We start from the raw sequence: 61792 nt of genomic DNA on the forward strand, positions 1-61792 counted from the left end.
TCATGTTTAATTATTCGAATAAATGCAATTTTTAATATTTAAATTATATTATTAAAACATAAATTATGCCCGAAATATCAATATAAATTTATTTTGTCTTAAATACTTTTAGTACTAAATAATCGTACTAACTTGTTTTCATATACGTTTGATATTTTTAAAATATACATACAAATGCATGTATATTCGTATTCTACAAAAAATATATATATATTTATATACATAAATGTACTTTTTAATATATTGTAGAATTACGAGGTATTAAATTCTACCATATTATGATAAGTTCTATCATAATATGTTAGAACTAATGATTTCACTTAAATGACAGAACTTTTATTAAATATATGTGTTTGTATTTAAAGGTTGAAATATTTATATTATCTACATAAAAGTAAAATATATTTTATCGGAAATTACTTAATTATGTTATTTCATTTTAATTTACAAAACAGAATTGATAATTACCTTTGCAGAAAGCCATTTTATTGATGACGTGGCATAGAACAATCGTCCCAGATGTTTCGTTTATTTTCATGTTCATTTACTAAACAAATTTAGCAACTTAATTTCGAATTAAGCTTATATTTTATTAATCAAATATAAACATTTAAATTCAAATTTTCAAATATACTGAAATTATAAATTTATTAAATTAGTGGATAAATACCTTAGTTATTTAAACTTAACCCTTATTTTGCACCCTCGTCAAAGTCAAAAGGTCTCTTAATAGCAGTTTAAAATATTTTTCTTTTTTAGCCATTAAAAATAAATATAACTTAATATGTAAATAAATATAAATATAATTTTTCTTTACATATAGAACTGTAATAACTTTATTAATAATAAATTTCGATATCGATGTTTATTAGTTTCCAATATTTCATTATTGTACTTAAATGTTTTTATATAATTTTTATTAAATTAACATATTTCTACTTCGAAGTTATTTAAATATTTAATTTTAACTTAATTTACTGTAAATAATTATAAATTATACTACCTCTGTATCCTAGTCTCGCCATTGATGACGTTGTATAGAACAATTCTCCCAGATGTTTCTAATATTTTCTTGTTGAATTACTGGACTAAAGCAGCAATCTAATTAAGATTAAAGCTTGTATTATAAGTGAAAATATTAGAAAACTGAATTTTAGTTTAATTAAAATAATACTAAAACGAATTAAATTAAAAAAATATTATAAATCGAATTTTTTCAGTTTTAGTTCAATCATGTGTAAGTAACAGTTGTTTGTTTAGTAATTGCTTTTACTTATTTCCGAACTACATCAAATTTGTATTAAGATTGGCTGTAATGTAATGATTTTAATCTTCGCTATCGTTACTTTTTTTCTTGAGTAACGCTGGGCTTATCTGCTAGTTATATATAAATCATTAAATTCAAATTTTAAAATCTATAAAAATTTTATATTAAATAAAATATTTACTAGAAAACTGTCTGAGATAATGAAATTTTATTAATGTGCAGGGTTCAAATTTAACTTATTTAGAAAGATTAAATGTTACTCGAACTTTAAATTATATTATTACACCTGTCTAATATATGTTTAATAAAAAAGACTTTATTATATTCACCTTACTGAACATATTGATGTAGAATGACTTTTCAAATTTAGAAAGAACATATACAGTATATAAGTGTTTCACAACAGCTTAATTTAACAATTATTAGAACACATGCTTATATAAAGTTCTGTGGGAGGAGAAAACCGCTCAACTCATATAACTCTACGTAAAATTTAGCTACAAAACGACATGAAAGACTGCAGTTAAAGCATATTTCGGCGAGTAACAAACCGAAAGTAGCATGAAAACCCTCTTGTTTCTACTAGTCCTTATTGGTAAGTTAACAATTTTCTAGAATATTTATATTTTTAAACTGATAATTTAATATTTCGTTTTCAATGCTTAAACTTCAATTTGTTACTCTTCTCTTCTTAAATTTTAAGTGAAATTTTTAAGATGTTACTTAAAGAAGTCGAGTTAAATGAATTAAAATCATATTATTCATATGTTTTAAATGTTTTGTAAAGTTACTTTATTAAATTTTAGTCAAATTTATTAACTTGACAGAAATAGCTTTCGCTAATTATAATTTACTTATTTATTTATTTTAGGAATTGCGACCGTAGATAACAACGAAGCGTCGAAGAAAGAAATAAAGGAAAATGTTTCATTGGATGCCGAAAAGAAAGGCGATCTCTCAGTTCAAGAGGACTCGAGACAATTTTTGGGAGAGAGGTTAAATGATGACTTGATTGTTTTCATTGCGCAGGATCGTCAACTGAACGTAAGCGGAGAATTGAATGGGCATTTATCCGACATGGAATTAAATTTGATGCGAAAGTTTATATTAGATTTTGCCTCTGGGGTTAGTTTAACGTATTTTGTTATTTTAACGAAGTTTTTCGTTTTTATCGTTTTTGAAGCAAATATTTACTTTATTACCTAATATTATTATTAAAAATCCAGAAATTAAGTACAGGATTTAGTGTTTTAACTTACATATTTCGTTTTGTTTTTTTTTTCTTTTATTGTAGTTAATTCGTAAAATCAATATTATGCAGAAACGCTTTGATAATCTAGAAGTTTTGAACCCGAAGGTTTCTGATGCTACAATTAATCTTAATGAGCTATTATTTGGTAAAAGTGGTCGTGAGAAATCGCGAATTAAGGGGAACGCCTGACCGTAGTGCTGCATGTTTCCAGGGGAGGTAATAAAAGAAGAACATTTTCTGTTATATCTCGAGAAAATTTTTTATGTTTGAATACTCCGCTGCTGTAAGCATATTTGTAATTTTTATCGATGCATTGTTATAATAAAAATTGTGACAAAAATTAAAATATCTTTATTACAAAAATAAAACACTAAATATAATAATAAATGATAATAAATGTGCTCGAAAATAAGAACACTCTAAATACAACACGTCTTCTAATTCGTCAGGATAAAAAACATACGATAGCAACAGATTTTTCTTTTATTTCTGGAAACTCTAAATTATGTAAGTTTGTTAAAGAAAAAAACAAATCTTTATCATTAATATCTGTATACACCTTACGTATACGTTGTTTTAAATCCGATGTTAGTAAATATAAATTAACATAAAAAACATTAACACGGATGTTTATTAATTAGTAATCTTTAACGTTTCACATACTCACCTCTGTATAATAAACTACTGAAGCGTACGAATGTCAAAATTTTTTTTTAATATTAACGATAAATGCATAACGGTTAAAAAGTTCACTTATCAGTTGTAACATTTATAAAAATGAACTCTCAGAAAGATGCAAATTGTGGGTAGATACAAAACCAAAATAGTAGTTTCAATGTTACTAGTTTCGAGTATCGGAAGACACTGGTGGGCTAATTAATAAGCCAATGCATACCGTTCGTTAATAATAATAGTAAATGAAAAAAATGGGGGATTATAGTCAAAGCATCGGGTTTTTTATAGACGTTTATATATATAGATATATATAGAATTATTTGTACATCTCACAGTACAGAAAGTAGTCTACAGAAACAAATTAAAATATTAAAAACACATATTAAATTTATTATTAAAAATAGCATTAGGAAAGCATCACTTTTACTTTTTCAACATCGTTTAAAACAAAAACTAAATTGATCAAAGGTATTGATGAACCGAAAATGCACATATTAGATTAATAAAAAAATCTCAGTCAACTTTCATATTAAATAAGTTTTTTTGGAATAGGAAAGTTAATAATATTTTCTCTACTTTTATTATTTAAGGATTAATATATATAGATTATAGTAATAAGTATTAAAACTTTATCACGAAAACTAATATTTCAAAAAATTACGTACTTCTATACAAACTTTCAAGTTTTACGTTGAATAGTCTACCACACACATCTTTCTTGTTGCCGAGATAGTTTTATTGATAACTAACGGTTTCAGCCTACTCTATAGGACATCCTGACGCTTAATTTAACGAGAGAATTGTAACAATGGTGTTCCATTAAATAAAATATAGGCCTATATTTTTAAATTCTATTATGTATTCTATTCCTTTAAATGAATTACATATGTTTGCTTAGAAATACATAAATTCATTAATTATAAAAAAAGTAGAGACCTTAAAAAAATATTTATAAAAACAAATATTTGCTTTATTTGAGTCTCTACTTAATAAAANTTTATTTGAAAAACACAAATATTTGTTTTATTTGAGTCTCTACTTAATAAAAAAACGACCGAAACACCATTTACACTACATTTTTATTTAAATAATATATTTATAGTGGAGCATCTGTCGGTACTGGGTTTTCGTTACTAACTGTAAGTTATTTATTCTTTGTATTAAGTTTTTGCTATTATGGCAGTTAATCCGAAAAGAAAGTCGTATTCACCGAACTTCAGGGAAGGAGAGACTATTAGTAAGAAGTAATCTTTGAAGAGTCGCGAGGAAAAACAATTTGCATATCTTATGGAAGGAGAAGATTTTAACCTCGAAGAGGGTATACGTGTCCTGTTGCATTTACATTTATCCATGAATTCTAACGTCGATGAACTTATTTCTCATTAAGTTATGTATCCGAATGGTTAAAAAAAATTGGATGAAGGTTTGGCTGACTTGGATAATAGATTAGAAACATTAGAAAAATTGGCTGATAAAAATTGTAGTTTAAATGATCAAAGTAATGTTACCAGAAAGTTTAATGATATTACTCGTGAACTTGAATTTTTAAATAATCAACGTCGAATAAATAATGTTGTCATTTACGCTTTAGAAAAGGTTCGGGATGAATCTTCTCTAGAAACTAAAAGAGAAAATAGTTGAATTTGCTTCACGAGTTTTACAGATGCCCGATATTAAAATCGGTAGTGCAATAAGAGTGGGAAAGAAAAAGGCCAATTCCCCTACATTAATTATTTGCACTTTTGTTGATTATTATGAAAAAATGTACTTTAAGAAACAAATTCTGGAGTTAAAACCGGATTGTGTCTATATAAATGATGACTTTTCTCCTTGAGTGAGAAATATTAGATTTAAACTTTCGAGAAGAGACAGAGGATTAATAGATTGTTTTAAGATGAATCTAGAAAGGATGAATTAAGGTTGATTTTTGGAGGAAATATGTACTTTGAATAAGTTTGATTCGATGAAATTATTGTCTTTTTAGTTTCGCTTGTAAGTGGAGATTTGCTATCAGGAGACATCAGAATTCTTTTTCATGGTTCGATTCGGACTGCAGGATGTTAACTAGTGCTAGGAATAGAGCCTGAGATCTTTTAGGAAGAGTAATGATTGTAATGATCGTTGCCGTTTTGTTATGTTACGAAGTTTGCTGAAACGGTTTAGCATTGCAGAAAAAAAAAATTATTTGTTGGTAAAATTCAGAATTGTTTTAGGAAAGATAATAGACTTTTTTGGAATTATTACCGTCATGTTAAGCAGGCCCAGTCTCGTAATTTCAGCTTTATTTCTATTGATGATTGGTTTCATCACTTTTTAAATTTATTTGGTTCCTTAGTTTTTCAATACTTCGATTTTTAATTATTGTAGGAATTGGTATAATGAACGTTTAGACCATGAATTCTGTAAGTGAGCTTAATGATGCTTTCAGAAGGTATAAGCCAAATCAGACTCCAGGTTTTGATGGGATCCCAATGGAATTTTGGAATTTTGAACCGTTGAGACCACATCTTTTTAGTTTTTTCTCAAATACTTTTGATATCGGGATAATACCGGAGTCTTGGAAGACGAGTATTTTAATTACGATATATAAGAATGGAAGGAAGGATGTTTCTGGTAATTATAGAGGCATTTTATTATCATCTTGTGCTTCAAAATTGTTTTGTATTATTCTGTATAGAAGGTTTACTCGATGGTTAGAAGTTAAAAATATATTGTATGAAAATCCGGCAGGTTTAAGGGCTAGTTATTCCTGTTGGATATTATTTTTGTTTTGTATTCGGTTATTCAGAAAACTTTTTTACAGAAACGTAGGAAGGTGTATGAATTTTTTGCTGATTTATCTTTTGCGTTTGATAGAGTTTGCAGGAATTTGTTGCAGCTATTTTCAGTCACAGCAACTCGCGGGAAATTTGAAAACAGAAATTCGAGATCACGCGCGTCATAGTGCCGATTCGGCGCCAATAATTAAATAAAAATAATGAGACGCTTTAAGCAAAAACTAAATTGCGGCTTGCAAAGTTGAAGAAAAATTAGTCAGGTAATAATTTTTTCAGATTTAAAATTTTTACACGACCTAATTAAAAATCGATTGGTGCCTAATTGTCACTTATATTTTAAAAAGCTATGTATAAAAATTTTTATAGGAATATGTATATTCAAATTCATATTGTTATATGAACATCAACAATTTTGTATTAAACAAAATCTCCATGTTAATGCGACTTTAAAATGCCATTATTTTATGAAACATATTCTTTTATATACAATTTTCATATATTCTCAATAATTTTATACATTCATTTATCTACAAATAAAAGAAAATTAATTCCATATTACTCTGAATACATATTTTATTTTAAAATGTGCTAAATGATTATTACTCTTTAATTATAAATACATTATAAAAATGTATCTCATGTATAGTATATTTTATAATTGGTTACTATAATTTAAAGTTTATACTTTTATATATAGTGAAAGCAGTAAATATTAATATTAATTAATTAATATATCAAACTATAGTGTATAAAGTTCAATTTTTTTAAAGATGCAGCTTACATTATATATAGGCCTATAAGAAATAATGTTTATTCAAAATTTTTGTTAAAAATTACACTTCAAAAGTGTAACTTGCATATACTAAACTCCACGAAACTTTTATATATTTATATTCAAAGCTATCATTTTAATTTATACATATGCGAATGAAACCTATTTCAGAACTAATGTTCATGCTATAGCTACTTACTTTAAATTTGAACAAAAAAGCAATTATTCATAAATAGTTAAGGTAATTATTTTTAAGCAATACAACAACTTAGTTTATTAACATTAAAAAGCTACTTACTTTTATTTCTGCAGATAGAGCATTTTTCTTAAAACACTTTGGCTCTAGCGTATCTCGTAATGCATTACATACATATATAACTAATGGTTTCGGAAGACGATAAAGTTGTTTAAATCGTGTATCGTTCAGCCGAAAAACATCAGCTCGAAGATTAAACTGAGATTCGCGACGTCGAATTCTAATTTCCTCTCTCTCCAATTGTTCGTGAAGTAATATCATTCTCACACCGAACGACGCCATGTTGTTTACACTTTCGTTACGTTCCTAACGGCAGGTGGAGAGTGACCGATAACAATAGCTTAGTTATCGGAACCGAAAATGAAACGTACGTCGCGGAATAGCATTTTCACAGTTGATTAAACGCGAATTACGTGGTTCCGATATAAACTGGTTTTTATCGTATTCGTTAGCTTAACGATACTACTCGGAATAGGTTCCCAGTTGAGCTAAGTGGAGTAGAGAGTGAAAATATGCCTAACTTTGGAGAACATAACAAAGACAAATGGCCATAGTTCTTGAAGGAATAAGCCCTCGCTTTGATTTTTCCAAATGTACTTCAATGATTGAAAGTGCAGCAGACTCCGAAAGATGTGAAATAAATCATTCGCAGTTTCTACATTGTACCAGAAGCACCCTCACCAGTCACAAGCACCACATATATTCATCCAGTTTAACGCAAGAAATAATATATTTGTCTCATGTCTATTGATATGAAAACCAAATTAGTCTGTAACGAGTACAATAAGTTCGTGTGAAAAGCATACCAAACGGTTATGCAACCAATGCCAGCAGTAACATTTTGCGTTCAGGACAGAAAACTTTGTGTAATATTATGTGAATTTAATAATACATTGCAATCCCATATTATTTCAGTAAAAAATATTGTAATAAAACGTTGTTATTTTGATCATATAGCAAGTTTGTCACTTGGAGTCAAATTGAACATATGGTACCCAAGAATTAGATTTTTTCATTGTACCATAACACGGTTAACAATATGATTGTTTTCTTTAATGATCCGAAACATTAATCAAGTAAGTTGTTAAATCGAAACATTATTTAAAATTTTTAATAAGATTGATTGTTTGTTTTTCCAACGTTATTCATAAATAATCGTGGGAAAACTGTTATATATGGAAGGAAAAAACTAAATCGGTGCGAGGGTTGAACCCGCAGCCCCCGCTTCTAAATTATTCTAAATTATTTAATTAATTATTAAAAATTATAGTTATTAATTTAGTTAAGAGATGGCACGTAACGTCTAACTCTAGTGGCAAATTATTTTATATTAATTACTTGATTAATTATTTAAAATTAGCGCAATTGTAGCCGATCATTTAGGGGATCGTTGGATGTTCTTATATTCAATGGAGTAACGGTGATTGTAGTTTGTCAGAATTCATCTTGTGCATTTCCAATAACTTTTATGCAGACTGTAGAAATAAAATTAATTTGTTTGATAATTTTCTTTCTTTGCTTTTGTTTTCGTGGTTTTTTTTATATCAACCAGGAAAAAAATTCAATTTTCTCACAAAAACGTATCTTAATGTAATAATTAGTTTTAATTTTATTAAAAAATTTCTATCAATTAGAGGTAATTCGGTTTTTTTATCTTAATGAATTTGATAACCTCAAATGCTCTTTTCTGGTGAATCGACAATTCAAAACGGTTTTGACATTGTTTTTGTTTTTAGACATCGTATATTATGAATTTTAGACCTAACTATCAACAATTTGTTTGTTATTTTAGTTTGTTGTATTACTATTATTTCTTTCTCTGTAAAATAGAAGGAAAAATTCTTCTAGAATAAATAAATATGAATTAAATAACGTTGACTGCATAACTTAAACAACGTCATGTAAACAGTTTCCTCTAACGATGTCATGTTGGAAAATAAATATGAAAGTTTAAAATACGCTTCCGCGCGACATGTCCGAACATGTAAGCTGCACAATAGTATGGGGGGGAGTGAGTAATTAAGAGTTGCGTGGCGCTCAAACAAAAGACGAATCGACGAGATTTGAAAATCGCGTAACTCCGTGTTCGAGTAAGTCGAGGTATTACTGTATTTAAAGTCGGAACGTAATCGCAAGCAATCGCCAATTTTACAGTTTCAACAACGTGAATGCGAAATTGCACACTAATGAAATAATATTGACAACGATATACTGAAAAACTCCATAGGTCAATACCAAACAAGCTGCTTGTTTGGTATTGACCTATGGAGTTTTTTTTGCTTCACACGAAGAACTGAAGCAACAATCAACTATAATTTAAGAAAGTTGCTTTTGAAACTTTGATTTTATGCTGGTCTCATAAATGTATTGACAGTGAAAATTTGACTTTTGTAAAACTATCAATTAAAATGTGTTAAACTTGTTAAACTAATTGTTCAAAATGTCATTAATACTTGTATTTATTTTATTAAGAATAATAATTGACCATTAATCATTGTTAAAACTCAGAAAATTTACGATATGTACTGGTGTTATAATTTCTTAACAAACTGTACTTCAATTAAATTATTTTCTATAGAGAGATAATTGTATATTACGCACAAAATTTTATTTGTTTCTGTGCTCTTATATTTAGTAAAATCTATTCAGCGAATGTAAGCGGGTTTTCAAAAAGTCAGAACATGTTTTGGTTGTGAATGTGCATGTAGAAAATTTATAGCATTGGCACGACTACTAATGACGACTTTTTAAAACTACATATATTTCGTACTTATTTCCAAAACGAAATATATCCAATGATAATACCCTGACGAACCAAAATTTTGATATGCTACGAGTATTTATGGGATGTGAAATTCGCGGTCACAGATCGCCTTGAAAAGTCTACATGTAGATTTAGTTTCCGATTGTCAGCTGTCTACTTACATTATCTCTACGACAATTTTCTAAATTTACATTTGGATCAGTATTTAACTGTTTTTAATACAATTTTAGTTTTCCAAGCAATGGAGTTCAGTTTCTTTTTACTTAGTGTTTGATGAACCAATATATCTGCACACATCTGCCGATTAATGGCAAATGCAGTAGTTCTATTGCTTCAACTATTAATCAATTAATGTGAAAATCAATTTATCTAACACGATTTATTGTGATCTTGAAGTAAGAAATACTATTTTCAGTTTTCTGCGTTTTATTTTATTTTAGTATATCTTTGTAAACATTATTTAATCCTCTTTATATTTTTATTACGTAAGAAGCACTAGACCTAACAATAGCATTTCCTTACAATACACAAAATTATCAACATACCTCTATATCCCGAAATGCATGCTACACATATCCAAGCAATTAAAGCTATCCATGCAAACGGAGAAAGAATCTGATTGGCCATAATTAACGATTTATTTGGTAAAAAGTCAGTTTTGCAACTATGCAAACCGAAAAAAAAGCAATCCCAACAGAGAAATCGTCGAAATCTAACATTAAGTAAATATCTCCTAGAAAAAAGTAGATTTAAATTTTTTTTCATTATCTTGTAGCTGTATTTTGTTGAGTTTTATTTCTGTAATCTATCCATTATTATGTGTAGTATTTCAAACTGCCAAACGAAGTATCCATTAATTTACAAACGTACAATTTATAATTCAGTTTACTTTTCAACATATGCATTGCACTTTTTGCATAAGCATTACGGGTCGTCATAACATCTTTTTGCCAGTGCTATAAACCCACCATTTTCTCTCATTATAATTTTACTGTAGAAATTATATATACTAACTTTATGCCTATTTACAATTTTATAAAAAGGAATTATAGGTAGAAATTCAATTGCGAGTAGAATAGTAAGATCATAGGTAATTACTGATGAATTAGGTTTTAATATCGTTTGTTTCTCTTTCCTTGTTATAACAAGTGCTAGTTTACAAGAATGTCCGAAGTAGACAGAAGCATTATATAAAAAAGTTTTACATATTATAAGTTGTAATGTGCTACAGTCCTAATGGGATTCAGAAGTATATAAAAGTGAGTAATCCTAGTTAATAAATTAGTTAATGATGTATCTAAGTACTATAGTATTAATATATATAATATTATGTTAATAGTATAAAACTGGATAAGTACTTGTACACGGAATTGATTTTACCCATAATTGTTCTTTATAAAAGCACGTATAAATGAAAAGTAGTCAGCAAATTGAAATATATAATTTCCACAGTAAAGTTATAATGGGAGGATCTTTACAGCATTGAAAAAGAATTGAGATTGTACAGTGCATCAACCCAAAATGCATACAAGTATATAAAAGAAAAAATTCAATAATAAATTGTATGTTGATGAACTAAAGGATATTTGGTTTGACTGTTTGAAATACTAAAACTGACAATGAAAAGTTTATACAGTTAAAACTCATAGATTTTAAAATCAATTTTAAAATTTATCGTGTTTCATATTCAATCATACAACACAAATTTTTATCAATCTAAAATTATTTAAATACTAGCAGACCCCGCCACGCCTTGTTGTGGCTCAAAATGTATCTATTATAAATGTATAACACTTACCCCGTGGGGGAAAATTTTTCGAAAAATTTTTTCTTAGTGTACATTCTCTTGACGTACCCTATTAAAACGCAATCAAAAGCGCAAAAACCCGCATCTAAAATAGTATAATAGAAGTGAAGTTCTTCACAGTAATCCTTAATCCTGTCCCTCTCCCCCCCGGGGGGAATATCGAAAAATCCCTTCTTTGTGTACATTCTCTTGACATACTCTATTAAAATGCAATCAAAAACGCAAAAAATCGCATCTAAAATAGTATAAATAGAAGCAGAGTTCTATACGGTAAGCCTTCCCCGTAAGGCTTACCGTAAAGAACTGTCCATCCCCAATGTTTAACGGAATAATATACAGCCTATGTCCATCCTGAAGTTCCATTCTAAATATTGGTGAAAGAATTTTTGAAATCGGATGAGTAGTTTTGGAGATTACCCGCTACATCCAAACTAACATACATACAAACATTACCTCTTTATAATATTAGTATAGATTAATATTATTTTCTATTGTTACTTAAACTTTATTTACAATTACCAGTAGAATAATTTTCTAGATGTACTTTATTATTAACGATATTATTAGAGCCATTCATGCCAAGTAACGCTATCACGTTATCATACATAAGAATATCAGATACTGAAGTTCTTGGTTGTAAAATTGAAATATGGGATACTGAAAAAGGATTGCTTAACAGTTTTTGTTATTATTATTTATTATGATTCCAAGTAATCATTTCTCAATCAAGACAGGCAGCAAGTATTGAGAAAAAAAAATTTTGCGCATTCACTATTTAATTTAAATAAATAACAATTTAAATGTTAAGGTTTAAAAATCAAATATAATAATTAGTTAGAGTTTAAAACTAAAGTATAAAGTTTGGGAGCATCTGTCAAAAATAATACAAAATCAATAAACAAGATAAATGTGAGGATCCGAATTCAGTATGTTTATCTCATTTGTTCATAATATCACAGTGTAGCTGTACTTTCGTTCAATAACTGTCAACTTTTAAACATGGGAGCTAAACATCTGTTAAGTTCTCGGGCCTAATAACGACGCTTTCTCATCACCTTTCGACCTAATATCTCCGTTTCAACAATACAACCTGAAAACAGAACAACAAAGTGAGGCAGTCGTCATCCCGTTCTCGAAAGGATCAGTCTCAAGTTCCGTATCTTTTTCCTTGTGCGTCGTGCTTTCCACTGGACCATCGGACTTATTTAAGTGCCTATTCTCTGGATTAACATCGACCCGAAATACTTGATTGCCTAACTGGACTAACTTCGTTGACAAGACTTACTAGTAACTCACTAAAACTCAAGGTATTTACCGCCACGTGCAAACTCACTCTCTCTCTCGAGAAGCGCAAAACTGTAACAGAACTCTAAAATCTAATTTAATGTCTATTTTATAACAATTGTAGCACAGATCTCTAAAAACTAACCTAGTTAGAATCGATACATTTTATATCCTGTATGGCCTGTAGTTACCAATTAAATAGTTGTTACGTTAGCCCGTCTCTGAGTAAGTCACTTCCGGTGCGCGGTCTTTCCCTCCATCCCAAATCCGTTCGCTCACACACGCGATCGTTCGAGCGAGAACACAACGGTTTCTGTTTCTGTCCTTAAAGACACAGTAGTGTCAGTCCTGACGAAACTTGTCATTGCGATCTTCGCCGACGCGATGTCGACCCTTCGGTCACGTGGTGCCGAAGTATAGGGTGGCACTTCGGCATTGTCACATAAAATTAAACAATCAATCATAAGAGAAAGCAACTATAAAAAGCTTACCTATAAAAAGAAATAAATTAGTAACGAAAACACAGCACTGAAAGATGTTCCCAAACAACACCAGCAGTAAGGCCAATTTTATAGTAGAGGAATCGCGCCCCCTATGACAAAAAAAATCAACAGATTTTCTTAAAAAAACAAAACACTTTAAAATTCTCTCGAATAATTATTCAAAAAAGTCAGAGAATTACATTTAACCTGTATAAATAAAGACAAAATATTAATTAAAGGAAACATCTTGATAATGTAAAAAATTATCAAAAAAAAAAAACACTTAAATCTTTATACCAGATTATTATATACACTATTATTTATTTTTTCATTTATATTGTATAAAAAATTATCAAAAATGTTAATGAGGAGAAGAGACCAATCCATAAAATTTACATCATTATTAATAAGATTAATACCATGATTATTACAAGTATCAATAAAATAATGTGTTCAGTCTATAGACTTTTTATTAAGTCTAAATTTCAAACAAACTTTACTCAAACGATGATTATCAAAATTAGAAATTCTTAAATCCAATTTCTTATCCTACTAAATAATACAAATTTTATAGCGGTGAAAGCACATTCCATCATGATTAAATAATCTGGAGTAAAACGAGCTAAATAAAATATGTTTTTAATAAATTCAACCTGTATGCCATCACGAATTGGCCAAGTTAAAACACCAAATCTATGAAGCATATAATAAAGAGGGCAAAATCACAGTTTTCGATAAACGTAAATAATTAGTCAAATTACGTAATTTGACTGATCTCCCTATTGAATAACTTTACTCATCAATACTCTAGCATGATTTCTCTTATTAATGTAATGCATACGGAATAAACCATTAAACGAAAATGTAACACCCAAATGTTTATAGTTAGAGACAACTTCAATTGAAAAACCCTTAAACCAACATTTATCGCACTCTTACCTCCTCTTTTAATACAACAATCTCAGACTTATTCAAAATCAATTTCAAACCATTTTCATCTAAATAAATTGCTAATTTATCAATCAATTTCTGCAATCCAGCCACAGAATCAGATAAAATTACAATATCATCAGCGTAAGCCAATATTTTAATCTGGAAACCACCTATTTCTATACCATCACTGGAAGAATTAATAATGCCAAAGAGAGCGTTCAAAAAAATACTGAACAAAATTGGGCCCAAAATACACTCCTGCTTGACAGCAGTCTTAGAGAACATTAATGGAGAACAGTTACCTCAAACTTTTACCAGAAGCGAGGAGTTTTCATACAAAGCAACGAGTAAAGATACAAATTTATAACTAAAACCATAACGCAACATTTTTAACCATAACAAATTCCTACAAACGCTATCAAACGCAGAAGATAATTCAACAGAATATTCACACACTTCCTACGTTTCCGAAAAAAAGTTTTCTGGATAACCATATACAAAACAAAAATATTATTCAATGGGATTAACTAGCCCTGAAATCTGCCTGATATTCATGCAATATATTTTTAACTTCTAACCATCGAGTCAACCTTCTATACAGAATAATACAAAACAATTTCGAATCACAAGATGATAATCAAATGCCTCTATAATTACCAGAAACATCCTTACTACCAATCTTATAAATCGGAATTAAAATCCTCGTCTTCCAAGACTCCAGTATTATCCCGGTATCAAAAATCTTTGAGAAAAGACTCAAGTGGTCTCAACGGCTCAAAATTCCAAAATTCCATTGGGATTCCAACAAAACCTGGAGTCTGATTTGGCTTGTACCTCCTCAAAACATCATTAAGCTCACTTATAGAGAATTCGTGGTCCAAAAGTTCATTATATCAATTCCTACAATTATTAAAAACCGAAATATCCAAAACATAAGGATCCAAGGAACCAAATAAATTTAAAAAGTGATGAAACCAATCATCAATAAAAATAAAGCAGAAATTACGAGACTGAGCCTGCTTAACATGACGAAAATAATTCCAAAAAAGTCTATTATCTTTCCTAAAACAATTCTGAATTTTACCAGCAAATGATTTTATTTTCGCAATGCAAAACCGTTTCACCAAACTTCGTAACATAACAAAACGCAAACGATCATTACAATCATTACTCTTCCTAAAAGATCTCAGGCTCCTAGCACTAATTTACATCCTACAGTCCGAATCTAATCATGAAAAAAAATTCTCATGTCTCCTGATAGCAAATCCCCACTTACAAGCCAAACTAAAAAGACAATTATTCCTTTGAATCAAACTTATTCAAAATGCATATTTCCTTCAAAACCAACCTTAATTCATCCTTTCTAGATTCGTCTGAAAACAATCTATTAATCCTCTGTCTCTTCTCGAAAGAGACCGATCTGTCATTACCGCAAGCCAGTAAAATTAATGGGTTATGGTCTGAATCCAGAAACTGATACATCGCAAGAGAGAGAACATCTTTCCAATTTAACGAAGAAACTATAACCAAATCAATAACAGAACAACCATTACTAGAGATAAAAGAATATTCACCTGCTTCATCTTTTAAACATCTCCCATTAACAATAATCATATTTAAATCATGACATAAATGAAGCACCTTTTTACCACAGGAATCAATCACCAAGTCTTTCGAATTCCTATGCAAATAACAAACAATATCAAAAGAATTGCAAAATGCGTCAGAAATTATATTCTCCAATCTAATTATAACATTAAAGTCACCAGCGATCAATACATTCCTATTATCTAGTATCAAAAATAGACTGCCAGTCAGTTTTCCGAAAATAAACGAAACATACCGAAATATTATCAAGTTCAGCACCAAATTTGACAAGTATTAGAAAGTCATGTTGATAAACAACCACACAGGGAAAAGATGGTCTTATAGCTAATAACCAGCCTGCACAATAACGTCCTTTCGCGTGCAACTTAAAAGCCTTTTCAAAATAAAGATTATAACCTTGCGAACAATTGTTAAGTCCAAATTTCTACTAGTAGAGCTATACCAGGTTTCAGAAAGAAATACAATATCATACTGCAATAAATACTTTCAAAAACATTAAGATTTATTGAATAAACCAGCACAATTCCAAATCAAAAAAGAAGTACCGCTATCTGGTAATTGCTGGGAAAAAACAGGCTTAACCTGGTCACAATCAACATCATAAAAGTACTTCGTTCCATCAATAATAATTTCATCATAAACTATTTTTACCATTTGCGCTCCAGAAAGTTTTCATTATCTACCGAAATCACGAAGTTTAAATCTAATATTTCTCACTCAAGGAGAAAAGTCGTCATTTACATAGACACCATCCGGTTTTAACTTCAAAATTCGTTTCTTAATTTATTCGACGTTGGTCATTCAAAATGTCAAGTTCAAGAGTAATATCATTAAACTTTTTCGTAACATTACTTTGATCATTTAAACTACAATTTTTATCAGCCAATTTTTCTAATGTTTCTAATCTATTATCTTAACCATCCATACCTTTATCCAAATTTTTTAACCATTCGGATACATAATTTAATCGAGAAATAAGTTCGTCGACCTTAGAATTCATGGATAAATGTAAATGCAACAGGACACGTATACAATCTTCGAGGTTAAAATCTTCTCCTTCCAGAAAATATGCAAATTCTTCCTCCTCGCAACTCTTCAAAGATTTCTTCTTACTAATAGTCTCTCCTTCCTTGAAGCTCGGTGAATACGAATGTCTTTTCGGATTAACTGCCATAACAGTAAAAACTTACCTATATATAATAAATAAATTAGTAACGAAAACACAGCACTTACAGATGCTTCCAAACAACACCAGCAATAAGGCCAATTTTATAGTAGAGGAATCACGCTCCCTAATAAAAACTTCACAACGAAAATTTCATCAAGTAACGCTTTAAGACGCCTACGATTTAACCAAAATATGCCAGGCATCCACAATTTCGTTCGCAACACAAAAGTTACACAATTCTCTCGAATAATTATTCAGAAAATTCAGAGAATTACACCTAACCTATAAAAAAAAATAAATTAGTACCAAAAACACAGCACCGACAGATCCTGCCCTATAAATATATTGTTTGAATAAAAATGTACTGTAAATGGTGTTTCGGTCATTTTTTATTAAGTAGAGACTTAAATAAAACAAATATTTGGGTCTCTACTTTTTTTTATAATTAATGAATTTATTTAATTCCGAGCAAAACATATGTATTTCATTTAAAGAAATAGAATACAAAATAGAATTTGAACATATGTATTTTATTTAATAGAACACCATTGTTAAAATTATCTCGTTAAGCCTCAAAATGTCCTATAGAGTAGGCTGAAACAGTTAGTTTTCAATAAATCTATCTCGCCAACAAGAAAAATGTGTTGTGGTAGACTATTCAAAGTAAAACTTTAAAGTTTCTATAAAAGTAATTTTTAAAATATTAGTTTTCGTGATAAAGTTTTAATACTTATTACTATAATCTAGACATGTCAATCCTTAAATAATAAAAGAAAAAAAATATTATTAGCTTTTCTATTCCAAAAAAACTTATTTAATATAAAAGTTGACTGAGATTTTTTTTATTAAACTAACATGTGTATTTTCGATTCATCAATACCTTTTATCAATTTAGTTTTTGTATTTCTGTTTTAAAAGATGCTGAAAAAGTGAAAGTGATGCTTTCCTAATGCTATTTTTAATAATAAATTTAATGTGTTTTTAATATTTTAATTTGTTTCTGTAGTCTACTTTCTGTACTGTGGGATGTATTCATACTTTATCTACGTATAAACGTCTATACAGAAACACGATGCTTTGCATGTAATGCCTTATCTTTTAATCTACTATTATTATTAACTAATGTGAAGTATGCATTGGCTTATTAATTAGCCTACCAGTGACTCCCGACACACGACACTAGAAACCATAAGATCTTGTATTTACCCACAATTTGCAACTTTCTGAATGCTAATTTTTATAAATGTTGCGACTTATATAAGTGAACTTTTTATCCGTTATGCATTTATCGTTAATAATAGGAAAAGTTTTTGACATTCGTATGCTTCAGTAGTTTATTATACAGAGATGAGTATGTGAAACGTTAAAGATTACTAATTAATAAACATCCGTGTTAATGTTTTTAATGTTACTTTATATTTACTAACATAGGATTTGAAACAACGTAGGCGTAAGGTTAGATATTAATGATAGATTTGTTTTTTTTTTCTGTTTTTTTAACAAACTTACATAATTTAAAGTTTTTAGAAATTAAAGAAAAATCTGTTGCTCTCGTATTTTTTTATCCTGACGAATTGGAAGACGTGTTGTATTTGGAGTATTCTTGTTTTCGAGCACATTTATTTTCATTTATTATAATATTTAGTGTTTTACTTTTGTAATAAAGATATTTTAATTTCTGTCACAATTTTTATTATTACAGTGCATCGATAAAAATTACAAATATGCTTACAGCAGCGGAAGATTCAAACATAAAAAATTTTTTCGAGATATAAGAGAAAATGTTTTTCTTCAATTGCCGCCCCTGAAAGATTACAGCGCTACGGTCAGGCAAACTCGGTGTTCCCCTTAATTCGCGATTTCTCACGATCACTTTTACCAAATAATAGCTCTTTAAGTTTAATTGTAATATCAGAAACGTTCGGGTTCAGATCTTGAATGATATTAAATTGTTCCTGCAAAGTAGGCAAAGATGGCATAATCTAGGAAAAAAGAAAGAAAACGAAACGGAATATATAAGTTAAAATACTTAATCCTGTACTTAATTTCTGGGTTTTTAATAATAATATCAGGTAATAAAGTAAATATTTGCAACAAAAATGATAACAACGAGAAATTTCGTTAGAATAATAAAATACATTAAACTAACCCAGTTGAAAAGATCTGGTATATAATTATTTAATTCCAAGTCGGCTAACATTCCATACAATTCTCCGCTTATGCTCGATTGACCACCCTGCTGAATGAAATCCATTAAGTCATTATTTAAACTCTCCCCCAAAAGTTGTCTTGAATCCTCTTCAACTGAGTGAGCGCCTTTCTTTTCGGCATTTAATGAAACATTTTCCTTTATTTCTTTCTTCGACGTTTCGCTGTTATCTATGGTCGCAGTTCCTATGATAAATAAATAAGGAAATTGTAATTAGCTAAAGCTATTTTTGTCAAATTAATAAATTTGACAAATATTTAATAAAGTAACTTTACAAAACGTTTAAAACATAGGAATAATATGATTTTAATTCATTTAACTCGTAACATCTTAAAAAATTTCACTTAAAATTTAAGAAGACAAGAGTAACAAATTAATGTTTAAACATTGAAAACAAAATATTAAATTATTAATTTAAAAATATAAATATTCTATAAAATTCTTAACTTACCAATAAGGACTAGTAGAAAGAAGACGGTTTTCATGCTACTTTCGGTTTGTTGCTCGCCCAAATATGCTTTAACTGCAGTTTTTCATGTCGTTTTGTAGCTAAATTCTACGTAGAGTTATATGAGTTGAGCGGTTTTCTCCTCCCACCGGTTAATTAATCTAAAGTTATGACATTGAGCGTGGTATTTTGAGTTTCGAATCCAATGAAATTACTTCATTTATTTACGTAGACAGTGCGCTTCCTGTTTCGTATTATTATGTTTCCGGTGGTTATGATTTACGGACTTACACGAAAATGTGTTTAGTACAGTATGTTATTCTGAATAACTGGCAGTGAATTTCAATTGCTTTATAAGTATTTTAATGTATTTATTTAACTCAAAATAGAAAAAACAATTAATTCATTATAAAGGTGTTTGAGCCAAGAATAAGTTTTGTAAAAAGTTGATGGAATAATTAATTATTGTTGAGGTTATTTCAATAAAATTAAAACGTTAATAACAACACACTCTACATTAATATACTGTATTTAGTAAAGTGAATAAAATAAACTTTTTTTTATTAAACATATATTTGACACGTGTAATAATATAATTTAAAGGTCGAATAACCTTTCTTTTAATCGTTCTAAATAATTTAAATTTGTACCCTGCACATTAATAAAAATTTTAATATCTTTGACAGTTTTTAGTTAATATAAAATTTTTATACATTTTAAAATTTGAATTTAATGGTTTATATATAACAAAGCAAATAAGCCCGGCGTTGCTCGGGCAAAAAATTATGATAGCGAGGATTAAGATTATTACATTAAAGCAATTTTTATCCGTTTTTACAGAATGCAACAATTAGGTCCCCCTGTTTGCAAACTAATTTTAAAAATTTTCAGATGAGTCTAAAAATATGTTCGATTTCACAAAAAAAAACGCATAGAACCGCATCTGCGCCTGTAATTCTTGTACAGTACATTGATTTCTCTTAACACTTTCATTCTTAACACTTCCATTGTTGACACTTGCATTGTTACTTAACACTTTCCTTGTTGACACTTGCATACTTAACACTTCCATTGTTGAAGCCTTAATCCTGTCTACCTCCCCCGAGGGGGAATTTCGAAAAATCCCTACTTAGTGTGCGTTATAGTGACGAACCCTAATACCCCGTTCGCACCGAGCATTTCGATCTAGATTGTGGCTAAGGTCGGAGAGAGTTCCGTGATGCGAACGCTCTCGACCGTTTCAATCTCGACTGAAACGAGGTTCTATCGCGATCGACTGGAGAGAGTTCTCGAAACTAAATCAAGTCATAAGAGAGATCCCACAATCCCACGCGCGCGAAAAAATACAAGATGGCTGCTGAACACGTGTCGGGTTATCGACAGAGAAATAAAAGACATCTGGAGAGACGACGACATCTGTTTATTATTAGATGTATGGCAAGCAAAAGTATTTATTTCTAACCAAAATTTCCATTTTGTTTGTTGGTGTTTGTGACTTACCGCGTAGTTACGTCAGTTTTATCATCGCGTGAAATAGCCAGGTTCTTCTCGAGCGGACTGTCTGTGCGAACAGCACGACGTTCGACTAGCGACAGTCACAATCCAGATTGTAGGTAAATCGAGATAGAAGTGAGTCGTGGATTGTGTGCGAATGTAGTATAACTGTGTACCAAATTTAAACTTTCAAATTCTAACCGTTTGGGCTCTGCGCTTGTTATTATTATTATCATCCCGTCTTCGTTTATATAAGCCTATACAAATAGATCGGTGAAATCCAGAGAAAAATAAATGTTTGGAATTCTGTGTCCGCCCATCCAAACATTGTCAGATTGATTCGTTTCCTCCAAACAGACACAGTGTAAGTTTGTTTTTCTCTTTTCACCTCACTTATTTATTACAATTTCTCTTCTGTCAAGTAATAAGTTTTAAGAATTTATAGGCAGGTTATTGATTATTTTGACCGATATAACCTGTAGACGAAAATATAATCATTTGAATAGTAAATATGAATAATTTGAATAAATTATTTGTTTTTTGATCGTTTTAGGACGGTTACAGACATCCACTTGAAACTGAAATCAGAAAACACAAGTACAGTTGTCCCTCTATAGTCCGACGTTTTTTAATCCGACATGCTCAGTAGTCCGACGCACCTCCCGTCAAGGTACCCGTCCCCATTACGTGTCTGCTTGCACAGAAGCATGTCGCGATGTGAATCTCCCCATCCAATTCTTACTCGATGACACACATTTCGTGTGTTTTATGTGAGCAGTTCTGTTCGAACAGTTGGAGTAGAGAATATTGTAAGTTACTGCTAGCAAAACAATGCGAAATATGTCATTATTTTCGGTAATCCGGACACTTTTGGTAATCTGCCACACCTTTGGTCCCATACCTGTCGGATTATCAAGGGACAACTGTATTACCATAAATTGCCTTGGCCCAAAACTCTGTTATTTTTCAACGTCACAATTGAAATTTTGTCATTTTACGAAATGAAATATCTGATTCTATCGTATTTCACACTTGCTTTTGAACCGAAGAAATTGCAAAAGTAATTTTTAAAAAAAGAATTTTTAAATTTTATTTGGCGTTTATTTAGCCAAAATATTCTCTTTTAATTTTAATTTTATGTGAATCATGGTAAATAGAAATAGTTAATTGCTTTAAATTAATTTTTATAAATAAAATCATAAAAAAACAAATGTGTTTCATTTATACTCGTTTTATTAAATATCACACGCTGATTGTTCGTAATATTTAATATTATTATTAATTAAAATCTCATAGAAATTGCACAAACAGAAAACTATAAAATAGAATAAGAGAATAAAACTCTCTTTTAACATGACTTTGAAGGAAAGAACATTTCTCATTTCTGAAATGTAATTAAGAATTTCTTCTTCTTTATAAAGTAATTTTCCAAATACGTTATACTATTTTAATACATTATACCCAGTCGACCCCCCTATAACACTGTTGATTTTTCCGTTTTATATGAATTCCATGTTGTACGAGTCACTTAGATTTTACAAATGCGTGAGCCGTTCACAGCCCGGCACGCATATTTGTAAAATCTAAGTGACTCGTACAATATGGAATTCATATAAAACGGAAAAATCAACAGTGTTGTAGGGGGTCAACTGTAGTGTATTCTGTCAATTATTTATTAAAATCATTGTTATTATTATTTTTAGACGATTTCTTATGTTTGATAAACTTTAAATAAAATTTTTTAGCAATTTATTTCCTTTTAAATATTTATTTAGTTTTTATTCTTATGTTTAAATTTTATAAAATGCAGAAATATTTGTATATTTTAATCACTTTCATATATACTTTATACTTTTCCTGTTCTTCCTTCTGTTTCCTTTCAGCAACTGTCGAAGTCAAAATTTCCAATACAAAATCCGGGTCAATAATAAAATCGTAATTTTTTATAATAAGTAGCCTTAACTCCGGTTCCTTCATATCATCGTCTATTGTGCAACAAAGCTCTTCGGCCACGATCCGTAAATTTTCCTTTTCAACTCCCTCTTCCCATGAAAACGCCCACTAAGAAAGGATTTTTCGTAATTACCCCGCGGGAGGGAAGAGGTAGAGCATTAAGTCTTAACCGTAAAATCGTCTTCTATTGTATTATTTCAGTTGCGATTTTTTGTTTTTAACTGCGCTGTAGTAGGGTACGCCATGGGAATGCAACTAGCTTTCTTCTTATAGATTTATTTTCCTGGCTGTTCTATATAAGAGAGAATAATAACTGAACAAAAAGTTGCATAACTTCATAGCAAATTTAATAGCTGCGAAAGAAAGAAAAAAAAAGGTTGAATTAAACCAGAATTTATATTTTATTCAAATCACTTTTTTAAATATTTTAACAAATCAGTTCTGCCAAATACAATTTAATCAATTTTAACAATCTTTTCTTTTACATTTTTAACTTATTGTGCTCTGCGTATACTAAGAAGGCCGTTTATACGTATCTATTATGAGTTCGGCCGCGCCCAAAATGGATCAAAGAGATAAAAAACGGGGCCCGACAAGTAAAGGAGTACCATGAAAACTTCCAGAATTGTCCACCTGGATTCCACCTTCGACACCCCAAAGGGGTAGGATGATACCTTGAAAAGTTCACCATGTTACGATCTATTATTCATCAAATGTTTTAACGTTTGCTCAGATCGAAGCATGAATAGGAATATAACATTTTTTAAATCATCACATAAACTTGTAAATTGATTTCTAATTACATATCCGTACTTACTTCATAAGTGATGAGTGTGTAAGTAAAACCAACACTCACTATTGTTATTAATACACTGTTATTCATAGGAAGTATTTTCCAAGCGTGAAAAACGGGTAATTCTTGTAGGCATTTCACGGAAAAACGAAAACATTTTTCTTGGATAATCGGATCGTCTGACAAAAAACATAGTTTAAAAGAAAGTTTTCCAAGACATGTTGCAGCTTCGGTAATACGAGAAGCAGAAGAACAGATTTCAAATAATAAATAAACTAGAAAACAGGTGATAGTCACGAAAAAGGTGAAATCCCCAATTTTGAATGGCGTGGAAGCGAAAATACTAAGATCTATCAAAACATTGCCACTTACTAAAACTATCCAGAGAAACATAACTGGAGAAAATATATCTTGAATATTATGTATTATATCTACAACTTCCATGTATGAATTTATAGTGCAAGAAATAATATTTATATTTAAACCAGAAACATTTAATTTATCGTGCAAGTTACTGAGAACATAACTGATTTCCTTGCACATGAAAACGAAAAACAATAATTGGAAATTTTTCGGAGAAACTACAACAAACGAATATACAATATGAAATATGCTGCAGATGATCCTCGCAGAACTTTCTGAAATCCCAAATTGATTGTGTTCCTCCAATGGCCACAGAATTGGAATCTTATCGAAATCGTAACTCAAGTATAAAATAAACGGTATGAAATAAAACAGAAAGGAATTAAACCAAATAACAATAACTCGGACCCATAATGCCGAAACGCAATTCCTTCCATTCGACATGTTAAATATCTGAATTACGCATTGGAAAATATCTTTTCTTTTAACATAGAAATGAAGATACATAATTACAGAAATTATTTCTCCGATTGTCGAATAAAGTATTACTGCTGTTCTCATCTTTTTAGCCGAATTCCGTGTAAGGAATATTAGTTGGCACGTGTCATAAACAGCATAGAAGCTCGCACCTATTAGCATAATTACACTGATTGGTAGAATTTTCTTTTCGAAGTTCAGACCACAGAAGTACAAACTGTTAAGTAAAGGTTTCCAATGTTCTTCTATTTTCTTTCCAACGTGTTTCTGGCGTACACTTTCTAGTACATTTATATCCATTTTGAAGCAAAATTCGAATGTAATTCAATGTATTAAGAATCTGGAAAATAAAATTATTTTAAGAATAAATTTATCATTACAAATTATTATTAGTAGTAACGTTAATAATTTTTTGATAGAAATAATTATGAAAATTAATTTGAAGATACAGTCTGTCCAAAATGGAAACTTTAAATTATTGTGTTTCAGAATACAAACATTTGACGACCTGGCCTTTCTTTTTAGGCTGCTTGGCCGTTAAGTTTAAAAATATCCCTTTAAAAACACAGAAAAATATTCAATTAAAATTAAAAAGTATATTAACTGTTATGTCTTACAGTCTGTTTGTTTAAGAAGTATTGGAATATGTTTCTACTACCAGATAATATCGGCGTTGCTTGGGAAAATGTAACGAAAGCGAAGATTATGATTATTAAATTATAGCCATTCTTACGCGTGAAAACGTGTAAGATCAGCTATAATTACGTTCCCCTCTTCTCAGGGTAATTACAGAAATTTTACATGGGTTTAAAAATATGTTCGATTTCTCGCAGAAGTGCAAAAACCGAATCTAAAATAATACAGTAGAAGCTGAGTTTTTCAGGATAATCCTTAACCCTCTTCTTCTTCCCCGTGGAGGAAATTTCAAAAACTTCCTTCTTAGTGTACGTACCCGAACTGTGTAATAAATTTCAACTTTCAACTCCTAACCGTTTGAGCTCTGTGCTTATTATTATTATTAACTTATCTCGATTATATATATAGATGAGGCCCTAGGCATATATCAAGCCCTTCACCTAAAAGTATTTTTTACATTAAAAACAATAAAATCCTTAAATAATAACAAGATATTTTGTAATGTGCACTATTTTAATATTTACGACATTTTTAGAAGCATATTATCTTTTCGAGTTATAATCCTTGAGGGGGCCTCAAGGATTATAATTGAAGACGAGGAGGCCGTATTTCTCTTATCGAGTAATCCTCTATAGTGTTCGAAAGCAGATGAACTGATTACTATGACACTTTGTATACATGTGTTAATAACCGACTTGAAATATGCAAGATGTGTTAAAATGTTATCATAATGTATAAGTATGAATAAATCATTATTATTATGTTTCCTATCTGAGAAACTTTTCTGCGATAGAGCTGAAGTCCGTTAATTCGGGGTTTGTTAGATCGAACTTTTCTGTATTAGATAATCGTCGGTCACATCGATTTCCAGTCGAAATCACAATAGTGACAGTGCAGGAAATCACGAAATTTTCTTCACAATCTTTCAAATCTGACAACTTTCAATATTACTAACGCTACAAACCGATATCGTGTTTATTACGTGCAAATAATCCTGTATCTTTGTTTGTAATTTAATACTTTATCTTTCTTCCTTACGGGAGTTTGTCCTTGAAAATAAAATAATAATACATAAAACGTTATAATACTTTTAGTTTTACGTATTCTCATAGAAGAAACATATTTTAAATCGTGTTTTACAATTTTATTTTAATTCTATTCAAAAGTAACATCTTTTACAATCGATAAAATTTGCAAATAATGTGACAGTTAATTAATTAATTCTCGATATAAATCTTTCAAATTTTAAAAATATTTTATGTAAACTATAGTATATTTTAATAAGGATGAAATAACGGGTTTTCTTATTATAACGTATAAAATTAAAATGAAATAATATGTATAAATTAAGTTAATGTATACACAAGATTAACGTACTACAGGTAAATACATAAATAATGAATATGTGTTCTTATCATAAAAATACTATATATTTACTAGAATTATTAAAGTAGAAGCATTTTTAAAATACAGTAGAACCTCGAAAACTCGGCTCTCGATAACCCGGCACTCCGGATAACTCGGCCACACCCTGGCAGGGCAAAAAAAATCCTTAGTTAATTAATTTTCATTATAGACAGCTTTATAAAAGTATAAAAGCTCTAATAAAGAATTTTTCTGAGGTCTGTCTTATTAGGTAAATTACTGTACACAGTGTATTCATTAATTTTCATTTTCATGTAGTAAAGGCTCTATGCCTTCATAAAGGACGTACTTTTCCTTTGTTTAAGGGTATTTGGGCAGTTTATTCTCTGTTATATTCTCAAGTAAACAATGCATACAAGTACAGTACAGTATTTTCTGAGGAAACACTCGTACTTATTTTTTTTTAACCCCATTCCCGATAACTCGACATTTTCACAAACTCGGCCACCCTTCGGTCCACATTAGGCCGAGTTTTCGAGGTTCTACTGTAATATAAAATGATATTAAATTCAAGTACCTACTTTTCTAGTCGTTACGCAGACCTAAAGACATTAAATACAATATAAATTTCTTCTATTCTCGTAGTTCATTTCTTCGCTCAATGGACAAGGATTTAAATTTGAAACAACCGTTAATTAACACTTGTAATAATGCGTGTTGAGGTAAATTCGAATTCTAAACTGAATAGAAGAAAGATACAGCAAATGTCTTTCCCTATTCTTACGTTTTATTAATAGTCATTCTTTTGTTATCGGTAGGGATTCGAATGATTGTTTACATAATGTAATTTTACATATTTCTCGCAGTATAAATTATAATTTAATAAGAAAAAACTCTTCTCGATAACTTTTTTGTATATTTTTTTAAATAAAAGTATGAGTAGGGTTTAATTATTAATTATATTTTTTAACAGTTCGTACGTTTTTTTATATAAATAAATACTGTATAATCAAGTTTTTACTTGTGTCTTTATAATAAATATAATGCAATTCCCCATTGTGTCAAGGTTAAGTAGTTCGTTTGTTCTTTGTCTGTCTTATATTAATAAATTATTTATTTATTTATTTTGCAATGAAAACTTTCTTAGCGATTAATGAATATTGTAAACATTTTCTTTCGTTGTTTAAACAAAGAAGAAAAGTAATTTTTAGCATGTGTAAAATTTTTATTTAAATCATCTCTACAAGAAACATAAATTGATAATTATTCGTGATAATAAATAATTAATTATACGTACTGTACAATAAAACCTGTTTAAAACGGAAACATGCCAAACTGGAAAAAATATTCGGTAACTTGCGTGTCCGGTTTACACAGGTTTTACCGTCGTATATATACGTTAAATACTAACAGATACAACATTGTCTGTAAAATAATTTACGAACATTTCCTTGTCACTACTATAAAAATTAATTTCTGGAATTCAATACAAATGGACGTTAATTATCTATACTTATTTTTATACTAATGATCGAATTTATTATACTTTTAAATAGTAATAAAAGAAACAGTTCTTACAATCGAATTTCGTGTAGTATCGTCTTGTTACGTAGGCTATATAACGATTTACAAATCATTGTCATACTGTGAGTCTGATGTTAATATTTTCAGTGTAAATACAAGGAAAATTTTAAGATGTAACTCACATGTTCAAGTAACACTTCCTTGACCTTCTATTAGAAAAAGGTATAAAGGTTATAATTACTGTATGTAACAAACTAGAAAAACAGTTTACAGATTTGTTTCTACATACCATCTTGGCATTATGAACAACAGCTTTTCTCTAATAATTGAGATAGTAGTAGTAGTAGTAGTAGTTAGAATACCAGGCAGCAGTTAACCGCCGTTGATTTCGATCATGGGCGAGGGCTTCAGCTTCCTCGCAAGTCATATTGAGCATCTTCAAATCTTGAAGGAAAGTTCTACGCCAAATATTACTGGGGCGTCCTCGTGGTCGTTTAGCACCAGGAGAAACCCATTTCATGGCTGTCTTAGGAATCCTAATGTTTTCCATACGAAAAATGTGGCCGGCCAGTAGGAAAATAATATTCTTCGGGCAGCAATGGTATAAAGTTTTCACATCCTACTTTTTCAGAGAACCTCTTCATTGGTGATATGCTCTAAATATCGGATCTTTAAGATTCGTCATAGGCATCTCTGTTGGAAGACATCGAGCCCAGAGCTATATTAATTAACCCACTTTGGAGCCTAGACATTTTCTTCTTACCGGGCATCTCCTCTCTCCCACAAGATATAGAGCACACAAAAAATATAAGACAATAAATAAAACAAAACTAAGTAATATGTAAAACTAAAACAAATCTTAAATTTCTATTAATAAAAAATATTTAATATACAATAATAAATACACATAAGAATGCATTTTCTTTAAATTTTAGAATTCACAATAACCGCATAATAAGCAATATATTTTTGTTTTTTGTTTATTGTATACAGTCGTCCAACAGTAAAGTAAACTATCTTATTTACAAATCTTTTCAAAATAGACAATTTGACTCAGCCCTAGACATTTGTCTCATTTGTCTATGCGATGATCTTGGCCTAATCGAGCTTTCTATTGGTGTTTCTCGATGTCTTCCAAGACTCACTAGCATAAACCGCTATCGGAATCACGATGGAGGTAAACAGGTGGAATTTAATTCTCAATGAGATAGACAGTGAAAACCAGATTTTGTTCATCCGCTAAAAGACTGTTGCCACTTTTACGATGTGGCACTTCACGTCCATTTGCTCGTCAGCATTTTGGAAAATAACACTACTAAAATAGGTAAATCACTCCATCTCCTCCAATCGTTGTGCTCCAGCAATTACTTCCCACGTTCGGGCAGTGTTACATACATGCATAATTTTCGACTTCACGGCGTTTATCCTGAGGCCAATTTTGTGTGCTTCCCGACACAATGTGGCTGTGACATGTTGTAGCATTGTCTCGCTTTCCTGTAATAGAGAGATATCGTCAGTAAAAATCAAATCTCCAAGACGGTCATGGTCAAACCAATGGACCAATTGACGCCGGCCCCACTGACTACCGCATGATATAATCAAGGGCAATGAGGAAGAGATAAGGGGACAGGACACAACCCTGCTTGACTCCTGTCGTAATTTCAAAGAAATCCATATGATCATCTTCAGTCTTGATGCAAACATCTCGAATGCAGGTATAAGGCCTTGAAAATGATGACGAAGTTTGTCGGTACACCATATAATCGCAGGATCCTCCAGAGGGACTCGCGGTGAACACTGTCGAAAGCCTTCTTAAAATCAATGAGATTGACGGTCAATGGGTGTCAATACTCAGCACATTGTCGCAACAAAACCCGGCTTGCTCCTCCCGCAAGCGCTGATCGACGGCAATCCGCAGGCGTCGAAGGGGGATCACACAAAATGCTTTCCAGGCACAGGAAAGGAGGGTGATACCTCGTTAGTTGGTACACTCGAAGATATTTTCTCTCTTAGGAATTCTGACTATAGCGCCCATATCCAATCTTCTGCTACCTCCCCACATTGCCAGCACATACCTATTAAACAAGAACGTTAGCTTTTTTAACATGGGCTGTCCTCCATGCTTCAAAATCTCAGCCGTAATTTTGTCCAAACTGGGTGCCCTACTATTCTTTAAGCTCTTAATCGCAAACTCCACTTCGCAGTAATATCGTAGTGTCAACCTGAAGCTCATCCTATGTATCCTCAATATCAAAATAATACATGTGGTCGGTTCCGCTTGATCAAATGTTTTTCGAAAATCTTCCATCCACCTGTTGTTCTGCTCATCTTGAACGATCAGAAGCTTCCCGTTTTTGTCTTTTATTGAAATGCTAGAAATACTAGTTTAAACCAGTCAGTTCATTGACTATGCGGTACAAGGTCTTCGAGTCATTCCGGTCGGAAGCCTCTTGTGCTTCAGTGCCCTTTCGTTCTATTACTTCTTGTCTTTTCGACAGCTTTTCTTTACATGTCTATCGAACTCGATGTATCTTTGGCTTTCTTTCTCCATCTCAGCCATTGTTTTAGCCTGGTTTCTTTTACGTTTTGTATCTTTCCTCTCATAAATCAACATCCACTTCGATGCACTGATCCTTCTGTCTTCCTCGACGTCTTCCAATGATGATTTGGGTGCACTCTGTAGTAATGTCTCTGAGGTTCCCCCAGAGATATTCTATATCTGTCATCTCTCCAAGAAGGGCAAAGCGATTGTGCAACTCCAGAGTAAATGTTTCGGCGATGGTAGGATCATTTATTTTTTCTATCGCAAACTGTCTTTTTAGCGTGAGTTGCTTTTGATTACGAAGTTTGAGTTTAATATCCGCCCTAACTAGGTATTGGTCATATGCAATATCTGCACTTCTGTAAACCTTCACATCGCGCAATAATGACCTCCACATTTACCAATACAAATAAAGTCTATCTCATTACAAGTGCGCTCATCTGTTGACGTCCAATTTTTCTTATGGATAAGCCGATGCTGGAAGTAGGTGTTCACAACACATAACATGTCGCGTTCGCAAAACGATTTTAGCCTTTCTCCATTATCAGTTATATGAGCAGAGGAGAAATGGCCACCAATCGCAGTCTCGAACCTTCGACGATCACCGCCAAATTGGGCATTGAAGGCTTCGATCAGGACCCTCAGGTCATGATTTAGGATACTAATCAAAGACATCTGGGAACTCCTCAAAAATTCATCTTTTATTGTATCCTTCGCATCGTTAGTTGGCGCATAAACCTGCACAACAGTCGCTTTGTCGTGTCCATAGGTAAAGCGAGCTGATCACTGAAGGGTCCCCATCCAAGTAGTTCTTTCGTCACTCGTTCACTCAGAATAAGACCTTTCTCCACATTTGTGCCGCTCTTCATATCCCGCATACAGAATGGTCTTCCATCACTATTGATTCGACCGTTTGACGTCCATCTAACCTCACTGACGCCAAGGATGCCCAACCGGTTTTCATCATATGTCCTAAATAGCTGAGCGAATCTTCCACTCTGATACCGAATATGTACATTGCACGTTCCAATTTTCGTAATATTTCTCGAGGAAAAGATTTTTTTCAACATCGGACACCGTTGTCAGTTTTCTCTGACGCCGTGATATTACTTGGAGCCAAAGTTCCGCTCATTCGATCAGAAGTTTTGCATATTCTTGCTGTTTCCATACCAATCATAAATTTTATAGAGACGGGTACCCAACCCTCCTTCTTTTGCATCCGGGTTCAAACAGTTATTAGCTAATGAAGTTTAGAATTTTAACTATTTATTTTAAACGTTCCCTTCTAATTACAATAGAACATTTAATTAGAATAATTGAGATAAGATGTTGAAAATTGTAAAATTTTCAAGAAAAATTTAAAATTTTACTACTTTACACTAGAATTAAATGTTTTGTTGTAAACGATATTTTATTTCCGAATTTATTACTAAAATCTAGAATATTTTTCTAACAAGACTTCTTATTACATAACGATAGCCATTTTTTTAAACTTAACTAAACAGACATCATTTCCAAAGATGATAATGTCTTTTCTAAACGATATTTTCATGAAAGCATAAAGCGAGATAAAACATGTTTATTCTATAATGAAAGATACAGCAAATATCACAAACTCTGACAGTAAACAGCTAACTACTTCATGTATGCAGATTTTGTTCATTTTAAATTATGTATTAATAATCATATAGGGGAGATCGGGGCAAGATCGGCATGTTAAGCTTTACTTAAATTTTGTGTAATAAATACTGCTGTAAACTGAAAAAAAAGCTTTGCATATTGTCTATTGGAATGTTACCTTACTATAGAACTGGTTAAAATCAGTTTGGAAATAAAAATAATTAAAATAATTACAACTTTACAAGAAGAGAGAAATTGACGAAGTTGCCCCGGGTATAGGGGCAAGATCGGCAACTTCTCTCTTTTTGTAAAGTTGTAATTATTTTAATTATTTTTATTAAAGTTGCCCCTGGTATAGGGGCAACAGTAATGGGGCAAGATAGGCACGTATATAAAATTATGTTATTAACAATGTATAAGTTGGAATTCACTATTAAAACAAAGAAATACAAATCCAACACCCATTTAATATTATTACAACGAAATGCAAGTTCAAAGACATATATACATGAATAACAAATGCAAACATGTTTTCATTTATCATCTGTTTGATTTTTATCCTTTGCTTCTAATGTGGCTTTATGTTGCCGATCTTACCCCGCTAGTCATGATTTCGAAACATTAAGTACAACCCTGAGAACAGAATGCCAAGCCACGATCTGGCCACGTGAATAAGTTGAAGTTACATCCTTCTAACAGGAAAAGTAACTTTCGTTATCATGGAATTATAACAAAACCTGCCAATTCAATATAAATGGAAAAAAAATATTATATGGAATTGAACGAAAATGAAAATTTGCTTGATAATTCAACTACGCTTGTTGGAGAACAATAAAAACACTACACTCAACAAGCCACCAATAAAACTCAACTGCCTAACCTATAACCAAAGTCTCCTTTTAATTTGTTTTTTAAAAAAAGCGCTTGACAAACTTGCCCCGCATGCCGAAGTTGCCCCGATCTCCCCTAACAATGTTGACACTCTTTTTTACACAGCTAGTATTTAACTTATAGATGCTATTCGTTAATAAAACCGAAAAGATTTCTACGCGATATTAAATATGATTGAGTAACTTATTTAGGTTTTACATAACAGAGGAAATCGGCACATTCAAACTCACGTAAAATATTTAATCTACAAAACGATATTTCATTCGACATGAATATTATATCAACATTTTCATTGGTATATCGTTGCCATAATTTATATCTATTTATTTAATTCAATAATTTAAAAATAGAAGATAATAACAGTGAAAAGATAAAATGTGTGTTCACATGGTAAAGGTTTTAATAACTTTCAATCCGAAATATACAAGTTAGTACTTATTAAATTCCAAAGTTCGATATAAACGATATAATCAAACGTTATTTATAGCACTAAATAATCAAAGCTACGTATTATTCCTTTTCTGCTTTCTTCTGCGGCGGGATCTTTTCTTATTCTTGTGTCTCCTAGCAAGATCGACAATACTCGGCCGTTTCTCTTGCTGTGATACAAAACATCCAATAGCAATCAGTATAATTCCAACAAAAGGTAACACATATAAATACTCCGCCAATGAATGTCTTATGAAGATATCTTTTCTTTTGCAAGTTCCATTACTAAAAAATAAAAAAATAATTATTTCGGGGACTTAAATACAAATTATAAATAGATTTACCTTAAACACAATCCGTAATTGTTGTCGCAAGAAGTATCATTTTTCTTGACATACGGATCAGAAGTCGGAGTGAAGATTTCGAATGATGTTGCTGGTAGACACTCACTCGATTTATTTTTGCAACAGACATAACACTCGGTGTGACGAGAAGAACATTGACAAGACTGTAGACCTTTTACTTTGCAAATGTCGGTATCGCACTTACCTTTTATACAGATCCCTCTGTTATTTAGACACGATATACCATCGGGTTGCATTTGTGCAGGACAGAATGGAGAATATCCGTCACAAATACTGCTAACGTTCCAACAAGGTTTGTTACTGAAACAAGGCTTGTATTCCTTAAAAGGAACTTTTGCACATTTATAATTACAGCATTCATCTGTTCCAAATGTGCAGTACGCTCCTGTCTTAAGTGTACATCTCATAGGGTGATGTTTATTGTGACAGCATAAACTTGTATTTGTACACGTTTTTTCTGCAGGATTACAGTCGCAGCTTTCACCTTTTTCGACAACGCCGTTTTCACACGAAGATTTAAATACCTTTTTCAAACACGACTCTGTTTTTTTTTTTAAAAAAAGATTGATCAGAATGTAATCAACAATATCAGGAAAATTTATGTTCTATGTAATCCTACCTTTGCGTTTAATAAATTTTTTCATCGATTTCAGACAACAGATTGAAAATTTCCAATTGTTAATATGTGCTCCGCTTGTGTATTCAGGTTCCATAATGTATTTACTATCATTCGTATAAACCTGTGAAGATGTGCACACAGAACCATTTACAGGATCGTGTTTGCATCCGAATGCGTGTCCCAGATGATGTAACAACGTCAATGCCATTCTGTATCGTGGAATTTCTCTTCCTTTAACGACATTTGTAACAAATAGGACGTTGTGTGCTCTTCTTTTTGATTCATAATTAGGGCATATTCTACCGAGTTTGAAATTGGTGCAAAGTTTTCTTTTGTCGAAATCTTTATGAGTGAAATAAATCAACAGACAATAAGGACTTTTGTATTGCTTTAACTTTTGTATAAATCCTGGACTGTCACTGCTCTGGTCTGAATATGGATACGCTATTTGAATTCTCTCTTCGAATATCGTTATTTGGTCGATTAGGAATTCTATAACGTCCGATTTTCCACTTCCGTCAACGTCTGATTCTTTGAATATCGAATTGGCGATGTTTATAAGGTGTAGAACTTCCAGTAGCACAGATTGCTTATCAGATTTCATGTATTGAAAATATGTGTGATCAACCAGTATTTCTAAGGTGCATATTCTACTACTTCTGCAATAATTACAGTTATCAATTCTAACATAACAATCATTAATTATTTGCATTAAATATCTAGTATTTTTTATAAATTATATATTTAAAAATATTATTTGCATTGCCTCTCTCAATCTAATAATAAAATTTTATCGAAAATTCTATTGTAATAACTCTATATATTTTCAACTGATAGCCTTTAATATTTAAATATACATAAGAAAATATTTAATTCTTACCTTTGAGGAGCAGTGTTTTGTAGTTTGCTGTAGTTGTCATCAGAGAATGCTAAGTGATTATAACTTTTCTCATATTCTGTATTTAATACTTTGCAACTTACGTATTCAGTTTGCTTAAGTTCATTGACATCAGCGAGACTATAGAAGATTCCAACATCGGCAAATGATCCAGGAACATAAGGAGAGGCGATCTCTATATAGTAGACTCTGTGGTCAATAACGATTCTTGCAGCAAATCTGTCGCGTAAGTAATATCCTGTTATTTTGGAATTATTTGTACCTTCAAGATATCCTTTAAAAATTATGCGTTCGTGTGGGATGAAGTTTTTTACATAGAACTTCTTGATTTTGTTGTCTTCGTAAACAAATACTTTAGTAGTCAAGAATACTCGTGATAAATCAGGCTCTATTTTGAAGTTTAAAGTTGTGCCGAAAGCTGGAAAAATTATATTTGAATAATTTACAAGTTTAAAGTCAACGTAAGAGTAGGAACTGATATTAATAGCCATTGGTAGTTTTGAGTCTGAAATATGAAATTTATAAGAAAAAATAACCCAAATTTGTAAGAAAAATTTAAAAGGATTCATCTTTAACCGTCCGAAACGATTTTCTTCGATTCATTTGAATATCGTTCGATATTTTCGAACAGTTTTCAAATTATAAATTCGATTTCATGCGTGAAACCGTAAAAATAACGGCCAGTTTTATAACAGTGTTTCATAATCAGAGTTGTGACAGTGGAGTTTTTTTTATCTTTTTAACTCCTTCCGCCCTGTGGGCACTAAGAGGTCCTCTTTTTGCAAGCCCATTATGGGTTCGGCCAGGCCCACAATGGGGCTGCCGGGTGGTGAGGGACGGGGCCCGACACATCCGTACATTATACTCTATAGGTTAATTTGTTTGTCTTAGCGGGTACTAAACGTGAGAGTTTACAAGTGATCGCGAATTAAATACCTGAAACTGGGTTCTTTGAAGGGATTCATACAATTGCAGGCGGACTTATCCCGTAGGAGTATGATATTGCCACTTGGAGGGTAGTCTATCCAAATCTGGTGATGACGGAATCTCGATGAAGGACAAACTCTTTTTAATCGATCTTTCTTCTTTTATTTGGGGTCCTCCTGTTTAATTTCAATGCACTTTTTAGGTAATGTTGGTTGTTTTAAACCAATAAAGATTTTTTGATGTTATGTTCCCGATACAGTTAAAAGTGACATATTCAGAAGATATGTCATCTGTGGACAAGGAAGCAAATCCGTGGGAAAAAGGATGACTTCCTGCTATCGATATTAAGAGGAACAATTTGTATAGGGAATATTTGAACTTATTTTTTTTTTTTTGTTTCTTTCGAGCATTCACAATCTGCTTAACAAGAATTGCAGGGAAAGTTTGGTACATATCAATGAGGTTAAGAGTAAAAGAAGGAAATTTACGGAAAAGAAAGTGGCGATTTGTTATTTATATAAACATATTTCATATGTTAAGCATCTTCTGAAATCACAGTATAGCATTCTCCAATGTTGACCGCAATCTCTCTTCAAATATTTCACATGGATTCAAATAAGATGCGGGTGCATTGTAGACAGCTGAAAAAAGGCTGTTGATGATTCTTTTATTGGAAAAATGATTACGAAGCAACTGTTTAAAACAATTTTCTATCTGTGGAGACTTTATTCTAGATTTGCAAAACACTTTATTCAAGACACTAACGTTATTGTTCTGAATACATGGTACTAGTACAATTCAATAACATCACGTTGGCAAAACGAAACACCGTTGCAGCCATTTTGTATCGGCTGTCTGTGGTCAGTGATGGAAGTTAATGATGTAACGACTCACTGAAGGAGCTGCCCATATTCTACAGATAATGAGAATGCACTTAGTTTATCATTATTAATAGATTGTGATTTATAAAAAAAATGTTTCTCGTGGCTTTCAGCATGACATATGTATAAGCAAAACGTATTTCATCTATAGAAATTTTCTTGTATAATCAAGTAATGCAATCTCTCGATATTTTTTTAATTGATGATCAAAATGGTAAAATCAGGATAAACGTGCAGGCCCATCTTTATATGTGGCCTACCGGGCCTGGGCCCAGAGGCCTCCTAACATTCGAGACCGCAAAAAGATGAAAATTTGAACAGAGCAACAAGCAATAAAATTATAATAAGCAGTAAACAATCAGAAGATATGTCTGATTAATGTTATTAAAAATAAATATAACAATATGTTTAGCATAGAAAGCTAATTGAAAAAATTTATGAACATTAACCCTCCATTACGAATTCCTTTAGGATATCCAATATTTTCTTGGCCAAGGGCCTCGCACGTACCAAAGACGGGCTTGATGACGTGTATAGTTAAAATTGGTATACCAGAAATTTAATTTTTTTCCCTAATAAAAATTAGTCACGTGCAAAAAGTGTACACTTTAATGTAAGTTTGACGTCATCTCTTCAGATTTAACAATGATCAAGCTAGAAAAAAACGTCATATTGACGTAGTAGTGTACCCTTTCTGGATTAGGGCTTGTAGAATCTAGGCTGAATTATGTGCCATTTTTAAGCCAATGTTTAGTGCTTGGTATATTGAAAGTGTAATGTATCGGTACATATATCTGATAGAATATATTGTACAATGCTCTTACTTTTACAGCACTATTAAAGTTATTTTCATCATTAATATGCAATGATAGTTACCCGAATATATGGATATTTATTAGACTTGTAAACAGTACAACTATTTTATGTTTTATCTTTTTATCACGATCATTTTTATCACGATCAAAGCAGTACAAATCATTTCAATTATGATCATACTAATTAATTAAGCTGGTCAAACGTTAATTCGAACGTCTGCTGCAGTGTTTGATGGCAAAAATATTTGAGAAGGCTTCCGATAACTATTGGCGGAAGTTATGGAGGAACCAGATATATCAGATGTCCATTCTAAAAAGAAATACTTCTATATGGTTCACGGCGGAAAATAGGAGCTATGATGAAACTATAAATTTGTATAGCATCAGTCAGAAATACTTTGGATGTTATACAACTTTCCACTAATTAAATGATTGCTTACAAACCTGTACTTACTTGATAAGTGATGAGTGTGTAAGTGAAACCAACGCTAACGATTGTTATTAGAACACTATTGTCCATAGGTAATATTTTCCAAGCGTGGAAAGCTGGCAAATCTTGTAAACATTTCATGGAAAAACGAAAACATTTTTCTTCAATAATTGAATCTTCTTGTGAAATCGATAATTTGTAAAACATCCTTCCCAATTCTGTTGCAGTCTCTGTGATACGTGAAGCAGAATAACAAATTTCAAATAATAAATAAACTAAAAAACAAGTTATAGTTACGAAAAAAGTGAAATCCCCTATTCTGAATGGCGTGGAAGTAAAAATACTAAGATCAATTAAAACATTTCCTCCTATTAAAATTAACCAGAGAAACATGATTGGGGAATATATATCTTGAATACTATTTGTTATATCTATTATTTCCGCGTATGATTTTATAATATTCGAGAGATCCTTCAGTGTTAAATCTGAAATCATTACCTGATTGCATAAAGTTCGAATAGCATAATTGATTTCTTTACATACATACACAAAAAACAGTAATTGAAAATTTTTCGGAGAAACCACAACGAATGAATATACAGTGTGAAAGATGCAGCAGATGATCCTTGCAGAACTTTCTGAAATCCCAAATTGATTGTGTTCCTCCAATGGCCACAGAATTGGAATCTTATCGAAATCGTAACTCAAGTATAAAATAAACGGTATGAAATAAAACAGAAAGGAATTAAACCAGATAAAGATAACTCTGAACCATAATCTATTAATAGATACAAAATGTTCACCATTTGACATGTAAAAAATTCGACTGACATATTTGAAAATTTCAGCTTTTTTAACGTAAAAATGAATGAACATAATTACAGAAATGATTTCTCCAATTGTCGAATAAAGTATTACTGCTGTTCTCATCTTTTTAGCCGAATTCCATATAAGGAATATTAGTTGGCACGTGTCATAAACGACATAGAAGCTCGCTCCAATTAGCACAATTACAGTAATTGGTAGAATTTTCTTTTCGACATTCAGACCACAGAAGTACAAACTGTTAAGTAAAGGTTTCCAACATTCTTCTATTTTCCTTCGAACGAGTTCTTGACGTCCAGTTTCTCGTACGTTGAAATTCATTTTTAATTTAGTTACAAATATTATTTTCTTTATTATGTATTATCTACAAAATAAAAAATATATATGCATAAATTAGTGTAATAATATTTAGTGAATACACAGATTTTTGCAATATTCACTCCTCAATTAATTTTACCCCAACTGCCAACTTTCAACTTAATGTACAGTGCATAAAATTAACACTAATCAATGTTAAGATACGCTTTAATGTTACAGTAAAGCTTATTTGTAGGGATATACAGTACAACATATTAAATGGACACATTTTTTCGAACATTGGTAGTTGGTCATGGCCTAACTAAAGGGCTGGCAATGATTTTCTTCATGTTAGTAATAACTAAATAGGGACCAGCTTCAGATTAATGATCTCCTCCGACAGATCACCATGTATCACGTTGACATGCAAGAATAAAACCAAACCACAAATTAAATCCATACCTGCTCAAATCAACACCAGAGCATATTTTATGAATAATGCGATTGTGCTACAACACCCTTGATAAGGAGACAATGGCTTTTCAGTACTATATTTTCGGATATCTGCTTCTGAAAGACAAGCTGGAAATAGTTTGTATACGACGGGTTAAATGCCTGTTTTTAAATATCAGTTATTAAAGTTACGCCTCATAGATATAGGATATGGAAAGGGACAGGTTATGTAAGGGTGTTACTTAGTTCCTGAAATTCTGTCAAGCTTTCATCTCGTACATAATTTTGCATTAATATGATAATATATAAAACGTTACATTTAGTTACACAGTTGAATATAGGCTTAATTTCTAAACGTATTATCGATAAACAGTTATAGCAAGCAATATATTAATAACATTAATCTTTAATAAGGGAGCTACATATTAATACACTAATAAGTATTTTATGCGTTTATTTTAACACGTTTATGTATAACTGTGTTACCTATCAAAGTTAAATATTACTTTACTACATATACAAATAAGGATCTATCAATGTAATTAATGCAGATACATTTTCTTGTAATTATATTAATGCCCTATCTCCCGCTGTTATTCATTAATATTAAATAATCCTTAATTAAGAAATAATTAAATGAATGACGTAAATAAAAAATTAATAAGAAACGAAAAGCAATATGATATTAATTTCATTACACTAAAACATTTGTGTATATTAAATTGTTCTCCTCTTCTATATTAATATTAATGTCAAGCAGGATGAATTATTTTTTTAATGAAACCAATCTATATGCAGTGGTACCTCGGTATACGTCTGCTTTAGAATACGTTCTGTTTGGACGAAACAAATTTTGCTCGGTATACGACTTTTGTTCGGTATACGACTTTTGTTCGGTATACGACTTTTGTTCGGTATACGACTTAATTCAATTATACTCGCCATCTATGAACAAGTATCTCTATCGTTGTACTAGACCAGACTAGACGTTCGTGGTTTCACGGTTTATAACTTTGTTAAATTACTTCTGATTTTAATTTGTAAGTAAAATTTTATTATTTTTATTAATCACGAATTGCAAAAAGTCAAGTGAAAAGGAACAGAAAACTAAAAAAATGATTAGAATCACAATGCAACTGAAAAAAGTTGAAGAATATGAAGGTGGTACGCGTGTTCGAGATTTTAACTGTTGCATTCCGTATTCCGAGAACGACGATATAGAATAATCGGGAAAAATAAAGACATTATTAAATCTGCTACGTTGCGAAAGGAGTTAAATCAATTTCTAAACAGATATCGAAGACATTAGATCATGTTGAGAAATTGCTTTTGCTTTGGATAACTGAAAAACAGTGTACTGGCGACATCGTATCGGAAGCAATTATTTGCGAGAAAGCTAAAAAGATACATGCTGATCTCATGAAAAATCAAGCAGGAAGTAGCCAGGAAAGCGAGGTGTTTAAAGCCAGCTTTTTTTTTCATGAGAACGGATTAATCATTTTTAAATTACTTCTTATGGGAAAGGTTGGTTTGGTATACGTCCTATTCGGTATAAGTCCAAACATTAGGAACGGATTAAGGTCGTATACCGAGGTTCCACTGTATTTTAATTGTTTATTATTATATTAAAAGTTAGTACAACAACAAATAAATAAATAAATAAAATGCTAATTTTAGAAAAAAAATTACTTAATTATATTACAATTTTTATACATATCATTTACATAAGTTATCAGATTAATTATATATATAATATATAAAAAGTAAAACTAAATAACATAAATTTTCTAATATTTATCTCGGTGTGAAGACAGTATACGTACAGACAACTTACCTGATGTACGAAACCTCTGTACTTCGTATAGTTTGAGAGAAACAAGTCTGACGCCGATCGATCGGATGTCCTAAATGAAAAGGGAAAGTAAACAGTTAACCAATCGTTAAATTTTATATTATAAAAGACTAAATCAATGAACAGTACATGTACTGTACATTTAGAGGGCGTTGTTTAAGATAATATTTGCCTACTTGTGTACAGAAGAATATAATATTTTTACTTTCTTTTATAAGAATAATAGAGGAGACAGGTCGCTGCTTAAAGAATTAAAAGGACCTTCTAATTCAGAATGTTCTTTTTCCACATATAGACTATAGACAGACTTTGGGCCCCAAGGATTTTTCATGTCGGGCATCATTTCTAATCACTCGGCCTCCTTCATTGTGGGCTTTGTCAAATTGAAAATGGGCACGAACAGGCCCTATTCTTGCCCACGTGAAGGAACAGTTAAAAATAAAACTGAAAAACTTTTATACTGTATTTCTAAAACAATACATTATATTATATTGATTACGTGAATAAATAAAGGGAAAGTAATTATCACGTTGTTAGAAAATGTCGAGAATGTTAAACAGTTTGTTCCTGGAAAGCGAAATTTACTTTCCTTTTAATATATTTGGTTAAAATGACATAAAAATTCGGTTATATAAACGTATGGAATATTGTTCTATAATACATATAAATAAACAGAATTATAATAGTCAGAAATTTAGTGTTTGAAATTTCATAAACTATAAGTTATATACTCAGAAGTCATTTAACTATTTTAGGGGCTAAATTGCCGTTTTATTCAAATATATTGTTATCTATAAAGTTTAACGAACACCGTAACATGTTCGGTAGTATGTACGGAACTCGTAATATCAATTTCCAAACAGTGGCACTAACACTTATTTTTCCATACACCATTCTACTTCCAGTTTTATTAGGGAAGTTTCTTACGGCTCCAACCAGAAAAAAGGGTGTACTCTCCTTTCATTTCGTAGAGGAAACTCTATTTTATAAACGGAAAGAATGTAATGAAAGAGATAATTGTGTCAACACTCTTATAGACTGTCAGATACAATTGCTGTCGGGAATGCAAACACCATGCTTACCAGTTCTATTCTGTTTTTTGTTTTTACTATGGATTCATCATCTATCAAACTGCAGCATTAATAGACTTTTCTTCAAAAATAAACCAGGAATTCATGTTACAGGTAACTATCACTTTTCCTAATATAATAAATTCTTTACTTAAATTATACATTTCAAAGTGTATTGTACCTGGAGGCGCTCAAAAGTTCAATGACATTAACCTAATTTAAAAAATAAGTTAAACTAATCGTTACATTTAATAGTAGCAATGTTCAATTTATTAATAATTTATTAATATGATTAAAAATAGTGCTTGTTTTTACCCAAAACTCCTATTTAAATTGTTAATACTTTCGAGTTTTTTCTGTATTATAATTATATACTTAAATTAATAACTAAATTATGAATAATTGAGAAAACTGACAGCAGATTTAATAATTTCATTCTAAAATTATAACACATATAATATAATTAACTATTTCACACAGGAATATTAGTCTTTATGAATGTTATTGTATTAAGTGTGGATAGCCATTGACATATAATGTATTTATACTTCCGGATGTTAATGAACTCAAAATATTTTAGTAGCTAGTAGCAATATTATAGCATTTAGTAAATGTATTTAAATTATTTTCTTTTCGCTCTGGGGCGTTAGAAGGCTTTTTCTTTGATGTTATCCATTGTACAGGCTGACAATGGTCTTATTGTGGCACAGGTGGTAAGGATCGGAGCCCGACATATTTGGGATTTATTTTCTTTTTTATTTTTAATTTAATCAAAAAGTGTATCAAAATTGATGTTCCTCTACTACATTTTTGCAACAGACTGTATTTTTGCAATACACAAAACTAGGCGTTTGAATTCTGGGATCTTCAGAGGTCTGGAGAAGCTCGAATCATTTAGGTTGCTAAGGACCTACTTGGATATATTATACATATGTTAATAACTTGAATTATGCTTTTTAAATAATGTATGTTGAGGAAGAAACATGTTTTCTTTACTACAAAATGCAATGGAATGAATAATTCATGACAATCTCTGTGATATTTCCATAGATGTTAGGACCAAGCGGTTCTGCTGGCCTTATCTTTACGATAAGGCATGTTTGAAGTATATCTCGGATTTTTATATGTCTTATAAGTAAATTACATTAATTTTATTTAAAAAATATTATATTGAACTTTTTATTAAAGAGTTGATTTCTCAGCAAAATCTATGAGTGTCGTGAGAAGTTTGTGAATGTTCCTATTATATAATTCAAAATTTTGTATTATTTGCAAACCTCTTATATAAGTAAATCCACTTTTTAGTTTTTTGTAAGGATTTTATAAATATTAAAGCTTTAAGTCAAGTCTCGATTGTTTTCAGTTAACGTAGGCAGCAATATCAAATGTATGAAAAATCTAGGGTGTTTTGGAAATGGACCACCATTTTTCCATCCCATCAATCGCCCGATCAGTTTTCTACCCAAAAACAGAGAATTGATACCTACCATATTCTCATTATACACTCCATTAAATCGGGACCATAGAGAAATCCTGAAGGCCGATCATCAGGAAACCATTGAGAAGTCCAATTATAATCCAAGATGGCCAACTAAAATGATTGTCCACGGTTTTATGGATAATTCCTTTTTTACGTCTTGGATGCAGGTAATTAAATTGAAAGTTACTTCGTCTAAAATTGAAAAAAATTCTTGAAATGTGTATATTTAAGGATTTTATCATGGAATTGAACACGTGGTTTTTAAATGATTAATTCCTGATGGCACTATTAATGATTTTACAGAGAATGAAAGATGAATTTCTCAGCAATGGTGACTTCAATGTTATTTTAGTAGATTGGCCCTTAGGTTCTTTTTTATTCTTCCGTCAAGCGGTGGCCAACTGCCAAGTAGTGGGTGCAGAGATAGCATTCCTCATTCGACGTCTGCAAGAAATCAATGGCGTTCGACCAGAATCATTTCATATTTTAGGACACAGCTTAGGCGCTCACATTGCAGGATATGCCGGCAAAAGGATAAAAAGTTTGGGAAGGATAACAGGTAAGCATTTTCACTAATAAAATTCGAAAATTTCGAAAAAGAAAACATTATTTTAATTTTGGAATTTTCAGGCTTGGATGTTGGTGCCCCTTATTTTCGAGATGTTTCTTCTGAAGTACGTTTAGATGCAAAGGATGCCATCTTAGTAGATAATATTCATACTAACGCTGGACAATATTTCATACAAGGTGGGATACTAATTGTTTTATGTAGCAGAGTTTCTATTATTACTTTCCCGGCTGTTATATATAATAGAGAAAAAGTATGACGATCGGTTGAAAAGAGTACTATTTCTGGGACCAGCATAAATCGATATTTTCAATAAGTAACGGAAAACTTAAATTTCCATGAAAAATTTCTGAAGTTTATTGTTAAATGGCATTCATTTACTAAATTTGCAGTATGAACTTCAGCCAAATTGGATCAAGCATGAAAACAGGAAGTGGTAAACCAATTTCAGGGGTCTTGTTTAACTTTTTAGATGACACTTGTAAGATTCTCAGTCAGCACATTATGCAATACTCCAGCTGAGTATAAGTTGTGAAGAAATTGTGCTGCATGTAGGCTCCTGTTACGTTTTGTCAAATCGCAACATTTGTAACTATTACTCACATAGCAAACATCCCTCATGTTTCCGCAATCGGACAGTCTCGACTCTTGTCCCTTACAGTTTCAACAGTTTCTGCAGCACGTTAAACTAGTCTGGTTGATTTCAGGCCATCGCGTAGGTGCTCACTCGGTTATCTAGCAGAAACAATTTCTGTTGATCTCGATCTCTCGTACAATGTAACAATTTCTATTACAGGACTTGGCACAAGCGAAGCAGTTGGTCACTTGGACTTTTATCCAAACGGAGGAAATTATAATCCTGGATGTAAAATATTCCCAAAGATAAAAGCGATTAATTTATATGATCGTAAGTTAAATAAATTTCATTTCTTTTGAAGATAATATTTCCTTATTATCTCTAATGAAACATCATATCAACATCCATATCCGTGACAATGAACTACGTCTATTCACAGAACCTTTCGTATGTATGGATATGAATTGTCGTGATGCAGATATAACTCATTAAATACGGATAAAATCTAATAACTCTAAATGAATGCTAATAGAAACAATTAAATTCATCGTATTAACTACTCATGCTTGATGTATTTTTTTAAATATTTAACTTATTAATGCGTTAAAAATTATCTTATCATATTATGATTTAAATATCAAAGACTGAAACACAAGAAAAATGGCTTAAATAAAAACAAAATTACAGTTGTCCCTCTATAGTCCGACGTTTTTTAATCCGACATGCTCAGTAGTCCGACGCACCTCCCGTCAAGGTACCCGTCCCCGTTACGTGTCTGCTTGCACAGAAACATGTCGCGATGTGAATCTCCCCATCCAATTCTTACTCGATGACACACATTTCGTGTGTTTTATGTGAGCAGTTCTGTTCGAACAGTTGGAGTAGAGAATATTGTAAGTTACTGCTAGCAAAACAATGCGAAATATGTAATTATTTTCGGTAATCCGGACACTTTTGGTAATCTGACACACCTTTGGTCCCATACCTGTCGGATTATCAAGGGACAACTGTAGTAGAAAACAGACTTAATTATTATTATTTTTATCAAATATATGTTATTTTTAGTTTTCTTAAGTGTAATTTTCTGCAATCATTTTCGGAGTTTCGAATATTTCATCGCATCCATCAAGTATCCTGACTGTTTCGTCGGTGTTCCCTGTGGTAATTATAACGATTTTGTCAGTGGTAAATGCGTGTGCTCTGAAGATAATCCATGCTTTCCTATGGGTTTGAACGTCGACATGCATATTCGAAAGAACTTTTCACAAATTTTGTACCTCAAGACCGGAAGCGAGTCCCCTTATTGTCGTAAGTATTCAACATAATACTTTTATAAATAAATTGAATTTTACAATATTAGTTTTCGATTAATTCATATACATTTTTGAGTCACTTTTCACGCCCTCTTTCCCTGTTGTATACAGTGATGTACTTTTAGAAACCCCTTTTGATTAAGTGTACAAATTTAGAAATATTTTCTATCTGGTAGATTATTCATATGGCTTACAAGAACAAATTTTCATGCCATTAAAAAGAGGCCCGCTGACAATACCTCGACCCATTTCATCCCATCGTGTAGAAGGATGTATTTTTCGCAACTTCCTCCCTCCCTCAAACTGTACATGTAAAATTTTAAATAAAGATGTTATATATGATTTTTAAAAATATATTTTTAAATGAATTTTAGTGTTTCAATATCAAATTGTCATGGAATTAGAAGGATTATCTAAAAAACTAGCATATAATCAACAACTTCTCATGACCATTCAAGCTTTGAACCAGAGGAAGGAATCCATGCTTTTTTTGACAAAGTAAGGTTAATTATTTTTCATATCTTCAAATATATAAACAATTTCACGTTTTAAATTCTGTTTTACATATTAAATAATATAATTTTAAAAAAATAAATAATTTATTCCGTTCTTTAGAGATGGCCATTTTCCAAAATTCACTTACACCTTCCTTATGACTCTCCAGACACGCTTGGAACGTGTTCATCATGTATGGTTAAGTTGGCCAAAAGAACATACGAATATCTTAAACATAGGAAAGAACACAAATTATCTTCGAGTAAAATATTTCATACTCACTCCAATTACAATAGGAAACAAAAGGTAATTTTAACAAATAAAAAAACAAAGTACAGTAATAGCCCTCGGTTTATGACTTGTTTAAATTTTCTATGATTGTATGCAATGCCATTTTGCCCTCTGTGCAATGTTATATAGTTGAATTTGTATATTAAAAGAAATGTAATCTATTCTTATGATACTAAAAACGTAAGAAATATGAGAATGACGAATTTTAATGTCGTAAAACCGAGGAATCCAGAATAAACATTTTCAGTACTCACCAGTGGCCGAGTGGGTAAAACTAGCAAATACTGATATGTGGACAGGTCGCACCTCATCATGTGGAATTAGCCGAGGTTTATTCCGTGTCTAACAAGTAATTAGGAGTCGGTTTCTCATAGAAAGTCCTTCCAGGAGGCACCCTCTTGTCAATTGCGACTCAATTGTTACTCAATTGAATCGCACAAGTGTTGTGTTGTGATTCAATTGAATAATATCCATTTTCAAGCGTTTCTTTAATGAAAGTCATTTGTCGAAGGCCCACCAATAGCCGAGTGATAAAACCACAGAATACTGGTAGTTGTCGTGGGTTTACGCACCGCCAACGGGATTCGTGTTGAGTTTCTTTCAATAGGGGCCAGTTTCCATAAATGACCTCCCCAAAGGCATTCTTCCTTAGAAGATTGTCCAAGTGCGTAAACGAATAAAACCAAACCATTTGTCCAACTAATAATCAAAGAGAGATCGATTCGCGGTGTAACTTGCATCAAATTTCCACATCAAACATTTAATTTATGTATTTTATTTTATTTACAGCTCTAAAGAAAAATGGTGTGGAAGTGCAACCCACTTGTTTCCGGACCAAACCGCGCGAATACCAAAAATTAACTGCGAGGACATTTATGACTAAACTACGTAATTTATATAAATATATAGAAATTATAAATTTTTAATTCAAATTTTAAAGATTTTATTCTAAAGATCCGATTCTAACATTGTTCTGGTAGCGAAAACTTATATGTTATTAGAGTATAATGAACATGGTCGTGCAATATGCTTTAATTTAATCATTAAATGAGTAAATTAAAGCATACTGTAAGCAGGTTACAACACCCATTATATCCTAACTTGCAATACATCGGCCAATATGGCAAAAATAGTAGATCCGTGTATTAATTTGTATATCTGTGATAATTAAGAGGAACCAAAATGAATTTGAATCTGGAACCCCCATGTAACTAAGTTAGTTTTTAATCATACAGTCTGTGTTTAATTTTACAGATAATTTGGTTATGTTTATAACGATACAGAAATATTCTATGCAGAATTTTAAGAATTATTTTCTTTATTCTAAAATTTTATGTATTCATTCGAAACATAAGTCTAGTAGACTCACGTAGTCAATTGCTTTTCAGAAGCTCGTCGTAAAATGACCCATATAATAAACTAATAAATTGAGATTACGTCCCTACCAATAACGTTTTATCAATATAATATCACACAAATAAATAAATTACAGTACATTATATATTATTATAATATAAAATTTACATACAACCGTATGTAATTGGGGTTATAAAGCGAGCGGTCTCCATGAAAGACCTATGTGTATAAATATCCTATAAATTATTGTATAATTAATTGTAATGTAATAAATATAACAATAAATAATTTTATTATATATTTTTAATTTATTTTCCATCGATAAAACTCTTGATTTGATTTATAGCACGGACATAATTGGGGGAGTTTTTCCTCTTGATTATCTTTCCACGATTATTTCCGGATGACGTCGATCGATATGAAACTCGTTAGGATCGTTTCCTTCAGTTTTTACGGATGAAATATTGCACACAATACGATATTGTTAACTAAAAACACATTTTTCTTATATAACAACGTTAAAATATCCCGTACGCAGATTTTTTAAATTTTTGGATCCTTCTGTACTGTGAGCACTAAGACGGCATTTTATTGTAAAGACAATCGAGCCAACAATGAGGGTAATAGGATGAAAAGGGACGCGTTGACTGCCCACAAAATATTTCTGAAGTTGCTCGATCCCGTATCCCTCAGAGCAGTAAACTAATATCTTAACTGCCTCAGTCATTCAGTCTTCATCTTTACGAGAATTCACGACTACCATCTTTATAATTGTAATTTGCTTTACGTATTTGTATTCTTTTTACACTAAGACTGTAGCTAATAGGCCTTATAGTATTGACTAAGAAAGAGAGGATCGTTCATATTTTTTCAGCTTTCCTCTCCTCTAATCTTTCCAATGATTTCTTTGAGGGCTGAAACGCTTCAAGTGACGAAGAAAAAGTTTCATTTATAGGAACACTTAAGAAGTGTGGTTTCTCCAGGACACGTTGCAAACTGCCAGCCACGAAGACAGTGTCTATAGCAATAACATTATTTACAGAATTGTTATTGATCATTATTAATAACTGTCTTAATTAATAAAGATAAGAATAATTTTTTATTTTTCTGTATTTTTTCAGTGTCCGAGTGGATAAAACTATTAATACTGGTAATTGGTCGCAAGTTCGCATGTGGAATTTCCGGATTTTCATCACGTGTCTAACATAAAAATAGTCGTCACTTTCCTTATACTACCCACACAAACTCCTTACGATAACATCTAACACTGTAGCAGATCGCCCATTAATACATTACCCAATCCAATCTTTTGCAATTCGCTTCAATTGTTGAAGATAATCAATTTATTTTTAACAACTAAATTGTTGTAACAATTATCACCACACTTTATAAATGATAATCAAAACTTTACATTAAATTAATTACATTCCCATTAAAAAATATAACAATAATTTTTATTAGTAAACACACTATCAAATCAATTAATCATAAATTATTTAGGGCTTTATAAACTTAACTAATAAGCAAAAACTATGAATTTTAATAGATTACGACATTCATAACAAATAAGTTTGTCTGCGATATTTTCGAATGCACTAAAGTTCACGAAGAAAGTTAAAGCTGAAACTCTAACTAATCGCAACACGCTACGAAGTCATTTGTTCTTCTTGTCAGATTCTGTTTGTATAGAAGACATTTACTACTTCGCACTAACCTCTATGGAATGCCACTCGATGATTTTATTCGATTTTCTTTCGAATCCCTCACTCGTATCTTTTAAATCTCGCGTAATTTATGCTCCTAAAGTTTAAATTTAAGTACTTTATTAGCAGTTACTCGACTAGGCTAAAAGTATACAGTAAAACTGTTTAGAAAGAAATGCTATGATGAAAAGTTTATCACACAGTGCCCAATTTTAAAAATTCTTTAAATTGTGTACAGAAGAATAAAGAATTTTCAAAATGTGTTAGATCGGTCATTCGGTGTGATAAACCCTTACGTAAGAAAACCTTTGTAGTTATATATATCAAATACTATAATATAATAAATATTAATATTCGTCTATATTAAAATTTGAAAAGCGATCCGTGTTAGATGGGTTTTGATCGAACTTGCTAACCTTAACGTCCTAAAGACTTCTTATAAAACTTCTTTAAATAAATAAATATCTTGTAAAAATAAGAGAATAATTGCTTTTATGTGATAATAAAGTGTTAATTTCTTCGTATAAACCGGCTTCATGTATATCACCATTATCATTTTGTCTTAATTTTAAATCTAAATCTATGAAAAACTTTTTAAGTTGTTCTTAATAGATTAATATGATTTTCAATTTGTTCAAATCTTTCTTGTAATGAAGGTATGGCTTGATCTATTATTACTAAGAAATAATCCTAGCTTGTACGCCTTTTCTCTTGATCTTATTCATCATTTATAGCTCATTCAATAATGAAGTAGTTCTTTGTATGTAATTTGTAACACTTCTTTAGTTTGTACACTAAAGCCAAATTGTTTTCTTCGTTATCAGTTTTAAAATATTTTAAAAAGATTATCTTTTTATCACCATCTCTACTCGTACTCATTGCTAATGTTCTAAATCTTAGAAAAAGTAGAAAATAAAACTTGAAATAGAAAAATAAATAGAAAATTAGAGATTAAAAAATAAATTTGAAAAACTTACTTGTGTCAGTAAAGTTCCAATCCCAAGTATTATAATTATTATCAATATAACAATGGTTTTCTCTGCTGGAGTGCTGACAGAAGTTAAATCAAAATACTTTAGTAAATTAAAAAAAAAAGTACGATTAAGCAGCATAAATCTGTTCAATTAAAATATTTATTAGCTTACAATATGCTCAAGTGTATAAATGTTCTATGCTATGCTAACTACAACAATCTGACTTGGCGCCTGGTTTTGTCGGTAGGTTACATACGGCCAACTTATAATTTATACATTATAAAAATATTTTTTCTTTATTATTATTTTGATTATTTTTAAGGTAATTATTTTTTTATTTAAAAAAAACTACTAATAGAACACTAATAAGTACAAATATACTTGAATTTATACATTAAACAGTTATTCCTTTTGTAGAACATAATATTAATTACAAGCGTAGTTGTAGAATTAAGAAATTAAGATTCGTGAGATTTTTCCAGTGTACCTTACAATTATACTTTGAAATTAAGTGTTTACGTTGAAATACAAGTTTTTACATTTTAATTATAAAACATTATTATGCTGCATCCTCTTAAGCGCGGGACCCACCATTGGCTAAGCGGTCTTCGTATCGTAAACACTGGGAGTATGGTCGCGGGTTCGCGCCTTGCTCGAACGGGCTGGCTACGTGGTGTTTACCGGGTTTTCTCCACGCCAGTTACCCTTAAAAAGACCTCCTGAAATACATCCCCTAAGCAGATCGCCCAAGTGTTGCGTTGCCGTAATTTAGTAAAACAAACATACAAATTAGTTATCTGCCGCTAGGTCCTACCCAGAAGGACTTTCTTCTGGAAATTCGTTCTTATTCGTGTGTTACATATTTACAAAAAACCCCAAAAAATTCCATGCATCCGGCCTGTTAATAGTCATCCTTGCTCTGGATTTATTCACTATCAGAAAGATTTTCATTTGGGATTTAATTTGTTCCTTCTTTAGATAGTTACTTGATTTATATACGAGGATTTAAAATTAAAGTGTATTTTATTTTATTTTAAAAAAAATAGTGTTTATTATTTCTTAAATATATGTAGTTTTTCCTCAAAATACAAGAAGACAACAAACATTTATTAATTCATACACCTCAATAACAATGCAATATTTCAATTAATCAATGCCCTATTATATTCCGAGAAGTGATAAAGTTTTTTTAACTTCCAGAAGAAAAAAAAAGGAGAAAAACACGCGAGAAGTCCCACGACAGATGTCATTAAAGAGATCGATATATAAGGAGAGAATTGTCAGTTGGACAAATGATATCGAGATGTATCTAACAACTGTGACTCTCTTATCCATTACCATCTCTTCTGTAGGCTCACAATACATATACGAAGCCCGAATTGTTAGCATTTTCGTTTCAGAACCCGAACTTCCTCTTTCTCTGGACGTGGTGCAACTAGTAATCGAAACGGCCGGAAAAGATGCTAACAGAAGATTTCCTAATATCAAATTTGATATAGTGTTCAGAAACAATAGTTCTCGTTGCACCGCTAACTATGCTGGGGTATTCGCTGCCGAAGAATACTATTTACGAAAGGTGACCGCCTTCGTTGGCCCCGCTTGCAGTTTGGCTTTGGATCCAGTTGGAAGAATGGCTTCGTATTGGAATATTCCCATCTACACCGCTGGTGGCATAGATGTAGCTTTTTCTGACAAAGATGTGTTTTCTACTCTAACCAGGATGACATTTTCTTTAGACCGAGCGGCGGAGTGGTTCTCTTTGATCCTAGAACGATTCGATTGGCATCATGTATACATCATGATGGACGAATCGGATCTTAGTAACACTTTGATCAAGACTAGTGTTTTAAAGATTCTGAAGTACAAACCAGGAATTTTTTTAACAGTTAAAGAATATACAAGCGATAATTCCAATATCGGCGATCTCCTGAGAGAGGGTAGCAAGGAAGCCAGAGGTATGAGAGAGCTTCTTTTATTTATAGACTAAAACAAATGGCAAATTCATAGGCACCATTGTTGTTTCAGTCTTCCTTATCATCACTGGGGGAGATTCGCTTCGTAATATTTTGCTGAAAGCTTTTGATCTGGGTATGGCCAATGGCGAATACGTCTTCTTTACGTACGAACTGTTAAAGAACAACCTGAAGAAGGGTGACTTCTCTTGGTACAGAAGAGGCGACACAAGAAATAAGGTAAGAATACCATTTGTTATGGTAAATTAATTATTCGATATCTTATCTATATGATTCTAGGATGCTCGGAAGATATACGAGGCCTTGATGATCATATCCATTAGAGTTCCTACTAGCTTGCAATACACTTCATTTGTTAGTAATATCATTCAAGCTTCAAAATCGAATCCTGAAAAGTATAAAAATCCAATCGATGAAGATATGGTATGAATTATGTTTACACGAGTATTTATAACTCATATTTAAATTATTTTATCGTTTAATACGTAATTTTTTCAGATGAATCCGATAGTGGCTGCATTTTATGACTGCGTTATGATGTACGCTTGGGTCTTAAACAAGACACTAGAAGAAGGGGAAGATCCTGCTGATGGGTATACAATGGTTCGCCGATTGTGGAATTCAACTTTTGTTGGAGGTATTATCTAGATATTGCTTTATACAAGATATTTAAATAGTACAAAGAATATTTTCATTAAATTTACCAATATAATTTTATAATCTGTATACAGCGTATACAGTGGCGGATTTACCAAGAAGTGAAACAAATTGTTTGAGACCCTCCACTCAGAGAGGGATCCCATCAAAAAACCCTCATTTTTTTATTTTTTAAATTGCTTGGGTCTCCTTTGAAGTTGAATCCAGCACTGAGTGTATACAGAATTAATCTTTGTTTATTCCTCTACAGTAAGTAAGGTGCTAAGTAAAACGAAACGAAATTATATTATCTTAACGCTGGAGCCCTGCAGTTAGCATGAAGTTCCAAACTTCTTTAACAGGCACTATCCTGCTAGCTAGTATGATTAGTAGGAAGTGTGATTGCAACCTGTTAAACTTTTATGCAATTTCACGCTGATTGTGAGTCTCCACCATTAAAATAACCAATTCGTTTCGCCTAACTCATTCGCCATGCTTTGTCTATAATAGAATAAAGAAAGATCAACATAACTCCTCTTGGGGTTCTAACACAGTAGTGTTAATTAAATATATTAAATCACAATTCTTCAGTTACTCTATATTAACATGCCACCTTCAGTTTGAAAGATGGTTCTGGATCGTAAATAGAACTTAATTTATACTAATAATTATTATGTTTTCCAAAAAATATGTCCCTCAGTAGGTCTGACAGGTGACATATATATCAACGAAAACGGCGACAGAGAAGCGGATTATACTCTTAACGATCTGGATCCTGAAACAGGAATAATGATGGTAATTTCTACTGATTAATTTCATTAATTTCGTATCGGTACTTGCTGAAAACAGTAATCAATTTTGCAGCCTGTAGCAACATATTTTGGTGCTAGAAGAAAATACGAAATGTTAAGGGGCATCAGGATTCACTGGCCAGGAAATATCATCGGATCACCTCCCGATGTGCCCGAATGCGGTTTTTTAGGAAACGCTCCCCAATGCCAACCAGGTGAATCTTTGATTTGTCATTAATTTTTCAATATTTTAGGCTCTTGAACTAAAAATATTACTGTAAAATTAAGATAATAATTTCTTAGTCATATGCGTTGTTAAAGCCTTATAATGGTGGAGCGGATAACACTGCAGAACACTGATAGTCAGTCACGGGTTCAAGCGCTCACAAACAAGCTGGCCACGTTAGTAACACCTAAATAGGAGTTTGTTTTCCGTGAAAAGCAACATATGGGTTATCTGCCAAAAAAGTGCCTTGCCTGGTGACACCTCTTTGGATCGCCCATGTGTCGCGTTGGCTTATCTCATTAATACTTCAATCCTACCGAGGAATTTTAGAGTAAAATATCCTGTAAATTCAAGGAGATAATTGTAAAGTCACATAATTACTTTATAAAGTCATTCGAAAAAGTTAGTGCAGATATAATCAAGTTTCTCGAAGATGGTGAGATGGATAACACTAAACCTTGGATTTTCTGGCACTTGCAAAAAATGTTTTCACATGTACAATGCTGGTGCGCCAATCGCATCATTGCATGCAAATATTTAAAAAGGTGGAAGTTTGCAATTTTCTGGAGTAATATATAAAAGTGTTGGCGCTTGACCAGCCTTGTAACTGTTTGTTAAAACGAATTCTCGGACTCATCAGTGTAAATAATTAATGTTTTTACCGTCAAAAGTGTTACGTTTAATCAAAAGAGCATTATATACATTACAATAAAACATTATATGCTTATTTGTCATTCCTTTCCTTTGAAATGAACTAAATAATATGTGTAGGTTCACTAAGAAAGCCTTTTTTAGTAAGCCCATTATGCCAAAAAGACTTCCGAAAAACTCCTGGGACTTTTCGACACATCCCAGACTGTAGTCTGCAGCCTTTAATTAATCCATCGACCATTCGGTCATTACTATAACATAGTACCACTCCTTTTCCATGAAAATAATAGTTTGGCATTATCTGAAACATTTATTGCTTGATGTGCTTAACGCATTCGAACTATGACTACTGCCGAAAAGCTAACATTACAATTTGTTCGCGTCCAAATGTTCCGTGCCTAAAATTAAATTTTCAATATTTTTCGTATTTTTTTAGAAAATGCAAAATTTCCGTTGTGGATAATCGTCTTTCTAGCATGTAGCATCCTGATATTTGTTGCCAGTGGAATATTTTTGTACAGGTGATTTACCATACATCATTTGAATGACGATAAATGCGAAAAATTACAATTTTACTGTAAATATACAGAAAAATGGTTTTGGAGAACGATTTGACGGATCAATGGTGGAAAATTCATTGGGAGGACGTAATATTTCCAGAGAATTTAATGCGAAAATCTATGGCCAGTTTACGTTTCAGCGACGATGGCGTTTCAAGTAATTCAACGGTAAGCGTTAATTAATAGACAAGAGTAAATTCTTTTATCTTGAAAATTTTCTTTTAGAGGCCCTCTACTTCTCTGAGCATATTTCACGAAATGGCAGCTAGTGGTATGAAGCTTGGACTGTATAAAGTACGTGATATTCATTTTACCTTCGATTTGCGTAAGAATATATTAAACTAAAATTACATTATAGGGTATTAAGGTTGCAATTAAGATGTTGGATATCAAGAGATTGCATATTAATAGAGCAGTATTGATGGATTTGAAGCAGGTAAGAATGCATCGAATATCATCGTTACCAGTTAGATAATTGTTCTTACTGACTTTATCAGATGAGGGATGTTACTCACGAAAATTTAACTCGCTTTATTGGGCTGTGTATTGATGAACCCAACATTTCTATCTTCACCGAACACTGCCCCAGAGGAACATTAATGGTAAAATTTCATATTTAAACTTAACATATGCGATAAAAACTATAGTAACATATAATTTCAAATTTCTAAGGATATGTTAGCTAATGATGCAATGAACATGGATTGGATATGCCGCTACTCTATAATAACAGACATTGTTGAGGTAAGTGGAATCTAAGAATGTTTCTGGAGGACCAATGACTTCCTTGCTTACTATTGCCTATTTACTTAGCTTCTTATTATATGGATGTATGTAATGTTTGAGAATGTCTTCCACTAATCGAAAATTTTTATAGGGAATGACATTTCTACATAACAGTGATTTTCAATTTCATGGTAAATTGAAATCCAGTAATTGTCTCATCGATGGAAGATTTATGGTTAAACTTTCTGAATTTGGGATGGTATCTCTATACAGCCAAATTCATTCAGAAGTAATTAATCCAAGTAAGAACAATTTTCGATAGAGCAACCTGCGATAATCACTGAAAACCGAAAGAATATATCCATATCAACTGTAAATGTCTTCCTACTTTATTAACTAGGAAGTTACTTTTGGACTGCACCAGAACACCTGAGGGATAAAAACTATAAAGCTTCCAAAAAAGGGGATGTTTACAGCTTTGCTATTATTCTTCAAGAGGTAATAACACGCAATGGACCTTTCGAATATGGTGATACACAGAACAAATCGAGAAGAATACTGGAACCTGAAGGTTAGAGATGTTAATGGAAGTAAGAACTTTTCTTCTTACAGCTTAACGTTAACTTTATTGTACTTTCAGAAATATTAGATAAAATCAAATTAGGAACCATGCCACCGTACAGACCCGAGATGGATCCTAGTGATTGTCAACCCGATCTCGTTAAACTGATTAAATTATGCTGGGCAGAAAATCCTGCAGAAAGACCTACTTTTCCGGAAATTAAATCGAAAATTAAAAAAATTACAAAGTTTGTTGTTATTATTTAATGAATTCGTATAAAACTTGATTAAATTAAATTAATGATTATTTTCAGAGGAATATCAAGTCACAACTTTTTGGATAATTTATTGTTGCGAATGGAACAATATGCCAACAATTTGGAGCAATTAGTGGAGGAGAAAACTCAATCTCTTTATGACGAAAAGAAGAAAACGGATGAATTACTCTATCAGCTTCTTCCAAAGTTAGTCTGACTACTTTAAAAATTGAGAGAGAAAGTCTGGAGGGATGATCAATGCAGTTATCAAAGAAAATATTCAACTCTTCTTGGATGATTTAAAACTTCTTGCATATTCCATTGCTAATTTAAACATTAATCATCTCATCTAGCTTTATGAAATATCAAAGTAAGCTTAAGTATTGTACAAACTTATAATTTTTATTGCGTATTTTAGATTCATTGCTGAAGAACTTAAAAAAGGGAACCATGTTAAGCCAGAAGTATACGATTCTGTTACCATTTTCTTCAGTGATATTGTGGGATTTACTTCTCTCTGTGCAGAGAGTACGCCTATGCAAGTTAGTAGTTGTTAAAACTTTTCCTTTCTTTGCTTATAAGAGTTCATAAGAATGATTATATTAAAAATCTTCTAGGTGGTAGATCTCTTGAATGATCTTTACACCTGTTTTGATGCCACAATCGATCTGTATAACGTGTATAAAGTAAGTTAAGTACACAGAGATCTGCTAAAATAAATTGTAAGAAGCATATGGATAAAAATTTGTTTTTAGGTGGAAACCATCGGTGATGCTTATATGGTTGCTTCTGGTCTTCCAATAAAAATTGGAGACGAACACGCTAGTGAAATTGCCCGTATGTCGTTAGCTCTAATTCAGACATTAAAAAACTTTAAAATTAGACATAAGCCCGAGAGGAAAATGAAACTACGAATAGGAGCCCATTCAGGTAATTGCAATACACTCCACAAATTATGAAACTAAACGTATTAATCTCTAAATTATGGCATGAATCCAAATACCCGAATAGATCATTCTATATTTACAAAGTTATTTTGTTTATATTATCCACAGGCCCGTGTGTTGCTGGAGTGGTGGGTTTAAAAATGCCTAAATACTGTTTATTCGGTGATACTGTCAACACTGCATCCAGAATGGAATCTACAGGAGAAGGTATGTAGTGTATTCTTAAAACTTTTCAACAAGAATGTAAAATTAATTTAAGATGGGCTACTTTAGCTTTGAAAATCCATATAAGTGAACATATGAAAAAGATTTTGGATACTTTTGGAACATTTCGAATTTCGAAGAGGGGAGACATTGAGATAAAAGTAATAATGTTAAAATATAACTTATAGCACACATTTTATTGTTAGAAACATAGGGTAATGTTTTATTTCACATTTTCAGGGTAAAGGAATAATGACAACGTACTGGTTAGAAGGAGAAATTACACCTACATGAAATTGACTCGAATTCAAGAGATTGTATGGTTCTTTTATGCAATAAAACTTTTTGCACAATACATAAAATAAAATAAATTATAGAAAACTTTTAATGATCTCACGTAGGAAAAGATTTGCAATAAATTGCAATCTAATGACATTACACAGAGAACACTTACAAATATAGATGTAAAGAAATTAACTGCATGCTCACTTCAATAATTTTAAAATTTATTATTATATTGTATAATTATGTAATTAATAAAACTCTTTAAACCAAGGATACTAGAAATCTATTGAGAATTTTCACATTGACCTTAAAAATATGAAAAATGTTAATAGCACTGTAGTGATTTTTTTTATATGCAGACAACTTCTAAGTAAACTAAAATCAATCAATTACTATAACGCTAATTACAACCTAGTGAAATTTAGCAATCCAATCCTTCTATTGAATGGTCATTCAATTAAAATAGAATATATCTAGTATCAATTTAACTTTCAGTATATAAAATAACAAAATATAAAAATGTAATTATTTAAACTTATATAAACTTGAGTATAAAGCATACAATTGCCATTAAAACAACAAAATGTATTTATTACTTTTGATTTATTCTCTAGTAAAGCTTAATTAAAGTAGATAATTTTCAATTAATGAAAAGCACTTGTGCATTATCAATTGCATGTTTGATCACAATTAAGCCTATTATAAGTAGGCACAATCTGTAACTATGTTGATAATTATTGTTGTGTCTACTTTACATAATGTGTTTACTGTTGAAAATTTCTTTATCTGACAAAGTGGGATATTCCTCCTAGGAAGAAATTTAGTGGGAAAATGGTCTCTATTTAATTATTAGAGACTTCAAGCAAAAGAAAGGGAAATTCTCGTATACTCCAAACAGCCATTTGTTGGGAGGCACAAATCCCGACCAACTATCAGTATTTATTGGTTTTATTCATTGATCACCAATGGGCTACATCCAGAGATAAATATTTATAATAAATTCCAAAATTAACTAAATATAAAAAAAGATCTGGATTCCTCAAACTAGCAAACTATTCTAAGGACCTTGGTTCAAGTCCTACTCAAATCCTCTTGTTATCATGAATAGTTTGATGTAGAGATGTGTTGGCCCTGTCTTACCATTTCATTGCTGCATCGTTGGATGGGAACCAGAGGGGCAGAAATAGAGACATCTTATGGCTCACAAAACAGTAGCATTTAAAGAGGAAGAGGTATTACAAGGAAGTAATTTAAAAAGTACCGATAAAATTAAAATATCAAATTAATATTAATTTAATTCAATATATATAGTAGAACCTCGATTATCCGGATTGTTCAAAATACACAAAAATTTTACGAATTTGTTGATTTGCACTTGGCAAATTACGACACTATTTATGTACGTGATGGAATGCATAATTTTTTTTTGTTTCAACAATGTCTCACCCGACACAGTGGTCGAAAACTCTTAAATATATTTTACGTCATAATAAAAATATAACTTGACATACGTATTTATAAATAATTTATATTCAAATTACATCATTTCTATGACTAAAGGCGGCGTAAGGCATGGATGACGTGGGCCACCACCTATGCCTCGCGCCTTGAAGGTTTATGCATTACTTAAAAGCCGTGAACGTGATGAAAAAATTTTACTCATCATAAAACAATAGTTTGTCAAATTTTTATCCATAAAAATGCAGTTTAAACTGCTTTTTATTTTATAAAATCCATCTTCTTGCCCCACCAGAGGGCCTTTTAAACAATAGGTAGTCTGTTAGCACAGGTCAGTAGTAGTCCAAATTCAATACAAACATTTGATCACAATTTAAATATAGTATTTATTTTTAATATTACCGATATGTCATCGAAAAGAAAACGTGTTGTATTATCATTAAAAGACAAATTAAAGTATTTGTTTCGATTATCCGGATTTTTCCTTATCCGGACTACCTTCATCCCCAATTAGTCCGGATAATCGAGGTTCTACTGTA

The 61792-nt window shown here is 31.4% G+C and overlaps 3 protein-coding genes and 1 pseudogene across 4 annotated transcripts; 2 read left to right on the forward strand and 2 right to left on the reverse strand.

The window, feature by feature from the left end:
- Positions 1-30688: 30688 nt before the first annotated feature.
- On the reverse strand, positions 30689-31919 carry LOC111627021 (annotated as a pseudogene).
- A 1514-nt stretch (positions 31920-33433) lies between these two features.
- On the reverse strand, positions 33434-36292 carry LOC111627032 (disintegrin and metalloproteinase domain-containing protein 10-like). Of its 2 annotated transcripts, XM_023370574.1 has the most exons (5): positions 35934-36292; positions 35654-35846; positions 34774-35432; positions 34134-34695; positions 33434-34074 (listed from the first exon to the last, which is right to left on the reverse strand). In XM_023370574.1, the coding sequence occupies exons 1-5, from the start codon at positions 36238-36240 to the stop codon at positions 33864-33866; spliced, it is 1932 nt and encodes a 643-aa protein (XP_023226342.1). In that variant the 5' UTR covers positions 36241-36292; the 3' UTR covers positions 33434-33863. The 2 variants fall into 2 exon arrangements, with proteins under 2 accessions (XP_023226342.1, XP_023226339.1); XM_023370571.1 differs by having other exon boundaries at positions 33435-34074; positions 35654-36292.
- On the forward strand, positions 35809-48900 carry LOC111627033 (pancreatic lipase-related protein 2-like). The gene is made up of 10 exons (XM_023370575.1): positions 35809-35897; positions 43057-43335; positions 44585-44868; positions 45005-45260; positions 45332-45448; positions 46066-46176; positions 46912-47154; positions 47534-47657; positions 47775-47960; positions 48735-48900. The coding sequence occupies exons 2-10, from the start codon at positions 43215-43217 to the stop codon at positions 48826-48828; spliced, it is 1536 nt and encodes a 511-aa protein (XP_023226343.1). The 5' UTR covers positions 35809-35897; positions 43057-43214; the 3' UTR covers positions 48829-48900.
- A 4381-nt stretch (positions 48901-53281) lies between these two features.
- LOC111627022 (atrial natriuretic peptide receptor 1-like) lies at positions 53282-59804 on the forward strand. Its single transcript, XM_023370561.1, has 21 exons — positions 53282-53933; positions 54004-54170; positions 54231-54374; positions 54450-54588; positions 55291-55382; positions 55452-55593; positions 56692-56776; positions 56845-56983; positions 57041-57109; positions 57174-57251; positions 57488-57559; positions 57693-57843; positions 57942-58112; positions 58182-58350; positions 58417-58566; positions 58778-58901; positions 58977-59045; positions 59115-59289; positions 59415-59513; positions 59580-59671; positions 59751-59804. Exons 1-21 carry the CDS (start codon positions 53282-53284, stop codon positions 59802-59804), a joined length of 3033 nt encoding a protein of 1010 aa, XP_023226329.1.
- The last annotated feature ends 1988 nt before the right edge of the window (positions 59805-61792 follow it).

Source organism: Centruroides sculpturatus, unplaced genomic scaffold (assembly GCF_000671375.1).
Source record: "Centruroides sculpturatus isolate CEXI.00-Female unplaced genomic scaffold, Cexi_2.0 scaffold386, whole genome shotgun sequence".
NCBI lineage: Eukaryota > Metazoa > Arthropoda > Arachnida > Scorpiones > Buthidae > Centruroides > Centruroides sculpturatus.

Coding starts and splice junctions, on each gene's coding strand:
- LOC111627032 (XM_023370571.1), bottom strand. CDS start 36,240: ATGAATCCTTTTAAATTTTTCTTACAAATTTGGGTTATTTTTTCTTAT. Junction 35,433..35,653: donor CAAAACACTGCTCCTCAAAG/GTAAGAATTAAA, acceptor TAATTATTGCAG/AAGTAGTAGAATATGCACCT. Junction 34,696..34,773: donor AAAATTTATTAAACGCAAAG/GTAGGATTACAT, acceptor AAAAAAAAACAG/AGTCGTGTTTGAAAAAGGTA.
- LOC111627033 (XM_023370575.1), top strand. CDS start 43,215: ATGCAAACACCATGCTTACCAGTTCTATTCTGTTTTTTGTTTTTACTA. Junction 46,177..46,911: donor AGCGATTAATTTATATGATC/GTAAGTTAAATA, acceptor TGTTATTTTTAG/TTTTCTTAAGTGTAATTTTC. Junction 47,658..47,774: donor TCCATGCTTTTTTTGACAAA/GTAAGGTTAATT, acceptor TCCGTTCTTTAG/AGATGGCCATTTTCCAAAAT.
- LOC111627022 (XM_023370561.1), top strand. CDS start 53,282: ATGTATCTAACAACTGTGACTCTCTTATCCATTACCATCTCTTCTGTA. Junction 55,383..55,451: donor CTGAAACAGGAATAATGATG/GTAATTTCTACT, acceptor TCAATTTTGCAG/CCTGTAGCAACATATTTTGG. Junction 58,351..58,416: donor AAAATTAAAAAAATTACAAA/GTTTGTTGTTAT, acceptor GATTATTTTCAG/AGGAATATCAAGTCACAACT.